General features: G+C 51.4%; 4 protein-coding genes across 4 annotated transcripts; 2 read left to right on the top strand and 2 right to left on the bottom strand.

Moving 5' to 3' along the window:
• The first annotated feature begins 4,780 nt into the window (after positions 1-4,780).
• gnav1 (guanine nucleotide binding protein (G protein) alpha v1) lies at positions 4,781-23,444 on the top strand. The gene is made up of 10 exons (XM_049013196.1): positions 4,781-4,937; positions 5,193-5,343; positions 5,733-5,824; positions 9,488-9,580; positions 11,842-12,002; positions 14,500-14,628; positions 17,972-18,101; positions 18,229-18,300; positions 19,019-19,106; positions 21,499-23,444. The coding sequence occupies exons 1-10, from the start codon at positions 4,923-4,925 to the stop codon at positions 21,687-21,689; spliced, it is 1,122 nt and encodes a 373-aa protein (XP_048869153.1). The 5' UTR covers positions 4,781-4,922; the 3' UTR covers positions 21,690-23,444.
• Positions 23,445-23,595: 151 nt separating this feature from the next.
• npb (neuropeptide B) lies at positions 23,596-25,119 on the bottom strand. Its single transcript, XM_049013197.1, has 2 exons — positions 24,520-25,119; positions 23,596-23,992 (listed from the first exon to the last, which is right to left on the bottom strand). The coding sequence occupies exons 1-2, from the start codon at positions 24,784-24,786 to the stop codon at positions 23,864-23,866; spliced, it is 396 nt and encodes a 131-aa protein (XP_048869154.1). The 5' UTR covers positions 24,787-25,119; the 3' UTR covers positions 23,596-23,863.
• A 537-nt stretch (positions 25,120-25,656) lies between these two features.
• sgsh (N-sulfoglucosamine sulfohydrolase (sulfamidase)) lies at positions 25,657-31,337 on the bottom strand. The gene is made up of 7 exons (XM_049013195.1): positions 31,036-31,337; positions 30,521-30,681; positions 30,216-30,321; positions 29,337-29,650; positions 28,925-29,006; positions 28,283-28,486; positions 25,657-27,519 (listed from the first exon to the last, which is right to left on the bottom strand). Exons 1-7 carry the CDS (start codon positions 31,136-31,138, stop codon positions 26,960-26,962), a joined length of 1,530 nt encoding a protein of 509 aa, XP_048869152.1. The 5' UTR covers positions 31,139-31,337; the 3' UTR covers positions 25,657-26,959.
• Positions 31,338-31,362: 25 nt separating this feature from the next.
• Positions 31,363-41,969, top strand: slc26a11 (solute carrier family 26 member 11). Its single transcript, XM_049013194.1, has 16 exons — positions 31,363-31,566; positions 31,995-32,506; positions 33,224-33,416; positions 34,289-34,374; positions 35,851-35,930; positions 36,326-36,468; positions 36,563-36,741; positions 37,288-37,360; positions 37,483-37,533; positions 37,725-37,785; positions 37,883-37,938; positions 38,028-38,168; positions 38,280-38,407; positions 38,628-38,727; positions 39,164-39,297; positions 40,279-41,969. Exons 2-16 carry the CDS (start codon positions 32,276-32,278, stop codon positions 40,384-40,386), a joined length of 1,764 nt encoding a protein of 587 aa, XP_048869151.1. The 5' UTR covers positions 31,363-31,566; positions 31,995-32,275; the 3' UTR covers positions 40,387-41,969.
• The last annotated feature ends 27,604 nt before the right edge of the window (positions 41,970-69,573 follow it).

Raw genomic sequence — 69,573 nt, forward strand, 5'->3', positions numbered from 1 at the left:
TCTGCATGTGTGCGTGAATGGTGTGTGAGTGTGCCCTGCGATGGGCTGGTCCCACATCCTGGGTTGTTCCCTGCCTCGTGCCCATTGATTCCGGGATAGGCTCCGGACCCTCCGCGACCCAGTAGGATAAGCAGTTTGGAAAATGGATGGATGGATGGATGGATTCACCACCATAAGTAACCAATAAATAAAGTCTGATCTGGGATCAGAATGAGCAGTGCAGTCATGGCTTTTGAGAATGACATAAGTCTGCTGCCTCAGTTTTAATGACGCCAACTTGCATAAACTCCACAATGTTATGAAGAGTGATCAGATGAAGTCCCTCTATTCCACGAAAATGTTTTTTTTTGGGATTCAGTTCATTTCCACTGCATTTCAGCCCTGCCACAAAAGGACCTGCTGGCAATATCAGTGATTCTCTTGTTAACACAGGTGAGAGAGTTGAGGAGGACAAGCTTGTAGATCAGTCTGTCATGCTGATTTGGTTAGAATAGCAGACTGGATGCTATGGTGGTGCTTGAAATCATCGTTTTTCCTCTGTTAACCATGGTTACCTGCAAGGAAACACATGCAGTCATCACTGCTTTGCATAGAAAGGGCTTCACAGGCAAAGATATTGCTGCTAGTAAGATTGCACCTAAATCAACCAGTTATCAGATCATGAAGAACTTCAAGGAGAGAGGGTCAGTTATGAAGAATGCTTCAGGGCGCCCAAGAAAGTCCAGCAAGTGCCAGGACCGTCTCCTGAAGTTGATTCAGCTGTGGATCGGGGCACCACCAGTGCAGAGCTCGATCAGGAATGGCAGCAGGCAGGTGTGAGTGCATCTACACGTTAAGTGAGGTGAAGACTTCTGGGAGATGGCCTGGTGTCAAGAAGGGCAGCGAAGAAGCCGCTTCTCTCCAAGACAAACATCTGGGACAGACTGACCTTCTCCAAAAGGTACAGGGATTGGACTGCTGAGCCCTGGGGTGGCGCCATTTTCTCTGATGATTCCCCTTTTCTGAGTGTTTGGGGCATCCGGAAAAAAAAGATTATCTGGAGAAGAAAAGGTGACGCTACCATCAGTCCTGTGTCATGTGACAGTAAAGCATCCTGAGACCATTCATGTGTGGTGCTGCTTCTCAGCTCACTTAGTTTTGCCTAAGAACAGCCATGAATAAAGGATGGTACCAAAACATCCTCCAAGAGTAACTTCTCACAACCATCCGAGAACAGTTTGGAGATGAACATGCCCTTTCCAGCATGATGGAGCTCCGTGCCATGAGGCAGAAGTGATGACTAAGCGGCTCAGGGAACAAAACATCGACATTTTGGGTCCACGGTCAGGAAACTCCCCAGACCTTAATCTCATTGAGAACTTGTGGTCAATCCTCAAGGAGCAGGTGGACAAACAAACAGCCCACAAATTCTGACAAACTCCAAGCATTGATTATGCAAGAATGGGCTGCCATCAGTCAGGATTTGGCCCAGAAGTTGATTGACGGCAGTCAGGGCGAATCGCAGAGGTCTTACGAAAGAAGGGCCAACACTTCAAATATTGACTTTTTGCATAAACTAAACGTAACTGTCAATAAAAGCCTTTAACACTTGTGAAATGCTTGTAATTATATTTCTGTATACCATAGAAATGTCTGACAAACATTGAAGCAGCGGACTTTGTGAAAACCAAGGCTTGTGTCATTCTCAAAATTTTTGGCCATGACTGTATATTGTGATTAAATACTGGTGCCTTCATGTCAGAGCTAAAGCCCCACAAGACTGTGCTGAACAAACAGCATGAAATCAGCTGGAAGAATGACTACCTGCAACAAAATTACATTTTCTCATTAAATATGAACCAGAATCCACTGCCAAGGTTATCCATCCATCCATCCATCCATATCCAGCACAGGGTATCAGACAGCTGGGAGCCAATCCCAAGATGCTTAGGGCACCAGGCACATGGAGGAGGAATCTCTCTATAGCGCCAGAGCGAAGCACAGGGCTCATGGCGCCGCCCCTCAGGCGGAGCCGCTTTTCACATAGCTACCTTCTCGGTCAGTCCACTTGCCCACTGGCACACAGCCGCGGCTCATGGGGGTGGGGGGCAGGGTGTCTGCACCCAAGGCTCTCCAAGTGTCGGCACGTTGCTGTTTGTCAGTTATAAGACCCTTTCCTGCATTTTCCGATTTCCCCTCATTTCAAGGGCTACTGTAGGCTCCACTCCGCGCTTCCGCTGGGACAGGGTACGACTTCATCCTGAAATGATCATATTATATCTTTAAATGTAACTCCTGGACCTTCTGTCTTTGTGGCCCCCCTAGCTTTCGGAGGCCCAGGCTTCTGCCTTCGCCTTGTAAGTCCACCCCTGATTTCAGAGCCGGATTCGGGACTGATTAACACAGAATAAAGACGTATTTCTACTCATTACCATTTGCATCTTGAACATTAGTGTTGCTTGACTTCAGTAGATGGATTTTATTGTTGCATTCTGTGTATATTGAACGCTATTATGGGATTTACTATTATATATTTCATGGTAGGACTTTACATACGGTGACTGTTTACTGTGTTGTACTGCACTTCGGTGGTTTTAAGATGTACTTTATCATTAAAATGACTAGTGTGCAAATGGGTGGGGTCACTCTCCACCCCCGCCAGGGAGATGTGCAGAGGATGGCCAGATGGACAGCTGTCTCTTACCCCACCCTCAACTCTCCCTCAGGGCCCCCCCCCATTTGCCTGAAAGGCTTTTTCACAGCTGAGGTGTAAAAGTCAGTCCTTGTGTGTTAAACACAAACATTTTAGACACATTAGACCTTAACGCTTAGCTCTCGGCTGGACGATCTGGAAGGAAATTAAAGCTTTTATTTGCTCTTTGTGCAAATACAGGTATACGGTTCTCTGGAATTCTTCAGTCTGTACATCATTCTGGTCCCCTTGGAGACAGGCATGTTACAGGAAGCCACACAGCGTGAGTAAGACAATAAGAAAACAACGACAGAATGATCAGGCAGGATCGACTACCTCAGCAAGACCTACTTGGTATCGTAGCTTAGTAGGTCATGCTTTCTGAACCATGAAAAGCGCCTTGGGGCGACTCTGTTGTGAAAGGCGCTATATAAAAATAAGTTGAATTCAATTGATGTAGAGGCAGGATTACCCCGCAAAGGTGCGGCGAGTTACTGGAAAGGTTCATCGAGATTCATATATTTATAAGAAGCAGGAGGAGGGGGGGGGGGGGGGCAGGGTGGTGTGTGTATGCATCAGTGCTGCATGGGGACATGGGGGCAAGCCATGCTCACGCAGTCTGAGGCGTCTCACGCAGCCCATTTCTTACACCTAACCAAAGCCTCTCTCTGCCCGGACGAGGGGAAACAGGCTGCGCTTCCCCTCCCCGCCACACTCAGCTCACCCCGGAGCTCAGACATCTGTGATTATTACCGTGGCCCCTTTCCCAGCTGTCTGAATATAAGAAGGACATTGCTGCCTAGGAAAAGGGTGCAACGTAGGGCGATGAGAATGATTCCTGGTCTTAGAGGAATGTCTTATGAGGAGAGGTTAGCTGAGCTGAATCTGTTTAGCCTCAAACAAAGGAGACTAAGGGGGGACATGATCCTGGTATATAAGATTCTAACAGGACTGGATGCTATTCAGCCAAATGGCTATTTCAATATTAGCTTAAATACTACAACTCATGGCCATAGGTGGAAATTAGTGGGAGAACATTTTAAAATGAATTTGAGGAAGCTCTTCTTTACACAGAGTGTAGTTAGAATATGGAATAGTCTTCCTGCTAGTGCAGTGCAAGCTAAAGCCCTGGGTTCCTTTAAATCAGAGCTAGATATTTGAACAACTCTGAGCTATTAGTTATGTTCTCCCCAAACGAGCTCGATGGGCCGAATGGCCTCCTCTCGTTTGTAAATTTCTTGTCTTCTTATAAAATCTTGCCTCTTTGATCATCTTTCAGATTTGTTGATTTACTGCAAACTTGTATCACAACTCGGTTCTGTTGCCGTGGCCAGTTCCGGCTGGGTTCTGAGCCCACACCCAGGCGGCTTCCAGGGTCCAGACCCTTTACGTGTGATCCTGGATGTGTGAGGTCAGCAAAATTGCCATACATCGCGCTACCACTCCACTACATTCCATAATAATAAGACTGTTTTTTTTCCGGGGTGGTTACGCAAACACGTGCAAAAAACACACCAGCACAATAACTTGCTTTACTCAGGGGTGGCAACACAACAAATGTGTCATTCAGCCAAGTTCAAACAAGCCACAAATATTTGCATAACATGCTCACTTGCGTGGTGAATATGAGCAATCGGTAAAACTGTTAAATACAAGTCAGACGACATTAACTGCATGAAATAATATACGCGACTAGGTCATTGCCCTGTACGTCAAATGGTTTACATATTAGTAAGGTTGTATTTTCCATTTTATTTCCGGTTTCATAAAATTCAATGTTTTTTTTTCCTAAACTAAGTCCATTTTCCTGCATTTTTAGAAAAGTTGATAGTTACTGTTAAACAGGAATAATAATAATAATAATGATGTTTTGTTATTATTATTATTGTTGTTAACAGCAACAACAACAACAATAATAATAATAATAATAATAATAATAATAATGATATTCGGAGGAGGAAACAGTAACTTTACTTTGTTCAACAGTCAAATACCGATACTTTAATCTTGGCAAAACAATGCGCTCGCTCCCGTGCGGGGAGCCCGTCCCGCGGGATTTTGGGGGCCGGTCCGCAGAGCTCAGGTATCGTCTTCCCGCACACGCGTCACTTCCCCCGCCGCTCCTACGGGCGCATAAAGGTGCCTCTCCGGATGTTTCCAGGAAAAAGTTTGTCCCGAACGGCGCTGGACGGGATTGTCCCGTAAAGATTAAAGCAGCCACGTTTCCGGGCGGACACCTCGTCCCATAGCCATGTTTCTGCGGCAGGTACTTACCGTCGCTCAAACTTCTCACATATTTTAAGGACTGAGAAAAACACATTAATCTACGGTTTTGGGGGCGATCTTTCGTTTTAGCGCTTTTCTTAGTCTTAACGACGGGCACCCCGGCGCGCTTAAGCCTGTTTATTAACGCTGGGCAGGCGGAGAAGGTGGTGGGCGATGTCTGTGCGCCGCTTGCCCTGATGTGCCGATCTGTTAACGCCGGTGCTGGTGGCGGTTTCACGGTTTCGTCTCGCTTTAGTTGACGGGTTGGGGGGAAATGATGGGTCAGTGCCTGGGATCCGAACTGACCGACGATGAGAAGAATGCGAGGACCCAGAGCGCTGACATAGACAAGGACCTCTACGAGCTCGCCAAGAAGGAGATGAACGTGGTCAAGATTCTCATGTTGGGTGAGTAAGAGGTGCTTGGGTTGGGGTTAACCAGGCTGTCAGCCCACATGCCTGTCATCTCATATTTGTTATGGCCGCTGGCTCCATGTATACCTGTTCATACTCCTCTAGGTGTGGGAGTCACTCTTAAGTGTTTTGTTGCTTGAGGAGGGTTTGTAGCTATTTAAGACAAAGAATGGCCAAAGTTGTAATGGTAATTACAGCCCAGCAATGGGCTGCTGTTGGTCATTCATGTGCAGTTATTGTCAGTCGGGGAATGGGAACTCCTCGTTGCCCCTTCGCCTGTGGCTGAGCTGGCACATGTTCGGTGACCTTGCCTTTTAGCGGCGAGGTGGGGTGGCAGGGGAGGGGGGCGTGGTTCATGACCCATGTGTTTTGGCCTGGTGAAGGTGCGGCAGAGAGCGGCAAGAGCACCCTGGTCAAGCAGATGAAGATCATTCACAGCCATGGGTTCACCAAGCAGGAGCTGACCAGCTTTAAGGTGAGATGCCCCCCCAGCAGCCTCCTGGAATGGGTGGGCTCATTGGAAGCATGTGACTGACCCGGACCAGCCAATGTTGTGTTTCTCCTGACGCTAAGGGGGCGGGGTTATTCCGCGTCTCGACACCCTGAATTTCTCGATGTTTCGGTTTTGCCGGGCTGGTCACTGGGCTGGGAAGTTTCCAGAGAGCCAGTGCCAGTGCCTTTGCGGCGTTACAGAAAGGTCCAGGTGCTGAGCTGACTGGCAGGACGATACTGGGAACGACGGTTGCTCTCTCTAGCATTCTTGGGGTGGTGATTTAACTGGGCCCTGGTAACTTTTCATCTCTTGACGGCAAACTGTGATCCCGCTCTGAGGTCTTTAGGGTCCCGGGTGCAGGTCCGTCATTATCAGTGCCCCCCCCCCCCCCGTAGTCTGTGGGTCCCTGGTGCACGCAGGACCTCCATGGCTATTTGTCTGCATGGAGTCAGATGCAATGAGACATGGAAAGGAGATCCAACTGTTAGTGCCCCCCCCCCCCACTCCGCATCAGCTCGCCAAAATCCTTCAGGGGGGCGGGGGGTGGCCACATTCTGGGGTGTGGGTGGAATTTAGTGACTTTAAAGATTTTGGTTTGCAGGGATGGGGGGGGGGGTTGTAGATTTTCTGCCGGTTCTCTCCACCCCCTGTCTTTTTTTGTGGGAAGTAAAACCCCAGTCTGGCCTCTCCCTCCTGGCCTGTATTAGCCCCCCCCCCACCCCCGCTCTGTGCGGTGGACGAGATCCCATTTGGAAGAGATTGATTATTTTGGAAGCGGCGACCTGGCTGGCTTCTAGCAGCGTGTGTGTGTGAGTGAGTGTGTGTGTGTGTGTGTGTGTGTGTGTGTGTGTGTGTGTCTGCATTCCTGCGTGTACGTGTGCCATTGTGTGTGTGTGTGTTTCTCCAGTTCAAAGGTCCCCTCGCGGATGCTTGTTTTTATTTCTGGAATGTTCTCGGGGCTGTGATTGGAGCGACCCATCTGCCATGCAAAGCCCCCCCGTCTCTCTCTCTCTCTCTCTCCCTCCCTTCGTTTCTGGAGCCCAAACGAGCCTCGTTAATGTGTCCGGCGACCGTAACGATGGAGCCCAAAGGAACCCCCTGCCTCTTGTTGGAGTCGTGGGTCTCCGCTCCGCAGTAGAGTTCGGTGGGCTGTTTCACACGCTCCTGGGTGTTGAACCACCCCCCCCCCCCCACCCATCTGGATGCTTTGGGAAACACGCGGAACTCTGCGATTTCACTGTGTTTCTGCGAGCGACATTTATGGCCGATTTAGTGCCGCACCGTCCATCGCTTACAGGGCACTCGGGAGCACAGGCAGCCGTTTTTATCCATCCTACTGTCCTGTTCGTCGTCTCCTAATGTGAGTTTAACTGTCGTTTTACATATCTGTGAAGAAATGTAATTCCAGAAACTCGCTGTGAGCTTCCCACACTTCCCAGCCCCTGTTCTTGTGTGTGTGTGTGTGTGTGTGTGTGTAGTGAGACACTAAATTGAATAATAGCAAAAAGGTGTTTGAGGTGAAATGCTGCTGTTTCTCTCTGGACACGTGACATCGGTTGTCTTTCTGTACCTCATGTAGATTCCAGGCCAGCTGGTCCTTGGAAATAAACTTGTTGCTTTTCACAGCAGTTTGCCAACTACCCCCCACCCCAGCTCATAAAGAGGAGGCTGTCCCTGGGCCTTGAGCACATTTTGGCTTTTATTGTGGTGCACAGAAAGCCTGTGGGGGGGGGGGCAAGTGTGATTGGAAGCTGGTGGCAGGCCAGGCAATGCCCGGCCAGGTGATTGTGCTCATCAGTGTGGGCGGAGCTTATTTTTGCTTGACTCCCCCTAGTCTTTCTCTGTGGACCCGCCGTGGGGTTAAGGTGCTCAGGATGGTTCTGGAAGCTTCCATGGCTTTGTGGCACTGAGTGATGTCTTCACTACTGCCTGGTCTCACTTTCTTTTTCTCTTATGGAAACTGGAGACCCCGCCCCCCTCTTCCAATTTGGTCCCGCCCACTGGCAGGATGAGCTGTCAGACTTCCACTCCACCCAAACAAACCAAAACCTGTTCGTCTAGTTTGTGTGTACAGGGGACCCGCTCCCTGCACAGCAGCACGTGTGCGTGTGTGTGTGTGTGTGTGTGTGTGTGTGTGTGTGTGTGTGTGTGTGTGTGTGTGTGTGTGTGTGTGTGTGTGTGTGTGTGTGTGTGTGTGCACAGATGGTCGATTTTGGCACACACGTGTGAGGGCCTGTTTCTCTTATGTTAATGACTTTTTCACGCCACTTTTCCAGGGGGCTGGTGATGGGGGGGCAGGGGGGGGCACTCAAGGGCCAGCCTTGTTACCAAAAGGCTGAGGTGTGACATTCCAGCGTGACGTGGCTCTCTGGTGTGTGTGTGTGTGTCTGTGTGTGTGTGTGTGTGTGTTTGACATTAGGATGTCCCTGGTTACACGGGGACATGTCAGACGCCCCAGAGGGTCAGGATGTCCGTGGGTCAGCACCTTCATGGGTGGGGAAGCAGCAGATTGGGGGGTCCTCGGCAGGAGGAGGGGGCACTCGGTGGGGGCAGTGACAGTCCCTCTCGCTCTGTGATGTCCTGAGGTCCTCCATGATGCTCAGTTGAGGAAATTGCTCTCACTTCGTCTGAGTTGTGCGTGGACCTGAACCCGGTTCCGACCTGTGTGCGCGTTCGGGTGATGTGGCTGGGAGTGGCCGATGGGGCCCCTCCCCGGGCCGACCGGTCGGGCCGCATTTTGGCCACTGACGAGCCGCACATGTGTGGAGACTTGCTGGGTGGCGTTTGCCACGTTCCCCGTGCTGCCTGTTGGCGAGAGCTACTGAGCTCTGCGGCCTGTAACACTCTGCTCTGCGGCCTGTAACACTCTGCTCTGCGGCCTGTAACACTCTGCTCTGCGGCCTGTAACACTCTGCTCTGCGGCCTGTAACACTCTGCTCTGCGGCCTGTAACACTCTGCTCTGCGGCCTGTAACACTCTGCTCTGCGGCCTGTAACACTCTGCTCTGCGGCCTGTAACACTCTGCTCTGCGGCCTGTAACACTCTGCTCTGCGGCCTGTAACACTCTGCTCTGCGGCCTGTAACACTCTGCTCTGCGTCCTGCGCTCTTCTCTCACTGCGCTCTGCCCCCTCCCCAGACTTTAACCCGTAACTTATTCGTTCCCCTTCTGGGGCAGGGTGGCCACCCGCCACCCTCAGAGAGACTGACCCCCCCCCCCCCCCCCCTACTTCCTCACCATGCTGAAGTTTGGCATGAAAAATGCGAACTCGATGTGGGGGGTGTAATTGAAGAGCCCTCCCTCCCAAACCGCGCACTTATCATACCTTTTTCATGCTGTGAGAGTTTGACTTTTGTGCTCTGAGGGTCGGGTTACTGTGGGAAGGTCCCTTTGGGTGGGGTGGGGGGGGGGGGCGGGCAAGCTCCTCTGACTGGGTGGGGAGGGTGAGTGTGTGGACTAAATCCCCCCCAGGTCTGAGCACCCTGCCCCTGCTGGTTGGGGACTGGTGTTTTCCCAGTACCCCCCTGTCCTCCCCCAGGACTGGGGCTGATGTCTGTACGATGAGGCCCCCCCGGCCTCTGTGGCCATTGTCATGACACCTCACCTCAGTGCTGACCTTTGACCTTTGCCCTCTTGCCACATGCAGCCGGCAGTGCTGGATAACCTCCTTACCTCCATGAAGTTCGTCCTGTATGGGATGGGAGTCCTCCGAATCAATCTGGCCAACAGCAAGAACAAGGTCAGTCCTCTGTCTTCCTCTTTCCCTCCCTCTCTCCCTTGCTTTCTCACTCCTTCTCTCACTTTCCTCAATCATTTTCTCTCTGCAGGTCTCTCTCTCTCTCTCTGTTTTTCTCTTTCTTTCTCAACTTTTCTTTTCCCCTGACTGACAGTGTTTTCCTCTCTGTCTTTCTCTCTTCCTCTCCCTCACACTCTGACACACTTTCTTTTTCTCAAACTCTTCCTGACAATTTGTCTTTTGGCCATTGTTCCTTTCTCTCTCTTTCGGACACACTTCCTCTCTTCCAGTCTTTTTCTCACACTTTCTTTTCCTGACACTCTTCCTCTCACTTCCCCCCCTGACCCCTTGACCCTGCCCTCCTGTCGCAGCCCTTCCCCGACTGTGGTAATTCCCCGCTGGTGCCTCTAGACGGCAGTGTCTTCACGCTGCGTGCTGTGATTACCTCAGCTGTTTACTCAGTCCTGGGAGAGTCCTGCCACATTCCATTCCCAGTCAGCACAAGAGATGCTTTCAAAAAACAAGGGGAGGATACGCATTGTAATATTAAAACCATTATGGGGTGTGTGACAGTCCGACAATTTTGCACAGGTTTCTGGAATTATCCTCAGTGCTGACGGCAGTTGGGTTATAAACTAGAGTCTATGGACGGGAAGGGAATCTTGGGGCTGCTGCTGCTGATGTGCTGGGGGGGGGGTGATGTTTTACGTTGGGGTCTCAGTTGATGAGCGCGTCGGTAGTGAAAAGTGAGACAGACAAGGTGTGTGTGTGTGTGTGTATCTGTGTGTGTGCGTGTGTATCTGTCTGTGTCTTTGTGTGTCTGTCTGTGTGTGTGTGTGTCTGTGTGTGTGCGCAGTGGTAGCACCATCCCTCTCCTGCTGTCAGCAGGGTGTGTTTGCACAGTTGTACGTGGTGTTACCTCCCTACGGGGCCCTTTCCCTCTCCCGCTCCCTTCATTAATGGTTCTCAGAAGTTCGTTAGCCTTCGCAGCGGCTCCTAATGAGCCGGGCTTACAGGAAGGCCCGACGTGAGCGAAGCCGTCCGGATTCACATCGTCCGGATGCTCGCTGGTTTTACCAGATGTGAGATTTCAATGTCTCCATGGTTGTGTCTCAATGAACACTTATGATCGAGGGGTCCTGGCCGTTAGTTACTCGAGCTAGACTGCATTTTAACACCAGTAGGTTCTTGGTTTACATCCCGGGTAGCTGTTTTGCCCTTGCATGCGATACTTAACTTACTTGCCTTCATCGAATGTCCTGTGGTAAGGAATGAGTAATTGCCAGGAAACAAGTAATTCTTAAAAATGAATTTTATTGATGGCAGAGAGGGTGCCATGTATTGCTGTGCTGGGCAGATAGCCTCCTGCAGGGCAAAGACAAACTACAGAGCGAACTCGCTTCTCCACATGGCCGCTAGTGTATGCAGGTGTCCCGTCCAGTCTGCACCCCCTATTGTCTACCCTGTGAAAACCTGGAGCTGCAGTGTTTACCTTGGTGAGCTGGTGCCTCCTGGGGCTGCTTGAATCACTTCATTTGTCCTCTCTGAGGGGGTTAAATACTTTCCGGTGGCGGATGGATCCCCATCAGAGGCTGTAGGCTAGGAGGGCAGTCAGGTTCCAATCATATCTCAGTTTGGGGGGGGGGGGGGCACCGGGCGACGACGGAGGGCGGAAACCAGCACCCACCCCCACGGTCACGTTAACGAGGTGAGCGGAGAGCCTAATTACCGTCACCGATTAAGGTCCTGTAATTATGCTGTACTAATTGGTGCCTCTGTCGCAGTGGAGGGTTGGGTGTGTGGGATGTGAGGCAGAGGTAATTAAAGGGGGGGGGGTTACAACGTAGCGTAACGTGGGCAGTGAGGAGGAGAGGAAGGGCACGGGTTGGGGGGTTCTGTGTGCCGTCGGCTTTCCGTGTGCCGGTTCCTCCTTGGTAAATGGTGAGCGTGATGCACTCAAGCCAGGGGTTCAAAAATGGGTTGGGACCCCCACCTCTTCTGGTGCAGCAAACCTTTATCTGAATTTACATAGCGTCAAAGAGTCTGGAAATTCATTATGAGCAAGGAGTGAAACTCTGTGTGCTTTTGGCGGTTATACGCCGTGAAATACGTGTGCTTCTGTGACTTCTGCTTTTACCATTTTAACGTAATTATCTGAGGAACGTGGTTAAGACCTCAGGACGTGTGAATAGGAGAGAGTCGCTGCTGCTCTGCATGTGGGCTGTTCTGCGTGTGTGATAACTCCCTCCCTTTCCTGCCCCCAGATCCACGCCCACTCGGTGCTCTCCTGTGGCCGCTGCTTTGACGAGGACCAGACTCTCTTCCCTTTCCTTGCCCGTGCGCTCCGCTGCTTGTGGGCTGACCACGGTGTGCGAGCCGCCGCTGCCCGCGGCTATGAGTACGAGCTCAACGACTCGGCGCTCTTGTGAGTACTGCAAGACCAGCGCCGCCGCCGACTGCCTGACTCAGTCATACCCACGACCTGCTGTACAAGGACAGGAAGAGGGAGGAGGATGGGGACTCTCAATATCATGGCCCTGTCTGTCTGTCTGAGGAGTAGTGGCACAGCTTTGTTAACCTGATCTAAAACATCCCTGGCTGAGACAGAGGGTTGTCGGGTCGAGTCCCAAAAAGTCGCCGGATGTGAAAATAAACCGAACAAACAGATCTCAAACAGATGGTAGGCAGACAGACAGCGGAATATCAGGACAGGAAATGCCCCCGTGCTGATAAGAGCGTCCCGCGGTTTAAAAAGGGCAGCTCACTTCCGGCTCAGTGAGCTGAGGTTTCCCCGGGAAGCGTAAGCGATGGATCCTCAGCGTGGAAGCGTGGGGCTCCGGGTTATTCCGCCGCGAGAAGCTGCATGCGGGGGCGGCTCCCTGACGGGAGTTGACCTCGACGGGGGGGGGGGGGGGGGGGATTACAGAGCCTGTAGGTTCCGCTCTGACAGTGAGCGTTAGCTGCTTGTCAGCTTTGTGTTTTTACCCCTCCTTGGGCATTGTGGGTTTTAGCAGTACACAGACTAACACCCCACCCCTCCCCCCCAGGTTCCTCCATCTGCTGGCATCTTGTTTCGGGTGTGGGGGGGGTTGCTGTGTGTCCCAGTAGGAGGTGACCCCCGGGGTGGGGAAGAGTGAGATTTCTGTACAGATGCTGTGACACCTGGTGGGTGTGTCTGAGGGGAGATGGATTTTACCCTCAACCCCCCTCCCCACCCATGACATTAATCTCCTTATTGGATAAGGTCGCGGCTGCCTCCATCAGCTCGTGTTTACGAGCCCACCCTCCTCCTTTTTCAGCCGTGATGATGCTTAAGGCTGTGCTCGTCTTTGGCCGTGCTGCTGGCAGTGACAATGAGCTGAAACTGACTGTTTGTAACGGGTCTGAGCAGCTTCATAGTGTGTCTGAGCCCGGGGGTGGGGGTGCATCTTCCCTCCCAGATTTATCGGGAGCGTCGTCTCCCCGCGTGGCGTCTGACGTCTTCCCGCCTCATGCCAAGCCGGAGCGAGGCAAAGGTTCGTGGATTTGTTCAAACAGGGCTGCCGGCATCAAGAGCAGGAGATGCAGCCTGCGTCTGTGTGTGCGAGAGCGAGATTAGCCCGCTCCGCGTAGGAGGCTAATTGGCTAAATGAAGTGGATGATGATTCCTGCTGGGTCTCCGTGCGGCATCTGTCAAGGCGATCGTGCGGCGGGTGGGGCGGCTTGGGGGGGCAGCGGGGCCAGGCGGTAATTAGCGCTCTGTGCTGCCTGTCCTAAGGGTACCAACACCAACATGGCCACCCGCCGCGATTTTAGCTGCCTGTTTTACTCAGCTAGTCGCCCAGCTGACAGTCTTTACAGTCGTGGGTTGAGGGCGAACGCCTTCGCGGGTCCGATGGTTCGGCCCGTTTTGTGGCTGGTGTTTCCAGGATTACAGGGGCGGGGGGGGGGAATCTTCTGCTTAGCTTCCGGAACGGGGAGGCGCCTGCATCGTGTCGTTGTTTAGGTCCCCGATGAGATAGTCAGTCATTTGTGTGTCTGGAGTTTGCTTTTAGCTCCTCTGAGGGTCCAGCAGGAGCCCAAAGCACTAATGTGTGGTGACATCAGTATCGCCGACCCCCCCCCATCCCGAGGCGAGTGGTGAGCTCCATCACGGCGGAAGCTATCGGCTCACTCGGCGTCTGGGATCTGAAACGCGCCTGCAGCTCAATGTCCGTGACGGACGTTCAATGGTTGATCGCCTCTCGCCGGCCCCCTCCCTCACAGAGAACATGCCGGCGTCTTATCTCCCTCACACCTGGCTCTGGGTGCTGTGGGGGGGGAGGGGGTCCTGAGCAGCTTCATAATCGCATGTCGATAGTACGTCTGCTGCCTGGGGACAGTGGTGGGTGTTCTGGATTATTGGGGATGGCCCCCCCCCCCTCGGGTGTCATGCATTATAGGGGATGTGAGCCGCTGTGAGCCGTTCTGTTGATCCGCCTGTGCCCCCTCGGCCCCCTCGGCCAGTCATTCCCTGCTGGTTTTCAGCAGCATTACGACTGAGTCAGTCAGACCCCAGTCTCTGTCCCCAGGTACATTGCTGCTGGGATTCCCCCCCCCCCCCCCCCCCGCTGTAGGGAGAGACTGGGTGCTTCCTGGCTGGCTGATCAGATCTGACTGGATGGGAATGTCACTGGGGGGCACAGGGCAACAAGCCTGGTCTCTCGCTCTCTGTCTCACACATGCACACACCCGGCATTCATTTCTATGGGCATAAACCCTAATCCCAACATGGAGACCCTAACCCCACCCAAACCTTAACCATAAGCAACCAAACCAAATACTGCTCTTGGCATTTTTACTTTTTTGATTGCAGTCACAGGTCTGTGTAAAGTTTGCTCGCTCACCTTCACTTCCTGCCAAGCAGCTGGTGCTCACTGACCCCCCCCCCCCCATCCTTTCAGCTTCTTCGAGAACATGGATCGCATCGTCTCCCCCGACTACCTGCCCACGGAGATGGACGTGCTCCGGGTGCGACTGCGTACCACGGGCGTCATTGAGACCCAATTCAAAGTTAACCACCTGATTATCAGGTAGGCCTGGGGCTCTGGAGGGTGGGGGCCGGCTTGTGAATCCGCATGTTCCGGAGATGAGTCTCCTTCCCCCCTCCTTGCCACTCCACTGGCTCCGACGGGCACTGTGACAGTTTAAGCAAATGGCCGCCGACATCCACGCCCTGGTGATCCTGCTCCTTCCCTCCCCACCTGCCGGCTAGCATGCAGTTTGAATGGTAATCACCCCCCCCCCCCACCCCCACCTCCCTCCCTGCTCCTGAATATATATATAGCTGTCGTTGCTTTTTAATTCGCCTGGCGTGTGCGGGAAGTAAATCAAATTTACTTCTGGAGCCTTGGCAGTTTCCTGGGGTGCAGCCCTCCCCACACCCCCCTCCCTGCACCAGCTTTCCCAGAGCCAGACAGGGAACAGGGAAGAAGAAAGTCGGAGATGCACTGGGTGGGGGTTGGGGGTCAGCAGTGGCTTGACTGAAAAGCCGGGCCGCGGAGGCCTCGATTGACTGTGGAACATCCCCTCCCCAATCACCCAGCCCCCACCCACCATTGTCCGCTGCTGATGTATTCATCGGCATTCGGTGAGAGAAGTTTTGTAAGAGGCGACAGTGCCGTCGTCACGGCTGGCTTTGCGGTGACGGCATCTGACATCTCCGGCGATTACCGTGCGGCGCGTCGAGGTCGGGCACACGGCTAATCGGGCCGCCCTGTCGCTGCTGATCGGATTCGCTAATAAGAAAAGGTGGATCACGCTAAACTGAATGTCTCATGCAAACGCGATATGTAAATATGCCCACATTTGCAGTTCTACCCGGATTAATCGATTATGCTGGTGGATGAGGAGTTTTTTCTCGTTGAATCTGCTTGTTTTTGTGGGTAATCAAAGGGTCGTAATCTGGAGCTGTTCGCCTGGTCCGTTGTGGACAGCTGGCGTTCAGAGACCTCTTACCTGCGAGTCTCCTGTAGCTCAACAAATAGAGCTTTGCGGTAACAACGCGAAGGTTGTGGGTTCGAATCCCACATGTAATTCTCTCTAGTAAGTCACTTTGGATAAATGGATGAGATACACAAAGGTAGATGAGTCAAAGCCACTGTTGCTCGCGCCCAGCCGGACGCCCCATGTCATCGCTGTGCTCCATGGTCGGACAACTTGCCTGCCGCTTGTATCGGATCGAACGCCGCACTTCAACACCTGCACTCAGACATTCTCCTGGCTTCCTTTCATTTTAAAAGACAAAATGTTGTAATCAGCAGTAACTCGTGCATTTAGCGACTCTCTTTATTTCATAGCATGTGTGGTTTTGATAGATGGACAGTTATTTACTTTGTCTCATTCTCTCTGTCTCTCGCTCTCTCTCTCGCTCTCTCTCTCGCTCTCTCTCTCTTTATTGACTGATCTCTCCCTGGAGAGATATCTGGGAGGTGTCTTTCATACCTTCGCATGTGTTATGTTTGTGTGTTTGCTCTCTGTCTTATCTCTGCCGGTGTGGTTGTTTGGTCTCTTACACCTCGTTTGTCCTCTTTCATCCCGGTTTTCATTATAGTCGACATCCGCAGAAACGTGAGCCCCCCCCCCCCCCCCCCCCGTAGCTTCTCTACTGAAGACTGAGCTGGTGATGGAGTTTGGTTTGGTTCCCAAGCAGCGATGGGGGTTACCCCCCCCCCAGGCATGTCCTGTGGAATGCTCCGTTTGAAGCGATTAATGTGGCACTCGATTTGATTTTTATTTCAGATCGTTCCACCTGGTATGTGCGGGGGTGGTCTCCGAGATCAACCCGCGCCCAATTTTCCCCCCGACAGGGCATGATAATTGACTAACGATAGCGGCTCCAGGACGACAGGCCTAGGCTTTGGGAAGCGTGGCTGCGGACCGTGAGCAAATGGGCCGTGAGTGAGAGCAGTTCCGCTGGAGAAAGTCAGCGATGGATAATTGCGCTGGTTGTCAGTCTCAGGCTGGGCCGCGCTCACCTGCATTGTCGTGTTTTTTTGTTTGTCGTAATACGACAAAAACAGGAGACAATCACCCCTCCTGCTCTGCCAGTAACCCGGCTGATGAAAGTCTCAGCTCTGCGTTCATGCCCCCCCCCCCCCCCCCCCCCCCAGCTCTCTCCGATTCCACATAGGATATGGATGGGGGCTGAAGTGGATGCGGGGTATTGGGGAAGCGAAAGACAGCCCTCAGCCCACACGTCTGCCCCCTCCCCCATAACCGAGAGTAGATTATTTTGGGGGCCTCATTTTGCCCCCACCCTGTTTGATCAGCAGTAAGAGTAGCAGGTGGGTGTGATATGTTATATGAGATGGAGGCTTTTTCAGTCAGATTCCAAGTGTATGGATGGGGATGTGAGAGGAATGAGAGATATGGAGTTAAGGGCTTTGCTGGAGGGGGGGGTCCTCCTGGATATGGGGCGGGGGGGGGGGGGGGGTTGGCTTGTCTGAGGGTGTTTGGATGTGTCTCCGTATCGTGTGTTTTTTCTGTAAGCTTACTGTGAATGCGTGTGTGTGTGTGTGTGTGGGTGTGTGTGGTTTGTGGGGGTTATTAAAGCTTAATTTTATACGTTTTTAACTGTCCTTGATGCTCATTACGGTGTCTTAATTCTTCCATTAACGTGCGTCGCGATGATCTGTGTGTCAACATTCATGCTCTTGGCTTAGAGGTTTACCTGCGGCTGTAGGTGGGTGTGGAGTTCGAGGGGAAAAGAACACACTGCCAACTGTGAACGGTTGGCCTTTAGATCGAGTCTCGGCCTGAAATGTCGGATTTTTAACCACATTGCCAGGTTTCAGTATCTTGGTCCAGTGCGCCGAGGAATTGGTTTGTTATCAAGCTGTTCATTTGGGTTAATTAGCCGAGCTGATAAACGGCAACCGAGCTGGAATGTGAATGAGCAGGTGGGGGAGAAGGGGAGAAGTCTTCAGTGTGTCCTATCCAGCACTCTCTGCGTTTAATTGTTTATCTATAGTACATTATATTCTTAATTTAGCAGATTTATTTCTTGAGAAAGCAAGGTAAGGTAGCCCTTAGAGTACCTGGGGATTAGAGGCCGTGCTCAAATCACTCTGACCCTGGGATCTGAACCAATGACCTTCTGATCACAGGCACGCTCATAATGTAATAAATCTCAGGGTGTACCAGAATGCTTAAGGTGGCTCAGATTAACACGGCAGGTAGACTCTTGATTTAATGCTATATTTATAAAAGAAGCTTGAAAGGTGTCGTCATGGAGGGTGTCACTGGCGAAGAGTGGGGGGACCAGCTCTGTGAGTTGGACTGACCGGGTGCTGGCCTCCTCCCAGCTGGGGGATGCATATGCCTGAACACGGCAGCTGTTTGTAACACACACACCCCCTCCTCAAAACCCTGCAGGATGTACGACGTGGGCGGACAGCGGACGGAGAGGAGGAAGTGGATCTCCTGCTTCGAGGACGTGCGTGCCGTGCTGTTCGTAGTGGCACTCAGCGGCTATGACATGACCCTGAAGGAGGACCCCTCCATGGTCAGTCCCCCCCCCCCCACTAGTCTTCCTTCCAGGCAGATATACAAAAAAAAAAAACAAAAGCAAAACCCCCAAATGGGGCCCCTCGCAGGCGAACATTAACGGCCCGCTTTCCCGTCTCCCGCAGAACCGCCTGCAGGAGAGTCTGAAGCTCTTCTCCTCCATTTGCAGTAACGTCTTCTTCAGGAGCACCTCCATGGTGAGTCCGAGACGCTCCGCCGACAGGCGCCGATCCTCCCAGCACGTTATCAGCCAGCGCTACTGGCCTGCAACCCCCCCCACCCCCCTGCAGTTTCGTCAGCGAGTCACTCCGACACTGCATCTGCATCACAGGATCCACGTCACCACCCCACCCCCCCGCCCACGGCTGCTCTCTGTCACAGACTGGTGTCTAATTGCCTCTGTCATCGGTAATTAGAATGCAAAGCAGCTAATTTAACTGCGCGGAGGGCAACGTTGATTTTATACTCCGGTCCGAGTCGCTGGTATCGGAGCGTGTAACGAGCTGGTGTATTTCACCTCGTTTTGGGGGGGGCCATTACCAGACCCCCCCCCCCCCCAATTAGTCATCAGTTACTTGAGCGGGTGAGAGAGTCGGTGTCAACATAACGTGGCCTTTTAATTACAGGAGGGGGATGGCTGACTGCGGTTTCAGCGGAAGACTTTATTTTTCATCCGTCCTCTTAATCAGTGCCCTGATCATTTTCTTCACCGGCTTTCCCACTCACTCTTTTTCGACACAGCTTGGCCGACCAGTGACATCACATGGTGAAAGAATGTTTGTTTAGGCCCCAATTCCTGACTGAGTACCTGATGTCTACCTCTCTCCGGGTTTACATTCCCCTATGGCACCAAGGCGACGTAAATCGCTTCGTGTCTGGGCTGTCCTTAGCAGTGATCGTCCTGTTCTTTTGCAGATGCTGTTCTTGAACAAAATCGATCTGTTTCAAGAGAAGATCTTGCACTCTGGGAGACACCTGAGGCTTTACTTTCCGGAGTTCACAGGTGAGGTCATGTGGGATCTTCCTCAGTGATTTAAGCCTCTCGTGACAAAGAACATTCTTATTCGTCCTGAATGAACTTCAAGCGGAAGTCACTGTTATTGAAGTAAGTCCTTGGGAACCATAAAAATGTCTCTGCACGCCAGTCTGTCCAACATCTCGCTCTGACACCAAGAGTATTAATATGACGTTGCTTCCCATTTGCTATTGGTCACGCTCTGTTCTTCCGGGAAGGATCTGCATTAGATGTAATATCGTTGGTCGGATTTGCATGATGTTCACACAGGAGCATTAGTGAGGCCGGCTAGCGATGCTGGGTGCTCAGGACTGATCATAGCCAGTGTTCCTGCTCATCCCACTGGTGTTCAGTTGGTGTTCGAGTGCCTTTGTTCAGGCTCGTCCAGCCGCTCGGCAAACCAAGACCATTATTTCTCCAGCTGTGCACTTAATTATACGCCTGTGTCAGCAAGTGTCATGGCGTTAATTACCGGCTGATTAGCAGGGGTGTCCTGATGCTTTCGGCTATGTCGTTAGCTGGGAGAAAGCAGGGGCCCTGGGGCCAAAGGTGTCACAATCACCTCTCATTTTACAGCTTCCTTGTCAGTCAAGGCGCTCACTGGATTTTCTGTATTCGACTGATTCCAGATCAGGCCAGCATGTCAAGTGGGGATCACTGGTTTTTCTGTATTTGACTGATTCCAGACCAGGCCAGCAAGTCAAGTGGGGATCACTGGTTTTTCTGTATTCGACTGATTCCAGATCAGGCCAGCAAGTCAAGTGGGGGTCACTGGTTTTTCTGTATTTGACTGATTCCAGACCAGGCCAGCAAGTCAAGTGGGCTCACTGGTTTTTCTGTATTTGACTGATTCCAGATCAGGCCAGCATGTCAAGTGGGGATCACTGGTTTTTCTGTATTTGACTGATTCCAGATCAGGCCAGCAAGTCAAGTGGGCTCACAGGTTTTTCTGTATTCGACTGATTCCAGATCAGGCCAGCAAGTCAAGTGGGGGTCACTGGTTTTTCTGTATTTGACTGATTCCAGACCAGGCCAGCAAGTCAAGTGGGGATCACTGGTTTTTCTGTATTCGACTGATTCCAGATCAGGCCAGCATGTCAAGTGGGCTCACTGGTTTTTCTGTATTTGACTGATTCCAGACCAGGCCAGCAAGTCAAGTGGGGATCACTGGTTTTTCTGTATTCGACTGATTCCAGATCAGGCCAGCAAGTCAAGTGGGCTCACTGGTTTTTCTGTATTTGACTGATTCCAGATCAGGCCAGCATGTCAAGTGGGGATCACTGGTTTTTCTGTATTCGACTGATTCCAGATCAGGCCAGCAAGTCAAGTGGGCTCACAGGTTTTTCTGTATTTGACTGATTCCAGATCAGGCCAGCATGTCAAGTGGGGATCACTGGTTTTTCTGTATTCGACTGATTCCAGATCAGGCCAGCAAGTCAAGTGGGGCTCACTGGTTTTTCTGTATTCGACTGATTCCAGATCAGGCCAGCATGTCAAGTGGGGCTCACTGGTTTTGCTGTATTCAACTGATTCCAGATCAGGCCAGCAAGTCAAGTGGGCTCACTGGTTTTTCTGTATTTGACTGATTCCAGATCAGGCCAGCATGTCAAGTGGGGATCACTGCCCTGCTGTTAACTTTTTGGCTTCACCTGCAGGCGACAGTGTACCTTAGCACATCGCCTGCATTTAGTACTTGGATAGCAAGTATCCAGACTTTTTTGCCCTTTGGAGATATTAGTCTGAGGGAGGGGGCGATGAGGAGGGAGTGGGGGGTGAAATCATCCTCCCTCCTGTCATAGGGTTATGAACCCCTCTCCTGTCCGGTTTAACGCTGAGCTCCTTCACGCTGCAGTTACACCTGTTCTCCTGCTCCTGAGCCATTTTGTGGTCTCCCCCGCCGCCTCTGTGAAAATTCCACCGTCATGCTAATCTTGATCTTAGCGCGGGGACACGCAGATTGGATTCTCTGACCCAGGGCTCGCCGGGGCCAACCCCTTCACCTTGCTTATGCACACGCTCCCGATTTTGGTCACCCAAGGATGAGCGATGTAATCACACGTCCTCAATCTTCCTCTAGAGCTTCATAAATAATTCATGGCGGCGATACTGTTTTCATTGGGAATGAATGAATTTCAATCTTATCGAAGGGATCCGTCGCCCTTCCAGCTAAATAAAAAGAAAATGATTAAACCGTATATAAAGTATACGTTATGTACTTATGACTCACTTATTCCAGCTTCTTTGTTCATATATTCTCTGCATATCACACGGAGATGGACATGATGTGTCACATAAAGGTGGGCTGGTGGATTGGCACCCAGGTGCAGAGGGGCTGTTATTGACTTTTATGCCCCCCCCTCCCCCTGCCCCCAAATGTCAGGTGCTGACTGTGATGTGGATGCTGCAGCCCGATTCATCGCCGGCATGTTTGGGGTGGTCAGCACCATGCCCGATAAGCTGATCTATCACCACTTCACCACAGCCACCGACACCTCCAACGTACAAGTCGTCTTCCAGGTCGTCATGGACACCATCATGAAGGAGAACCTGGAGGCAGTCTCTCTGCTCTGAGGATACAGGATCCACACTCTTCCTTTGGTTCATATTCAGAAGCTTAATCAGCAGAATTTGTTTGTACCAGAACAAAGTCTTGGGCTATAACAAGAATATGGAGGGGAAAAAACTTTAACCAAAACAAGTATTTCATCAGTAGCCTCTACTGAGGTGAAAGGCTTGGGTGCAGAACGCTGTGCTGGATCGTTGGGCTTTTGACAGGTCTGTGCGCAGTCTTCAGTTTCCGGTCTTTAAGCTGACGCTTTCTGTCGGTCACGGCGGCAGCTCTGGGGGAAATTATAGGACGGCGATCTTGTGTCCCCTCTTATTCACTGCCCATTTTCCGTCTTGCTTGCTCTCCCCGGTCCTGAAATGAGCTGTCTACCCCCTCTGAAGTGTCCGAGTGTGGCTGCGGCGGTTGGGGGGGGAGGGGCTGGCCCGCGAGTAACCACGTGGTGCGGGGCGTGATCGCGCGGCATCCCCAGGGTTAACCCTGTTTTTGACCACATGAAGCATCACGAAACGACAGCATGTAGGACTTCAGTACGGATGAGGTGTATGTTTCTTGGCTTAGTGGTCACCGTGAGTATGGAGAAAAGGTCGGGATTTGTTGCGGCCCAAAACGCGCATAAGTTTCCCTCTAGAGCTATGCACACATTCATTTCCATATGAAATCACTGCCTCTGGTTTGGGTTTAGGGAAATGGATTAGGGTTGAAGTTCAGGACACGGTAGTTTGGCATCAGAATCGCGCAGTTAGCCTCAGATAAATTTCTTTTGCTGCCTTTGGGTGAAGCAGCAGATACATACGATGAGCTCCCCCAGAGCGACGGAGTATGAATGAATTGCCGTTTAAGTCACCCGCATGACACTTGCATAATTTCACCGTGCCACTTAATTTCATAATTCTGCGATATAAACCCTCGCTGCGTGTGAACAGCTTGTGGCCACCGACGGATGAGTCTTATGAGAAAGTGAGTATTTAGGAAGCCTTACGTCAAGCTCATGGTGCGTTAGGTGGATGCAGCTTGGCGCCACCTCCCATGCGGAGTCGGCCGCACTTTTCCTCCCAGGGTACCGTACTCTTAATAATTTTTAAATTTTGAGGCTTCTTTTTAGCTCACAGCACTTTTCCGTCATCAACGCATATTTCCGCCTGTGTGGCAGGCGTTTGACGGTTGTCGTTACGGAAAGGAGATTTGGGTGTGAGAAACGTGGTATTTGGACTAATCTCCATGGGTTTTTACATCATTGCTGCTGTCATTCGCGATCTTTGGGGATTAAAATCTTCACCCCTTTTTTTTAACATTGCAGAAGTTTATTTTGGCGTTCCTTTGATATGTTTGCTTTTGAGAGTTTACGATTTTGACCAATGGCAAGTTGAGGGGCTTGCAAAGCTGATGTCTGCCCTCCAGTCAAGCGGGACCTTTATGGTTTCCCTCGAGCCCATCTTCCAGTCGAAAGCTGTTTTAGGTTTACACTGGTTTATTTTTTTTAAATATGTATTTCATTACAAAAATGTATATACAAGGCCACAGTCATTGTGCACGCGTGAGACATGGACACTGAATTACTTAAGTGCCTTACACTGTCCACCTCCTTGGATGTGTGATTTATTTAATATCACCTGAAACTTCACGGACGGTTAATAGCGTAGTATGAGTAATGTAAATTTACTGTGAAATATTTCGTGTACGTCTACCGATCTGTTCAGAGTTACCTTGTTTTGTGACGAAGATGAATGCACTAATATTAAAGTATTATTTTAATTGTTTGGCTATTTGGTTGTAAGATATTTGGGGGCAAGATGATTTGACTTGCTGGTCTATATTTTTTACTTTTACACAAAACGTGACAAGGCGAATTCCGAAGTGAGGGGAAAAAGACTTTCATATCATTTAAGCACAGATTCAATGTACAAAATATTTAATGGTATGTAAATTTTAATAAAAATAAAGAAACAATCTCTGAGCGCGCTGCGCAGCAGTGAACAACGTATGATCATTTAATAATCTACAGTGGGAAGAGAGGGGGAAATTGGTGCGTGGGCGATGGTTGGCGATTCATACAAACATCTCGCAACATACCGTACTTTGGATTATTTTTAAAGGTTGCTAACCATCACATTTGTGGCGTAAAATGAAACATTCAGCGTGATCGGTCCATCGCGACAGTTCTCCGGGGTCTGGAGGCTCAGGCGCCGCTGCAGTCCCTGGAGTCCAGCGACAGGATCACGTCCGCTTTGCACTGAAACGTGCTGGTTCCGTCCTGGACTAGCTGGCAGCTCTGCAGGTTCGGGGAGATGTCCCTCACACACACCGCCTGCAGAGGGACGACTTGCCGGTCAGGTATTCGGATCAGGCAAGAAATCAAATGAGGACACAAACCACCATAAATCTGCCATTTTTGTTTAGCGATAATTTTAACAATATATCTTTGCCTGAATTAGAAATTTGCAGATTTTATCGATCGGGAGCGACAGGGCCAGTTTTTTCTTAATGTTTTCAAATGTTTCCGAAACTTAGAGATCATTTATAGATACATTTGATAGTTTGTGCATTTACTCACTTCAAATGGCAATTTCAAAGAAACATCCATATGTTTAATACACACAAGACACGGGCTATTGTACCGTGAAACTCATTGGTCTGGGGAAAGTTGCGTTAGCTTGGATCCGGCGCAGACGCGCTTTTGGTGCTGAAGGTGAAGCAGATTCTTCTCGCAGATGCACTTTCTCTGACTTTAAGCATAAGTTATTTTTTGGGGGGTTGGAGTAACAAATGACAAATCGCATACAATCCTTACGTAGAAGCCTTAATGTCGGTGCCACTGCGTATTATTGTACTCACCAGATTTTTCAGAACGGCGTTCTGCCGGCTACTGAAGTCCGCAGTCCCACCGTTAGCTGCCGTCTCTCCGCTGTCCGCTTCGGGCTCGGATCTCCTGATGTAGGGCGACCTCCGAATGCCGGACAGCAGACCAGAAGCTCTGCCTACGGAATAATAGCTCGGACCGGTTGCCTGCTTGTACCACGCTTCTGTAGGATGGCAGGAAATGAGCACGGAGATCGCTACCACCACTAAGGCGAACTTGACGGACTTCTCCATTCCTAACATTGCGCTGATCGATCGCTCGCTCTCTCTTTTTCTGCGCTTTTCTTCTCAGCGTCTTTTGACGGCTGCCCCCAAACGCCAGCGCTTATATAGGCGAATCGCAGTCGTGATCACACTCGTCAAACTTCACGGGACCGGGGGATTTACATTTCCGCCGTACCGAACTGCGACCTGAAGTTTATCGATTCGGGGGGGGGGGGGGGGGAGGTGGTAATGTCACAAATCCTTCCCCCCTTTTCTTTGATGATGGAATATTTCCGCACATACCTGGCATTACGGTCACGACCGGGCAGCAGAGCAAATTCCGGTGATGGCGCAGCGATATTATTCGCACCCCCCCCCCCCCCAAAAAAAAAACCAAACAAAACAGCTACCAAGATATTCCCGCTAAGTAATATTTCAAAAATGCCAAACTGAGTTTGGGGGATGCAGGAAACCGGAACCATTCCGTCATTTAAACCCGCACATTTGTTACACCTCTGATTCACCCAGCAACACTTAAAAAACAAAGAAAGCATGCCTTTGTACTGTAGGACTTGGAAAAATATACACATTTATAATAACCTACCCTGTGCTAAACGCCTGCTCTGGCTAGACATCTTTGTAATTTCTCCTTTTATACGTTTTATTTCAAATGCAACTTGAAGCGAAAAGGTGAAACCAAACCGTAAATCGCAATGCAAACCAGTCGACTTTTGTTTACTGATGCTATAAACCTGTCAATAGAAACAAAAAAATACTTAATGAAATGAAGTGCCACGCTAATCCATTAGAATAATGATCATCAATAGGAAACGAAAACAGAGACATTTGCATTACTGGGTAACGTTACCTTCGGAGAAATACGCAGAAAACATTACACAGTAGAAATAATAATACAAATATTTTTATACCGTTTTTCAGGAACCCAAGGTGTCAAGTATAGTACTCTAGAAACCGAATATAAAATATACATTTTTTATTAGAATTTGAAACCTGGAGCTGAGTGTGACGTGCGTACTGAGTATCATATTTAAGACAATCAAGTTGGGCACCCAAACCGTAGGCAGCTGGGGGGGGGCTGCGCAGGGATGACAGATATCTAAAATGCGGCGAGATTTGAAACGCCCGTCAAAAGAAAAAAAAGATTAAAAAATCATTTAAAATGCCCATCAGTCAGTTTCTAGGGAACCTGCTTTAGAAAGGCTCTTGGAAGTACTTAATGCATTAGCGTAGAAAAGACGCTTTTATACACTTAGAATAAACACTGATCACACATAGGACTGAATACACGTGTGTCCCGTACCTCTTGTCCAACAGCAAAACAACATCATTTAATCATAAATACCCAAATAAGAGCCCGCGATCCCGGCGTCCCGCATCGTCTAAGGAAGGCGAGGTCAGTCACTTAATTGGCGTCTGGCGCCCACATCTACGTCTAATTCCGCTCCGACAAACTTAATTAAGGACACTTGAGAAGGGTGATTAAAAATAAGGATCTAGATACCTAACCTTTACACGATGGCAAAAAAGGAGATAATTAACCTTTAACGGTTTTTTTTAATCGTGACAAAACGGATCTTAGAAGAGGATGTTTATGAAAATACAAAATTTAACGCCTTATCATCACGTTTGCTTTGCGCAAATTATAGAACACGGACAGTATTTAAATCAGATTAATCACTTAAGCAACTTAATAGCTCCTGTAATTTCAGGGGCTAATTAGATGTAAAGTCATTCTTCAAATCTCCATTTGAAGAGTTATTATTTGAAGATGGGAATAGTGCTACACTATAGAGTGATTTTTAAATGCAGCTGCCCCCCTTGACTTCAGAAGGACAGGGTAAGCCGCTGTAAAAGGCACATGGGTCAAGCATAAAACTGTTTTTTTAAACACCAGAAGAAAAAAAACACTTTGGACTTCCTCTGCCGCACCCTGGAGGGGGGCTCCCCCTTTGGGTCTGGTTAGGGTTCGGGGGGGGGGGCTCCCCTTTTGGGTCTGGTTTCTCCCAAGGTTCCTCCTACTGGAGAATTTTTCCTTGCCACTGTCACCTCACGCTTGCTCACTGGGGGCTTTGGGCAGGGATAATGTAAAGCGCTTTGAGGTAATGTAATGTCGTGAGAATGCGCTATGCAAATAAAATGGAATTGAGCTGGGAAAAAAAACACAGGCTAGGCGGGGGGTGGGGGGGGGGTGTCACAGGTCATTGAAGAGCGGCTGGCACTGTGGGCTCAGCTTGGTCTCTAACACCCCATCTGGAGCACACACCCAGGGGTCTGAGGTGTCCCACTGCCATTTGAGAAGCTGTTCCTGCAGCTTACGCAGGGTGTCGGCGTGGTCAGGGTCCGGGGCCAGGTTCCGGGTCTCGTGCGGGTCGTCCCGGACGTCGTAGAGTTCCCAGCGCGCTCGGTAGTAATAGCTCCGCAGCGTCTTGAACCAGCCCGTGGGCTGCCCCGCCTGCGTGCGCTTCAGCAGGTCCTGGAAGGTGGGCGACACGTAGAAGTCCTGGTCTATCGGGAAGGGCATCTTGTAGTTGAGGTTGTGCACTAGGCGGTAGGACCCGTGCAGGATGGTGCGCATGGGGTAGGACATGGTGACCTCGTGGAGGCTCTGGCTGGCAAACACCGTGTCCCAGGGCGGCTCCGAGCTCAGCGCTGGCAGCAGGGACCTCCCACTCAGCTGCACCGGCTGCTTCTGGAACAGGCTGTAGGCCGGATAGGGCACGGAGAACCAGTCCAGGATGGTGGGCGTGATGTCTGGGGCGGGACAGGGACACACACACACACACACACACACAAGGTTTCAAGGGGCTGACTGTTCATATTCGGGGGGGACCCTGCTAAGCGACTGACCGAGTCTCACTCATGCCATGAGGCTGCTGAAATACACAGTGGGAGGGGCCTCCCTGCACTGCCAGTCACATGCTCAGCTCTTCCGCTTCCCATTGGTGGGCGTTTTCCTCCCATTGGATTAAATCAGGCATTGAATCCTCATTACTTGTCAGTTCAAAGCCTCATTTCTCCCATGACCATTAAATAACCATATTAATAAAATGTGGGAAAAAACTGACATAAGACCTTATTTACAATTCATTTAAATATAAAGGCATAGGAGTAATTATTGCAATAGTAGTAAAAAAAAAATACAGAATGCAAGATACATACCTGTTGGTTAAACCTAAATTAACTTTTAAAAAAAAAATTAGGCAAGTTTTGGCAGGAATCTCCCAGTTACCGCCGTTAAAACTATAATATGGTATCTAGCACCATCTAGTGATCAGTACGCGCTATTGCCATTACTCACCAACTGCCGTTTAGAATACAAAAGTAAAATGATGCTTCTCTGAGGCTTGAAGAGACTAGGTCACTAATATACTGCGTAATAAACAAGTAACTCTGCTAAATCCTGGCTAGTTACTGGGCTGCCCCCTGCCTATGTACCCCTCCCACAGTACAGGTCTATAAAACAGTAAACACACAGCTTCCCCTCAGGGGCCTTGTGTGGGCAGAGTGGGCTCACCCAGCAGACTGACGTAGGCCTCGCTGGTCCCCCCCCAGCGCTGCCTGTGCTCCGGGGACGAGAGCAGCATAGGCTCTGCTGTGCCCGACCAGTACAGGTTGGTCCTGCCATTGGGGAAGGGAATGCCGTTGTCAGAGCTGTACATGACCAGCGTGTCGTTCTCGAACCCGGCCTCCTGCAGCTCCTTCAGCACCAGGCCGATTCCTGCCCGGGAAATGGCACACGACCCAACCTTAGAGGCTACAGGCACAAAGCAGGGAACAAGCCACTGCAGGGCTCACTCACGCACCCTGCACTCGCACAAGCACACCAACAGGCAATTCTAAGTGCATCACATTCACTATGAATCTGGGCTTCGTCCCATTTACCAGACTTAAGTACAAGGCGCTGAGATACATCATCAAAATGTGTATTAAGTTGGCATTGGATGCAAAGTGTACAAGTGCATGTGAAAGGCTTGAGTGCCCAGGCATTTCCTGAAAACAACGGGACACACTTGATAAGAGGTGAACAAGACACATGCTACAACTATGTTATTTGTTTTGGTTGTGTTTAGGCTTGTCCTTCACTGTAGCCTAAGCTATGCAGTCATGTGACCCTGGTGCTAAGAGACAGCCAATCATGGCCGCCTTCCGTCCTCACCTTGGTCCAGCCGGCTGACCGTGGTATATTGTGCGGCGAGGTCGGCACGGGCGGCTGGGGTGTCGGGGATGAAATAGGGCACCTGTCCGGGACACCGGATGGGGATGGAAAGCAGTTACAATCAGATCAATGACCAGAGCAGAACCATCTTCCTGCATGAAGGATTCGGCACAGCTGCCTAAAGCGGCCCGACTCTCCCTCCGGGCACCAGGTGTCATGCAGTCCATGGACCAGAACTCACCAGAACCAAAAAAACACAGTGAAGACCCAAGGTGTGAATCTGTATGATGTCAGTCTGACCAAACTAGCAGGACGAGTAATAATGTAGCGTAATAATGAACTTGTAGCTGTGTTCTGCCGTCACCTGACTCCACAGCACCCCCGACTCCACAGAACGCCCCCCCCCGCGCACCTTGACCTCCTCCGGGGTGTAATGCCGAGGTGTCCAGTCGGGGATGCGGCCCATTCCGCTGTCACCATTGCCGAACTTCTCGCAGAAGGGTCCGTACTGCGGCTGGGAATGGCCGCAGCGGTGGGGGTCGTGGAAAGCCACGTAGAGGAAGAATGGCTGCTGGTCCTGATGCCGCGCCTGCAGGAACCTCCTGACCAGCAGCTTGATGCGTGTGATGTTGCGGCCCACCTGCAGGACCGAGCCGTTCTCCTCTGTGTAGGCAAAGTCGAAGGGGTACACCTCCCCCGGACCTACGTGCTTCTTCCCGATGATGCCTGCGCAGCAGGGAGCCCCCCACCACTAGATCAAAGACCGGACCCTGGGGGAGTTTTCTCACAGCGACAGTGCTTAGCACCACGCTTGTGGGAGTTTCACGCACACAAAAATGATTGGCTCTCTCTCTGAACCAAGCAGATTTTAGAAGAGGTGTGTCCAAGCAACTAGAGGACGCAGGACCAACCAATTAGATGTCTTGGTCCCACCTCCAGAGACACAACCAATAATTTTTCATTCTGTCATCAGAATATTTGTGTAAGAAACTCTGAGCTTACCACCACCTTAACCATGCATTGGCTTGGGGCCCCCTGTTGGCCACAAACAGCCACTACACTAAAATCACACAACAAATCTGTTTGCTTTAATGGACACTGGTAAGAGTGACTGGCAGTGCTGACATTTTTATGAAATGGAAATTTACCAGACAGATGGAGGTCCTAACCTTACATCTATGGGTCACCTTCCTACACACACACACACACACACACACACACACACACACACACACACACACACACACGCACACACGCACAAACACTGGTTGCCTTGCTGTCTGGAAGGCACCTGTTTGGATGTTGGCTTGTCCCAGCAGGTAGGGAAGGCTTCTGACTCCATCGAAAGAGTTGAAATGATGGACATCCTGGTGCAGGCCGTACATCCCATTTTGGTGCTGATGAGAAAACCACAAGCTATCTTGCCTTATGATACAATATGGTGCGATTTTAAATGTTGTGCATGTCGTGCTTGGTGAGCATGTATTTATACATCGGTTGCGTGGCTCCATAAGAATCACGCTACTGCCGTTTCATAGCCAAACCCCTTATTCTGCTGCTGTACCCAGAGAAGTGTAACGCCGGGGGCGGGCCTACCTGCGGCAGGCCGGTAAGGATGGCGGAGCGGCTGGGCGAGCAGCTGCTGACGGAGGTGAAGGCGTTCCGGAAAATGAGGCTGCGCTCGGCAAGGGCCCGGAGGTTAGGGGTGTGAACAGCGGAGTTGTTGTACACCTCAGTCTCGAAGCCTGCGTCGTCGGCTGCGATCAGTGCGAAATGATGAGTGCTGAGCTCGGATTAACACCTCCAACGCCATGCCTTACACCACATCCCGATGGAAACATTTTTTTTTCCTGGAACAACGTACTTTTTGGGCAAATAAACCGACCCACATAACTCATTATGACTCACCCAGTGATATATCTATAATTATGCATCTAGAACCCAGGTGATAATAAGTCAAATACAGTTTTAACCAAGGAATCAATAAGAATAAGATCATAGATTAAAAACTTCCAAAGACTGTCGTCCCCCGTTATAATAGATAATCAATAGTGCAGCTTGGGCTGCTCACACATCGTATTGTGAAACTTGGCCTGATCATGTGCTCCTACCAATAATGAGAAGCGCGTTTCTCCTCTTGGAGAGCCCAAGGTTGCAATAGCACAACAGAAATAAAGCAAGCAGGAAACACGGGACTTTGCTGCTCGGGGCCATCACAAAGCTCGTCGCAAACTTCTCAAAGCTTCAAAATATTAACCGATTCGATGAATCAGTCATCGCAGGTATTTGCCGAACATAAAGGCAAAACCCCTCCTCTGGCGTTCATTCGAGATCTCCAACCACCTGCAAGTTTTCTTCCTGTGTAAAGTCCTTCCACTTCCCTACACTGCTATAGTGGTACAAGCGAATGCTGCTAATCACATGACCGCAGTCACATGACTACAGCGTGATGTCATAATCTGTATGACAAAACAGGGCTTTTTCACACTTACGGATCGTGGAAGGAAGTAAGTGGTTATGTTGAGGCAGTGATTAAAATTATTAATATGTACCTATAGTCAAAGTACATAAAGAAGCGAAAGAGGATATTTTCGGCACAGGCCAAGGAAAGTTGGAGAAGTCGGACACAAATGAGGCATGAGGTAGATTTCTGCTGCTTTTGATTTTATTCTCTGTTCTTTTTTCTTAAAGCCCATGAATAGTGAATTTGCCGGTTATAATGAAAAGTGCGTGAATGTGTAGTGCGATCGATTATCAGCGTCGAATGTAGCCTAATGCAAGACGAACCAGTCAAATATATAATCATAATGAAAATTAGTAAAAATAAGGGGGGAAATAACAAAAAAAGACGACTGTCATTTTAATAATAACCATCAAGTGACGTCGGGAATTAAAAGGCAATCCGTAATGAAATTAGTGAGAGTGTGCAGTTCAGTCGCCTGTCATATGACTGCCGGGATGCGGGGACGGCGGCGGCCGACGCGAGCGACACCGGAGCTCCGCGCTGCCTGCATAATGCAAAAGCCGCAAAGCATTTTACGGTGTCGGGTCTTTTTTAAATCTTCTACAGACGTGACGCTTGAACTCGACTGAAGGCGGACATCTGAAGGCACCTGCCCCTCCAGTGAAGTATCGGCAAACAGTTTGTTTCTGCGCCCACAGGAATGTACTTTTACTAACTTTTTTCCCCCGTGAATCGTGCTGGAGAAAATCGTATGAAAACGTCCTTCGACTTAATCGAGTAATAAAGGAATTATGAAGTAAAGGGAAACAGAGACTAGTGGCAGATCGCTCTCAGCCTGCAGCAGCTTGCATATCCCGCCCCCATCGGATGCCGGGCCGGGGTGAGGGATGATGGAGCCGCTGACGGATCGCCCACTCCGGGGCGAGGGCTCCGTGTGGGAGAAGGCAGCGACGTGCTGCTCCTACAAGGGCCTGAAAAGGCTGCTTCCCATCCTGGGATGGCTGCCCAGCTACGAGCTGTCCTGGCTGCGCATGGACCTGATCGCCGGCATCACCGTGGGGCTCACCGCCGTTCCCCAAGCGCTGGCTTATGCCGAAGTAGCCGGATTACCTGTGCAGGTAGGGAGTCTTAGCCTCGCCATTTTTCAAACCCTAATCGTCTTTGGATGAATACTGAACTATAATAACTGTAAGTACAGTACCATTTTACTACCCAGAATAAACAATACAGTCGCATTGTATAATAATTCAGTATGGCGCAGTATCTCATAGCTTAGCGATGTGGCTTCACACCTCCAGGATAGTTGGTTCAGTGCGGTGACCGAGTGCAGATTGAATGTCCTCTTTGTTTCCATTTTTACCTCGGTTTCCTCCCACAGTCCAGAAGGTGTGATTAGGTGTGTCTAAATTGTTCTTTGTGTGTGACTGTACCCTGCGATGCACTGATGTCCCATCCAGACTGTCCCCATCTTCATGGCCTGCATTTCCTGCGAATGGTTCCAGGCACATAAAGATCCAGTTTTGAATACGTGGTTATGGAAGATTGTTTGGCATACAATAGTTCACATTTATCATTTCAGCTAAACCCAAGCGTGTAGTGAGTTGAAAGACTTTTACACTGAGTCCGAGCTGCATAACAATGCAGTTTAACATTTTTGTTCATAAGTGTGAAAGGCTTGGGAGAGACAGAACATAGTACATGCTGACATAATCAGTCATTATTTCCTTAGAGAATCAGTAATCTGAAAACACCGAGCCTTGAAAAGGTATCTGAGCTTTTTATTCAAAGAGTTAAGATCCAATGTCCTGTCCTGTGTCTCCGCCCTCCAATGTCAGTATGGTCTCTACTCCGCGTTCATGGGCGGCTTCGTCTACTGCATCTTCGGCACCTCCAAGGACATCACGCTGGGCCCGACTGCCATCATGTCGCTCCTGTGCGCCTCCTACGTCGAGCAGGACCCCGTCTACGCCGTGCTGCTCACCTTCCTCTGCGGGCTCATTCAGATCTCCATGGCGTTCCTGAGGCTCGGTGAGAGCCTAATGCTCTGGGGGCGGGGTCTGCAAACTCCAGGGGCGGGGTCTGCAAACTCCAGGGGCGGGGTCTGCAAACTCCAGGGGCGGGGTCTGCAAACTCCAGGGGCGGGGTCTGCAAACTCCAGTTTATAATTGGTCACATGTTTTCAATGGTGCAGCAATAAAATATGCTTCTGGACTAAAAAGTATATTTTATAATACTTATGGAATGCAATATAACGTTCTGTGTTTGATCCAGAAGTTCCACAGATATTTAGCATAAAAGTATTAATCTCTCGCAGAACCATCTGAAATGTAGGGGAAGGGCTTCTCATATGTAGATGATAGAAACTTCCAGAAAGCTGCCCTGAGAGGCAGGAAGTTGTTAGGTAGTCATGCTGTTTTCTCCGCATCGTGATTCTCCGCTGACATCCGGCGGCGCTCTGCAGACACACGGCACCTTGCAGACGCACGGCACCTTGCAGACGCACGGCGCCCCGCAGACGCACGGCGCCCCGGATACACACGGAGCTCTGCAGACACACGGCGCCCTGCAGACACACGGCGCTCTGCACCTTGTGTCTGTTTCAGTTCCTCTAAGTGACGTGTTTACATGACTACTCCAGCCCCTTAACATTGCAAAATGAGAGAAAATTCTCAGCGCAACAAAAAGATGTGATCCCTAGCCTAGATAGGTCAAGGGTGTGACCGTAGTTCCCTATGTGGGTTCTGAGCTTGTGGTCTTATAGACACAAATTTAGCCACCATCTCAGCTCCTCATGCCTGGGGAGGCTGTTGGGTTTCCCCATAATGCCGCACTGTGATCTTGTCTTGTTGTGGGAAAGGGCAGCGATTCCTCTGACCCAGTGGAATCTGTTTATCCGTCAGGCTTCCTGCTGGATTTCATCTCCTACCCTGTAATCAAGGGCTTCACTTGTGCTGCTGCCATCACCATCGGCTTTGGGCAGGTCAAGGTGAGTTCGGCTGACTTTCCTCCAGCAGATATGGGTCACAGGTCATAAGTTACAGCAGTGGTTCTCAACCTTTTTTTCATGATGACCAAATTTTCTCCATTCCAGCTCAGACTCTGTATAGGTTTAAATTAACGCTCTGATGATGCACGCAGTGCACTCTGCAATTTACGCCAATCAATGCATATCGCAAGAATCTGATTGGATGCTCCAGTGGATTTTAAATGAAGCATCTATGTGGTTTGACTTGGATTGGTTGAGTGTTCATTAGTTTTGTACTAAGTTGCACGTGAAAGACCTGTTTAAGTAAATTAATTCTATGATTGGGGCTAGGAAATCTGATCGTGAGTTAGCATGAGTTCTTCCTGGTTTTAAAATGCTTACATTGCATACATACAACTCCGTCTTGCAACCCTTTCAGAACTTGCTGTGACCCAAATTTGGGTCGCGACCCATGGGTTGAGAATCACTGGGTTACAGGATGAGTTGGTGAGCCGGTCGTCATCTAGGGCAGTGTTTCCCGACCCGGTCCTCATGGACCCACAGACGGTCCAGGTTTTTGCTCCCTCCAATCACTCTGCCAGACAGTTCACATTTTTCCTCCCTCCCAGCTTCTGGAGCAAAGAACCTGGACTGTCTGCGGGTCCTCGAGGACCAGGTTGGGAAACTATGATCTAAGAAATCTCTGAACTGTTGGAAAAATGGACCTACAACAAGGAGTTTGGGTCTCATCTTAATAGGTACCTTCGGTAGCTGAAAGAACCCAGTATGTTACCATGGTTACAGTCTCCTTACCTCCAAGGTATTGTTGATTCAAGGCTATGACCGTTGTGATACCAGAACTTCTCTTTTAAAATGCTCGGTTTCTGCTATGGCTTGATTCACCATAGACGCTCGAGTCCAGAACAAAGGCAGACTGGCTTTGGCTGCTTTCCAGTGCATGGAACCGCTGACTGACTAAAAGTATTTTCTATACCTTCTGAGGACTGATGGCATTCACTGTGTTCAGTGATAATGCTATGAAGGTCTAACAATCAAGTTATTAATTATCATCAGGAGTCATTAATTATCATCAGCTGGGGCAGCATGGCTGCCCAGTGAGCAGCCCTGTCACCTTACACCTCCTTGGTTGTAAGTTTGAGTCCCACCCCTGTCTGTGTGTGGAGTTCGCATGATCTCTCCAGCTCATAGGCATGGAATTAAGGTAATTGGCATCTGTGTCTATGTGTGTGTGCGTGTATGCCTGTGCGTGTGTGTGTGCTTTTCAATAGACTGGAATCCCACCTGTGGTCTGTCCCCACCTCCTGACCAAGTGACTGATGGACGGGTGGATAATTAAGTCATTAATCATTAAGTTATTCATGCTTTTTCAGTTGTACCTTCCGAGATGCAACGTGATGTCATATGATCACGATGACTACTCCTGAAAGCACCCCACTGCACAGAAAGAGTGTATTTATTCTTGTCTTCTCCCTGCAGAACCTCCTTGGCCTGCAGAATGTCTCCCAGCATTTTTTCCTTCAGGTATACGACACCTTCCGGAAGATCCCCGAGGCCAGGTGAGCTCCTGCATTTTTCATGAAACACGGACAGTGTGACATCATCGCCCCAGCAACATGTGCTGAGTGTGATTGGGCCATGCAGGAGCCTGTGTCCAGTCAGTGGCTTACGTGCCTGGTGGGAGGGGCCTGTTAGCCAATGGAAGCGTGCTCATTGGATGTGTTAGTGGATAGTTAGAGGTTGCTAATATGTGTTATTGTTTGTGTCATGCAGTGAAATAACATATCTATTAACTGTGGGCTGCAGGAATACATTTGATCTAGTACTTAAGACAAATATTAAGTATTATCTAAAGGCGCGTGCTAATTGAGTTGCTAAGAGTCAGCAAGCTGCTCCTGGGGGCCGATGTTCTAACGTTCTCCCCTGCCTCCCCTGCCTCCCCTGTCCCTGTCAGGGTGGGCGATGTGGTTCTGGGCCTGCTCTGCCTGCTGTCTCTGCTTGGGCTGATGTTCATGAAGCAGTCCTTGGGACCGAACCCCGAAGATCTGCCTCTCTGTGTCCGGCTCGCCCGGGGACTGGTATGGGGCCTTGCCACAGGTGTGTGCCCCCCCCTCGTGTGACCGTTTCTTGTCAGTGCCCGCCGTAGTCTCGCATCCCCACTCCCTACGACGCTTCGGCCATTCCCTCTTAGCACGCAATGCCCTGGTGGTGATCAGCGCGACCTTGGTAGCGTACTCCTCGGAAGCTTCCGGGCACCACGTCTTCACCATCACGGGGAAGACCTCGCCCGGCCTGCCGCCTTTCCAGGTGCCGGCCTTCTCCGAAGCCATGGTCAACGGCACAGCGCTCCCCTTCAGTGAAATCGCGTTGGTACGTGTCCCGGGGGCATTTCAGAAAGCGCGCTGGCAGACGTTTAGGATGGTTTGGAAAGGTTTTGAGTTGAACAATGTGCAAAATGTAAAGCGTTTTAGGGGCGACTGACTGGATTTGGGGCCTTTGGGTGAAGGAACAGGCTGTTGGAAAGTAGGAAATATGCTACTAAAGCATATTAAACTGTGGTTTCCTATCCTACAGGGCAGCAGAACTGTGATAAAAACACATGTTGATGCCTGAAAATGCCATATTCTTCTTAACCTGAACGCTAGCCTCAGTTTGCTAACCCCAACCCTAATGAAAGTCCTAAAGTCATGAAAAGTGGCTGATTTGGATGCTAATCTGACTGTGCTCAGGGTGACTGGTACAGCTGTAGCAGGGTATTGTAATTCCTCTATTTTGCATGGGCTGCGATGGACGTGGTTATCGCCCATGAATGTGAACGCGATCTGTGGTGCTTTTCGGGGTGGAACATCACGTCTCCCTTTGGAGACGGTAGCGGTCCAGTTGTGTTCCGGGCCTGACGCGTCTCTCCCCTCTCAGGACCTGGGTGGGGGGCTGGCCGTTATCCCCCTCATGGGTCTGCTGGAGAGTATCGCCATAGCGAAGGCCTTCGGTGAGAAAGGCTCCTTAGTCCATTTAGAATCTAAAGCTTGAGTGTTGGGTGTAGTTATTCCGTTGGTGTTCGGGCTTTGCTGATGTCATGCCCTCTCGCGCTCCATCCCCTCCACCCCACAGCGAGTCAGAATGGCTACCGCATCGATGGTAACCAGGAGCTGTTTGCGATCGGTGAGTACAGAAGATGCACTCCAGTGTGTTTCATTTCCTAAAGTCTTTGATGTTAGATGCTTTCATGTGACCGATGGGCCAAAACAAATATCTACCTGCTGCTGATGGTGCTGTGTTCCTCGTTCTTTCTGTACCCACAATGCCCCTGGGTGCTGGACTCTCTCCCACACCTGCCCCACCTACCACCGCAGGCCTCACTAACCTCATGGGCTCCTTTGTGTCGGCGTACCCTATCACAGGAAGCTTCGGAAGGTGTGTTGCCGTGGTGATGTGTGTTGCCGTGGCTGTGTGTCGCCGTGGCAATGTGCACGCGTGTGTGTGTGCACTAATCCCTGTTGTATTTTTCCAGGACGGCGGTGAACTCTCAGAGTGGCGTGCGCACACCTTTAGGGGGTGTTTTCACCAGTGCGTAACGTCTTCCCGACTTGGAAACAGCCCAGCCCACAACAGCGGTGGCCATAGTCCCCTAATCGTTCGTCTTTCCACCCCCCCAGGTGTGATCGTGCTCCTCTCCCTCGCCTTCCTCATGCCGATCTTCTATTACATCCCCAAGGCCTCGCTGGCCGCCGTCATCATCTGCGCCGTGGCCCCCATGTTCGACTACGGCATCGCTATGAACCTCTGGAGGGTAAAACGTGAGCAAGCTGCCTGCTCTACCTCTGTGTTTGTATGTGTCAAGGGAAAGCGGTTGAGTGGCCACTTGGGGGCGCTGTCAGCATGACCTCTCCCCACTCCCGCCGCCACAGGGCTGGACCTCTTGCCCTTCCTGGTGACGTTCCTGGTGAGCTTCTGGGAGGTGCAGTATGGCATTGTGTGTGGGATTGCCATCTCCGGGGCTATGCTGTTGTACCACGTCGCCAGGCCCAGACTCAAGGTAGGCCATCCGTCTGTCCCGCAACTTCAGGGTGACTCTCTCTGTTTTCCATAAAAATTCATTTGGAGGTGGGGGGCACAGCAGCACCCCCACTGAAAATGCCTGAGGATGGAGTAGCTCAGTGTCCACTCCTATAACTGCAGTTTATTTAAGTGGCAAATAGGTGGCATCACAACTGTCCCAGTGATCAGCTGTATGTGTCCCCTGGTGCCTGCCGCAGTTGCGTGACCATGGTGTGCTGGTGGTGGCACTAGACAGCGGTCTCAGCTTCCCCGCCGTGGAGTACATCAGCCGGGTGCTGTACACAGAGGCCTTGACAGGTCAGTGTCCACAGCGGCCCACAAGTTACACACCACACACCTGGGTGTGAACAGCCGACCTATAGGTTATACAGAAACCTGCACACACCGGTCCTTTGCGGGTAAGAGTGACCATTCTTGCTTTGTGGTTCTGATCTAGAAAACTGTTTCATTGCAACCTTTTTTAATTTAATGCTAATTTAATGTGTCACTTATTTGAATAACTTGCATTTTTTGCTTATTTATTTTTATTTAAAATAACACCGTTTATATTTATACATACCTTTATGTATAAAATGGCCATTATAAACAAGAATCATTAGCTGGATGACTAAAGATTAAACAAATAACCAATAGATTTTCAGATGCTGTTCTGGCTATACACTTTTGGGTATAATGCTGCGAGTCATGTGATGTGTGAGTCATGTGATATACTGCCTCCCCCTCCCGCACGCAGCCTCCCCCCCTCGCTCTGTGGTGCTGGACTGCCGGCACTTCAGCAGCATAGACTACACAGTGATCAATGAGCTGCAGGACCTGTTACGGCAGTTTCAGCAATGTGAAGTATCCCTCGTCTTCACTGGTGTACCGGTAAGATTCCTGAGAAGCTCTGTAGGGTGGAGCAGCTCAGCCCAGGGGCACGTGGATATGAAATATGGAGCAGTAGAGTAAGATGGTGAGGCCTAGTATAGATCGATAGAGTAGGGGTCTGTAGAGTAGAATGGTTAGGTCTAGTAGAGAACTGTGGAGTGGAACCCTGTAGAGTAGAGAGGTGAGGCCTAGTAAGGATCTATAGAGTAGAGCCCTGTAGGGTAGAGTGGTGAGGCCTAGTAAAGATCTGTAGAGTAGAGCCCTGTAGGGTAGAGTGGTGAGATCTACTAAAGATCCATAGAGTAGAGCCCTGTAGAGTAGAGAGGTGAGGTCTAGTAAAGATCTATAGAGTAGAGCCCTGTAGGGTAGAGTGGTGAGGCCTAGTAAAGATCTATAGAGTAGAGCCCTGTAGGGTAGAGTGGTGAGGCCTAGTAAAGATCCATAGAGTAGAGCCCTGTAGAGTAGAGAGGTGAGGTCTAGTAAAGATCCATAGAGTAGAGCCCTGTAGAGTAGAGAGGTGAGGTCTAGTAAAGATCCATAGAGTAGAGCCCTGTAGGGTAGAGAGGTGAGGTCTAGTAAAGATCCATAGAGTAGAGCCCTGTAGATTAGAGTGGTGAGGCCTAGTAAAGATCCATAGAGTAGAGCCCTGTAGATTAGAGAGGTGAGGCCTAGTAAAGATCTATTAGAGTACAGCCCTATAAGGTACAGTGGTGAGGTCTAATATAGAACTATACAGTAGAATCTTGTAGAGAGGTGGGTCTTGGAACAGATCTGTAGAGTAGTACTTTTGTAGAATAAAGCCCTGTAGAGTAGTATGGTGGAGCTTGGCACAGGAATGTAGAGTAGCGCTTTGGAGAGTAGAACCTCGTGCGGTATACTATACAGCATAGTGGAAAACAACATTTTTGGAAAAGTTTTTTTTCTGTGGTCACTTTCCTTTTTTGGAATAACAAATGTCTCCTTATGTTTCCATGGTGACAGTACAATGTTCTGGAGGTTCTGCTGGAGGCGGACCTGCCTGGCCTGAAACACATGGAGAGTGTGGAAGCGGCACTCCAAGCCCTCTCTGCCTCCACCTCTTGTAACTGACACTGCAACTGGCCTATCAGGGATGGCTGGTGGGTGTCGGTCACGCCGAGTGCAGGATTGGACAGACCTCAGCATCAGTGATCAGGGCAGACGACCAATGATATGAGCAGTTGATTTAAGCTTTGGATTTTTACACTGATGCTCCTGTGTCGCTATACCATTATGGTTGCTATGGTTTCATGCTTTCTTATTGGTGTAGATTGGGGGGAAAAAAATTGCTATTTAAATTACCAAAGTAGCTGCAACATGCCCAGGGCTTATGGCCCTGGTGTCGTGAAGGTGCTCCGTCCTGCGGTGCCTAGGATCCCAGTTAAAACACTGCCCTGGAGGCCAGTTAAGACAGCCTGTGATTCAGAGCAGTCCCATGAAAAGCAGGGTATTGACTCATGAGCTTTCAACTTACTGACGACTGTTAGCGCCCACAGCACCACTGACAGCTCTTAGTCCTCATGACATGACTGACACAATTAACTGCTCTTAGCGCCTGCGATATGACTGATGCGACTGACGGTTCTTAGCGGCAATGACACCACTGACAGCTCTTAGTCCTCATGACATGACTGACACAATTAACTGCTCTTAGCGCCTGCGATATGACTGATGCGACTGACGGCTCTTAGCGGCAATGACACCACTGACGGCTCTTAGTCCTCATGACATGACTGACACAATTAACTGCTCTTAGCGCCTGCGATATGACTGATGCGACTGACGGTTCTTAGCGGCAATGACACCACTGACAGCTCTTAGTCCTCATGACATGACTAACACAATTAACTGCTCTTAGCGCCTGCGATATGACTGATGCGACTGACGGCTCTTAGCGGAAATGACACCACTGACGGCTCTTAGTCCCCATGACATAACTGACACAATTAACTGCTCTTACCGCCCATGACACCACTGATGGCTCTTAGCGCCCGCAACGAGATTGACACGACTGAAGGCTGTTAGTCCGCACATCACACTAGCCTCTATCTTCTCCAGTGACACACCCCCCGTAAGTGTCACACACGTTGGCCATTTCTCGCGTTACTCTGCCCTGTGGGCATTTCCGGTAAGAATTCTGACTGGAGTGACACTACACTACACTGCACTTATGCCTTTTGGAGAAATAGACTAGAGTAAGTATAGGTGTGAAATCACATTAACTGCGCTAAACATTTTTTCCTTATGAGCGTAAACTGGGTCCCGGTGCTAAGTGAAGTTGTGTGAGGGCCACTGAGATGTCAGGAGGTGACTGTGGAGGATAAACTGTAGAAGTCACTCCCAACCGCAACATTGTTCCATCCAGAGTGTTGCGGCAGACCAGGTAGTGCAGCTGTGGGCGTAGCTGGGAACTGTAGACCCCTTAAAAATCTCACCTGGGACCTAATAAAATTAATAATTTTACATATTGAGGGGCTACTGTGAAATGCTCAGGCCCCTGAATCTGCCGGGTTATCTATGGCTCTCCGATGCTGCTGAAGGGTGTGTGTGTGTGCGTGTGTGTGTGTGCGTGTGTGTGTGTGTGTGTGTGCGTGTGTGTGCGTGCGTGCGCGTGTGTGTGCGTGTGTGTGTGTGTGTGTGTGTGCGTGCGTGCGCGTGTGCGTGCGTGTGTGTGTGTGCGTGCGTGTGTGTGTGCGTGTGCGCGTGCGTGTGTGTGTGTGCGTGTGTGTGTGTGTGCGTGCGTGCGTGCGTGCGTGCGTGTGCGTGCGTGCGTGTGTGTGTGTGTGTGTGGTATGGATAAGCAGGATCAGCACCCTTGTACTGACTTGTGTGATTTATGCATTAGAATTCAGGAGATTATGCTCCTGTCAGGAGAACTTTGCTCCTGTGAGAACCTCAGACACTGAATGACAACAGAGCAATACCTTCATGATTTAGTACCAGTACTTCGCAGACTTTGTCGTTTTTCATTGTGATTTTTATACCCAGTTATGACTTAATCTTTCTCACACTTTTTACTGAATTTATATTAAGTAATGAGGTCATGTGTGCGATGATAAGGGTCTTTGATGTTCTTGCAGTGCAACAAACAGGGAGACAAAAAACTTTAAAACACTTTAAACATTCCTGACAATTTAAATGTGGTCTTGGTTGTTGTCTGTGTCTTGATTTAAAATCTGTACTGACTGTAATTTAGTTTTGTGTCGTCTTTATGTGTTTGGTGTGAAACATTTTGGGGAAACTAGTTTACAGATGAATACAGTTTGGAGCCCTTTATGTAAGCAGCCAGTTGTATGCAGTGTCAGTGTCACTTTGATGTTTCTTGTACTGTGCTGTTCCTGGGCTTCCTGTGTGCAGATTAAAACGTTTTCTAGTTCTCTCCACATACATGTTCAGCCCGTGGTAAACAAGGTATTTTTGGTAGCTTTTCAGTTTCCGTCGTGTTTCCTCAGGAAGTGGAAACGCTCTGAAAAAAACAGCTGCTTCATCACCCCGACATAAACAGTCACTGAATTCACATCGCAAATGCATGGTTTGGGAAGTTTCTGGGTTGCCAGTTAATCTTGCCTTCCAAGTTACAGAAGTAACATTGGCAACATTTTGGGAGATGATTTCTGTCTGATATTTTTTGTAATTAATGGGGGGGGGGTGGCATGGTGGCGCAGTGGTTAGCACTGTTGCCTCACACCTCTGGGACCCGGGTTCGAGTCTCCGCCTGGGTCACATGTGTGTGGAGTTTGCATGTTCTCCCCATGTCGTCGTGGGGTTTCCTCCAGGTACTCCGGTTTCCCCCCACGGTCCAAAAACATGCTAATTGGAGTTGCTAAATTGCCTGTAGGTGTGCATGTGTGAGTGAATTTAAGTGTGCCCTGCGATGGTCTGGCCCTCCATCCTAGGTTGTTCCCTGCCTCGTGCCCATTACTTCTGGGATAGGCTCCGGACCCCCCGCGACCCAGTAGGATAAGTGGTTTGGAAAATGGATGGATGTAGCAAGTAAGTCCAGGGATTTCTGATTAGCTGAACAGCTGCCCCATCTGGATGACAAAGTAAGTTCATGCTGACATTTAGCCACAAGGTGGCGCTTTGGGTTTGTCCTTATCTGAAAACACGACCTCCACTTTCTCTTCATAGGACTTGGGTGAGACACGCGGGTCTGTGTTGGGGCAGCAGGCTGTGTTTCCCCTGCGACCTGCTGGGTCTTGATCGCTGCTGTAACTGGGCATTGAGAACCTCAGCAAGTGGGGGGGCTGTCATGTCAGCATCAAAGCCCCAGGGGGCAACACCGTCACTAACAGCCACCAGCAAACAAACGGTTCCTTTGTGTTTGTTTTCTTCTCTGTCCTCAAAGGCAGTGATGTCAGATCTGAGCATGAATTCATAATTGAATTATACCCCCCTCCTCTCGTTTGTAAATTTCTTATGTTCTTAACGCCTGGGATTAGAGTTCTCGTTCACAATAAGCCAAGGTGAACCCCTTTGTGACCTCAGTTGGGATGGGTGCCCCTTAAAAATAACAATGCAGTCCATGAGTGATGGGGGGAGGGGATTTCCTCAGGTACGTAAATGTTTGTTTGTTTGTGTGTGTGTGTGTGTGGGGGGGGGGGGGCAGAGAACTTCTGCCCTCAGAGTACAATATCATCTTAGTTGATTAGTTGATGTGTATTTTGGGTTAGCTCTGGACTGCCCCCCCCCGCCAAATTACTACTTTACTCTCCAAATTATTACTTTACTCATGCCCCCCTGCTATTGGCAGACTTGTATGCGGTGTGAACTCCCCCCCGACTGAGGAGCCTGCTGGGATTGGGAATATTGCCTCAGTGCCCAACCTCAACTGGAAAAATAAATTGGATCTGAGATTAATGCAAAATCAATTTCAAACAACACAGCTTCCGTGGGTCACTGCATAGGGTGGATCTGCCTTTTATGGACATCAGTTGTCAATGGGTGTGTTGCCATGGAAATGGTTACTACAGGTCCCTGAGGTAACCTTACCTACTGACAAGCGGTTTGAGGTCCTCTCTCTGACTGCTGTAGGTTCAATGTGCCAGTCCCGCCCCCTCCTCCCGCGAACCTTCTGTGTGAGCCGTGTTCAGTCCCGTCCCCTCCTCCCGTAAACCTTCTGTGTGAGCCGTGTTCAGTCCCGTCCCCTCCTCCCGCGAACCTTCTGTGTGAGCCGTGTTCAGTCCCGCCCCCTCCTCCCGCGAACCTTCTGTGTGAGCCGTGTTCAGTCCCACCCCCTCCTCCCGTAAACCTTCTGTGTGAGCCGTGTTCAGTCCCACCCCCTCCTCCCGCGAACCTTCTGTGTGAGCCGTGTTCAGTCCCACCCCCTCCTCCCGTGAACCTTCTGTGTGAGCCGTGTTCAGTCCCACCCCCTCCTCCCGTGAACCTTCTGTGTGAGCCGTGTTCAGTCCCGTCCCCTCCTCCCGTGAACCTTCTGTGTGAGCCGTGTTCAGTCCCACCCCCTCCTCCCGTAAACCTTCTGTGTGAGCCGTGTTCAGTCCCACCCCCTCCTCCCGTGAACCTTCTGTGTGAGCCGTGTTCAGTCCCACCCCCTCCTCCCGTAAACCTTCTGTGTGAGCCGTGTTCAGTCCCACCCCCTCCTCCCGTGAACCTTCTGTGTGAGCCGTGTTCAGTCCCGTCCCCTCCTCCCGTGAACCTTCTGTGTGAGCCGTGTTCAGTCCCACCCCCTCCTCCCGCGAACCTTCTGTGTGAGCCGTGTTCAGTCCCGTCCCCTCCTCCCGTAAACCTTCTGTGTGAGCCGTGTTCAGTCCCACCCCCTCCTCCCGCGAACCTTCTGTGTGAGCCGTGTTCAGTCCCGTCCCCTCCTCCCGTAAACCTTCTGTGTGAGCCGTGTTCAGTCCCACCCCCTCCTCCCGCGAACCTTCTGTGTGAGCCGTGTTCAGTCCCACCCCCTCCTCCCGCGAACCTTCTGTGTGAGCCGTGTTCAGTCCCACCCCCTCCTCCCGTGAACCTTCTGTGTGAGCCGTGTTCAGTCCCACCCCCTCCTCCCGTGAACCTTCTGTGTGAGCCGTGTTCAGTCCCGCCCCCTCCTCCCGCGAACCTTCTGTGTGAGCCGTGTTCAGTCCCGCCCCCTCCTCCCGTGAACCTTCTGTGTGAGCCGTGTTCAGTCCCGCCCCCTCCTCCCGCGAACCTTCTGTGTGAGCCGTGTTCAGTCCCACCCCCTCCTCCCGCGAACCTTCTGTGTGAGCCGTGTTCAGTCCCACCCCCTCCTCCCGCGAACCTTCTGTGTGAGCCGTGTTCAGTCCCGCCCCCTCCTCCCGTGAACCTTCTGTGTGAGCCGTGTTCAGTCCCGCCCCCTCCTCCCGTGAACCTTCTGTGTGAGCCGTGTTCAGTCCCGCCCCCTCCTCCCGTGAACCTTCTGTGTGAGCCGTGTTCAGTCCCGCCCCCTCCTCCCGTAAACCTTCTGTGTGAGCCGTGTTCAGTCCCGCCCCCTCCTCCCGCGAACCTTCTGTGTGAGCCGTGTTCAGTCCCACCCCCTCCTCCCGTAAACCTTCTGTGTGAGCCGTGTTCAGTCCCGCCCCCTCCCACCCTCACATGTGCCGGTATTTGGTCCAGCTCTTATTCCAGCTCATGACTGAGCAGTGAACTGAAATCTCATTGTGATTTTAAACTTCCTGATGCAGGACCCTGAAAATAATAATCCAGTCCCAACTGCAGCTATAATTAGTTCATGCCCGTTCCCTGATTACTTATGAGTTCATATCCCCTGAACAATTAATCAGCTGAAACAATGATTAACTCTAACAAGGGGCTGTTCTACTTTATCCATGTTATATTGTCTGTATGTATTTGTTAGTCTCCTTAAACCCTGTATGTCCCCATAATAAATGACGTATTGAATTTCCTAAATTAGTATTGCATGTACCATATACAACTGATCAACCACTGCGCAATACTAATGAAGCATAATAATAATTTGGACTTTGTTTTCACCAAGTGACAGTAATATCAGCAAAATGGCCTGTTTGAGTTTGTGACTCCTCAGACAGAGGATCCCAGACACCCAGGCGGCCGTGCAAAGAGCAGTGCGATCAGGGGCTGGGGGGGCGTCACTGAGGAGCCGATGGAGGAGCACCGGAGCTGAGGAGGAGTACTGGACGAGCAGGGAGTCCAGCAAGCCTGGGGTGTGCTTGGAGACTGATTCTGAGCCATTGCACCACCCATTAACATACGTGTTCAGTATCACCCTTTACAGGTATTATGTAACGTGTACATGCTTTCTTCTGTGATTTCTGCTAACCTGACAATCCGCCGAACATCCAGAAAGAGGAGCCCCAAGATTCCTGCACACCTGCTGTGCTGTGTAACATCCAATTCCAATGACTTCCAGCAGAGGGCGGCATTCACCACTGAATGTGACGCATCGCGCTCTAATACGGCGCTGGCTGTAGCCTCGGTTTGCCGACCGCCGCTGAGACGTGTGGAGCTCACGTGTAATCTCCGTGTTACACAGGTGCCCCCTGGTGCCCTGTGACCGACTCGTATCCTGTCCTGGATATGGTGCCAGTTAAATAACTTCAAATAAAACAACTAGTACTCGTTATGCAAAAGAGATTTATGTATTATTAGTACTGTTACAAATGCGTCAAATTTACCATGTTAATGTCAGTGTCAGACACTTGTCAGGGCAGGGATTGGGCAGCCTGGGGGTGGGGCAGGGTGGGGATTGGGCAGCCTGAGGGTGGGGCAGGGTGGGGATAGGGCAGCCTGGGGGTGGAGCAGTGCGGGGATTGGGCAGCCTGAGGGTGGGGCAGGGTGGGGATAGGGCAGCCTGGGGGTGGAGCAGTGCGGGGATTGGGCAGCCTGAGGGTGGGGCAGGGTGGGGATAGGGCAGCCTGGGGGTGGAGCAGTGCGGGGATTGGGCAGCCTGAGGGTGGGGCAGGGTGGGGATAGGGCAGCCTGAGGGTGGGGCAGGGTGGGGATAGGGCAGCCTGGGGGTGGAGCAGTGCGGGGATTGGGCAGCCTGAGGGTGGGGCAGGGTGGGGATAGGGCAGACACACCTGTGTGGGTTCCGGTCGTCATTAAAAAACAAACTTTAATGGAACAGGTCGCTACATCTGAACACCACATCCCATATCCGAGAGAACTGTTGTGACACACAGAAGAAATTACAACCCAGATCGCCATGGCGACGTGGTTCCGCAGGACATCAGCAGAGGAATATGATTATTGCTGAAGTGGAAAGACCCCCGGTGGGGGGGGGGACCCCTGCTGTTTTGTTAATAGTGGTCACTTCCTGTTAGCCCCCCAGGTCCGACGATTCCTGCCCTTGGCTTCTGCATTTGGACGCAGGACTTGTTTTCCTGAGGAGTGCACGTCTCCCTCAGCTGTATGTCAGTCATCGAGGCCTTTTGGCTGGAACCCCCCCCACCTACACTGACTCTGGATTCCTGGTAAATATTGGTTTACATTGACCCCCCTCCCCTGAAACACGTCAAGGGGGTGTGGCTGGGGAGTGTAACGTGGGTGGACTGTTTGGGAGATGGGTTGGTGCCCCTTTTTGAGTAGGAATATCGATGAGGAGGGAGGGAGCGATGAAGATGACAGCCCACGGCCCCGTCTGATCACTTTCACACTCGTCTGCACCCCAGCCCCCACCTCTCCCTGCCTGTCCTCCCTCTCTCACTCGTTCCCGAGAACTTGCGGATTTGGGTCTTTCTCCTGTCCACCCCCCTGGTCAGGTACAATTTGCTTCCTTGTCAATCCACAGCTGTTCATGATTTTGAGCCCCCCCCCCCCCGCTTTGTACCTGGGGGGTGGAGTTTCAGCTGTTGCCAGTTTCCCAGGAGTTCCTGTGAGAGGATTATCACTTCGGTTCTGGTTGATTTTGGGTCTTAGCGGCCCCCCCCAGGAATGTGAGCCACACACAGACAACATGAATGTGACGGGGTGAGAGCCACGGCGTGGGGGGAGTACGGGTCCCGGTGGGGACATGTTGGGACTGATCTGTGCCCTCGCTCACTGACCTTTGACCTTTGACCTATATACTGTGGGTAATAAAGAGTTTTGCTACTCAGAGTCTCTGCTGCTTTTACAGTTAAATCTCAGTCCAAAGGCTGTACGGCTGTAACTGTATTCAAATTGTAGGCCTCTGTCAGCTCCTTCACAGGCACTGAATTGTGTGGAAAATGGATACAAGGACTGCGGACGCACAGCTGGGCCAAGCAGGAGAATGGGAGACAGCAAAGACACATTATAATACAGATTGATTCGATACTTTTAACCGCACGTTTGTATGACTGGTATTCGAAAGGCATCGGGGAAACTCTACATTCCTGTCCAGCCCGTTTGATCCTGTGAGCACTGCCCCCTGGTGACTGACTTTGATGGTGTGGAATTTCTGGGTGGGTGGAGGAACTGATTACTACATTTCTGTGTGTCTGCCTCCCTGCTTTGCAAGCACAGGCTCCAGAGAGCTCGATGAGGGGAAGGTCTCCCGACAGCAGCCTCTGCCTGGCCTAGAAGCACGGATTCCTGTCTCGCTAGTGAACAGGACGCAGAGCAGCTGGATCTCAAGCTGCTACCTGATGAAAGAGAGCTTTAAAAATAGGATAAGTTGTGTCCCATGTCCCTGAAGGTGACCAGCCCTCACACATGCTGCTATTGGTGTTCTGCATTGTGCTAAAACACCCCATAGGCCCAGAATCCACCAATCAGGTGAGGCCGCATCACCCCCCCCCCCCTTGATAAGGTACTGATCCACCACGGCTGGGGCACTAGTGCTGCCATAAACTCTGACCCCCCCCACAACTGCCCCACCCGAACTCAACTGATCTTCGGGTTGCCTGATCCCCCCCCCCCCCCCCATAGTCCCCCCCCCCCATAGTCCCACACAAATATCCACCACAGTGTGAGACAATGTTTACTCAGTCTTAGCAACATGGACTGAAATTCAAGGGTCAAAAACAGCGACGAAACTACAATGGGTGGTGTGAGGGGGAGGGGCGTTCACAGGCCCTGCTATAGCGCCTCCTGACTTTCATTGGTGGGAATGCATCCCCAGATCCGATTAATGCCTCATTGCTGGGGGAGGGAAAACAGACGGCTATAAACCCACACGGGAAATCAGACGTGCAAAAGTCCAAAGCTGAACTGTAAGCCTGAATCTGACAGGAAGAATCCAAAGCATGTTACTTTCATACTTCATCTCTCTCTTTCTATTCGTCTTTCTCCATCCTGTTCTACAGTGCAATCAATGCCAGCTGTTTACACACATACCATAAGTTTGCATGTGATCATGTAGTAACACGTGATACCAAGAGCTGACCACGCGTGCGGATGCATGCCATCAGGAAAAGGCAGGTCGGAATGCAGAAAGGGGATCCGCGGGCCTTCCCATTCGCCAAGAAAATCAGGTAGTCTGCCAGAACAAGTGGATGGGTTAGGGTCTTGCTGCTGCCCTGGACTCTGGCTATCCGGTTCTTTTGTCAGTCTGTGAGGAGTGCTTCACCTTCCCGCCATTCAGGAGGCTAGACGCTACTTCATATGGGAAACGGCGGCGGTCAGATGATATCCGAGACGGCGGCGGCAGGGGCGGGCGGTATCGGTGGGGTCACTGCGCCTTCCTGCCTCTAATTACTCCTGCGATTAGCCCGCCAAGCCGGTACGGGGCTAGCGGTGCCCAGGTAGGCAGGGGCCCCCGCGGCGTGCGAGGCCCCGTGGTTTGGTGCGGCCCGGTCATGCCAACATCCACACGCTGAGTGAGGCGGTAACGGCAGCCCCGGTGCGGATGGAGCTGGGCTCCGTGCCCTTACTGAAGGGGCTCATTATTCATTGTATGTCCGACACACACACATACACGCACACACACCGTGGCCTACCTTTCAGTGCAGCAGGCCACAGTCGTGTAGTGTCTGAAAATGCATGGTGTGTGTGTGTCTGTGTGTCTCCATGTCTGTGTGTGTCTGTTTGCGTGTTTGTCTGTGTGTGTGTGTGTGTGTGTGTGCCTCCGTGTCTATGTGTGCTTCTGTGTCTGTGTGTATCCATGTGTGTGTGTGTGGGTCTGTGTGTGTGTGTCTCCGTGTGTTTGTCTGTGTGTGTGTGTTTCTATGTTGCTGGGAGCTGCCTCACTGCTGACCTCAATCAGGCACGACAATCCACTTCAAACGCTGTTTACATAAACCGGTCGGCTTATTAGAAGGAAGTCTCGTTCCCGTGGAGTGTTTGGCTGGCCCCCTATCTGTCCACGAATCTGCCCCTCCCCCCTGTAAAACCCCAGCCGCGGACTGTAGGTACAGGGCAGTTTGTAAGCCTCTCAGGCAGCTGTCTTGCAGGGGAGACGCAACCAGACAGGCGATCGCCCTCTGGCTCGGCGGCCAGATAAAAGTTTTTTTAAACTTTTTCACTATATTACTCCTGTTCCCCCCACCCCTACTTTATAATACACTGCAGAGAAATATTGGAAGAGCCCAGAAACTACTATTGACACCCCCCCCCACGCCAAAAAGCGTGCCTCCACCCTGTGAAGCCTCACATGAAGGATTTATGAGCGGCGTGCGTGGCCTAATTGGTGAGGGGGGGCCCTTCTGAGGCCGGCCCGATAACAGGCGGGCTGACTGCCACTAGCATTTATTAATGAGCTGCCGGCGGGTCGGGCCAGGTCAAACCGGGCTGGGTCGGGCCCCCACTACCACTCTGCTGCCATGGCGAGTCAGGGGAGTCAGGATATTTATTTGCTGCCATGGCAACCGCAGATCAGACTCTGCTGCCTTATGAGATGGGGATTAAAAGCTCATTTTCTGTGCGCCCCCCTCCCCCCCACTCTTACATTCCCCTGTTGCCCTCGGTCGTCTGGTGCCGGGACAGCTGCCAACCCCCTCGGCCCCCTACCTGAGGAGTCGCCTCCCTTAAACGCCGCTACTCTTCGGGTTTCCCCATCCCGACCCGATCCTGAATGCCATGTTGCCATGGAAACATCAATGCCCATTCATCTTGGAGAGCCCAGCCATTCTGAAGGCCCGGGCACTGAATGTGCCCCCCCCACAAAGTCCATAGGGGCAGATACAGGAGCTGCTAACTCCAAGCCCCATGGTGGGTATGGATCAGAACCAGAGGGATGCTGGTTTAATATCTGCCTGGAATTAAATAACTAATTGGATAATGTAACACGATTGTGATTAACAGTGTCCGTTTGGTAAAGAGACAAGGTCACCATGACCCTCGACTCATATGAGCCCCTCACCCCCTCCTGGTTTGGCCCCCTATCTGGATCCCGTCTCCGGGATGCGGGGGGGGGGGGGGGGGGCTGGGATGTGTGGCCTTGCCTGCTGCTTGGCTCACGGCCCAGGCCTTCGAATTTACATCCCCTCCCCGGGGAGTAGGAGCTGACCCTGAGACACTCCGAGGCGTGGTAATGATAAGCCACATGGGGCTGGTCACACAGGTGGCTTGCCATCGAGGGAGACACACCCCCCCATGACAAACAGAATATCAGAAGGTCATATCACAGGAAGTACCGGAATGGGCAAGGCTGATGACTCATGAACATCACGAGGGGATTTCACTACACTTGTGGTTTTGGGTGGCGTGTGTGTGTGCGTGTGTGTGTGTGTGTGTGTGTGTGTGTGTGTGTGTGTGTGTGTGTGTGCGTGTGTGTGTGTGTGTGTGTGTGTGTGTGTGTGTGTGTGTGTGTGTGTGTGCGTGTGTGTGTGTGTGCGTGTGTGTGTGTGTGTGTGTGTGTGTGTGCGTGTGTGTGTGTGTGCGTGTGTGTGCGTGTGTGTGTGTGTGTGTGTGTGTGTGTGCGTGTGTGTGTGTGTGTGTGTGTGCGTGTGTGTGTGCGTGTGTGTGTGTGTGTGTGTGTGTGTGTGTGTGTGTGTGTGTGTGTGTGGGGGGGGGGGGTCACACGATCCAACTGGTGCTGGATTTGCCCTCAGTCCTCTCAGTTACTCAGAATCAATTAATCAATCAAGGAATAAGTCAAGATCCTGCTGTAATCCTGGCTAATAATTGAAATGACATCAGAGCTCAACCAAGATGATCTAAGATCATCTAGACTGGAGGGGAAACAAAAAGCAAACTGTTCTTTGCCAGGTATAAAATGGTCACTGGATTTTATTGCAAGAAGCGCGGATTTTCCCTACAAAAGCACGGCGTACCCTTAAAAGCACAGATCGCCGCGGTGATGGGTCATTCCTGGGGCCTGTTTCCAGTCAGCGTGGGAGGGGGGCTTCACAATGACAATTTTGACGTGACCCTGAAGCTATTCTCTCCAGCAATGTGGGGGGGGACGATGATGGGGCAGCTGGAGTAATATACAGAGAGGAGGGTGGAGATGAAGAGCAGGATGATGGATTGGGGGGGATGGGAGGCTGCTGGCTCCCTGACTGACACCTACCTGTCACTGCTCATGTAAACCAGCGGCTCCAAATGAAAGGGGGGGGCCGGTTTTCACAGCACCTCCCCTCTCGAGGTCACACACACTCACCCCAAAGCATCTGTAAGAGATCGGAGCCTTACATGGCGTGCTTATGAAGGTGTGTTGGGACAGCAGGGATAGGCAGTCTCTGGAACCATGGGGTTAAGGGCCTTACTCAGGGTCCAAATCACCTTGCTCGTGCTGGGATTTGAACCAGCAACCTTCTAGTCACAAGCACAGCAACCCAACCTGCTAAGCTACACTGCACCCCTCAGTTTGTTTCTCCTAAATATTCCAATGGATAGAGATGAATATCTCAAGAGAAGAAATGGTTAGATCTAATTATCTTTGATTGATAATCAGTGCGGACTTTTCAGCAGAGAGTGTTAACTCCCATCTGTAACCATCACATCCCTCATCGCTGCCCACGCCACAGCGCCTCCTTGTGGCTGACCCTGGAGCGGTGCCGCAACTCCAGAATCATTTAAATCTCCATTCTTGGGAGTCCTTGTAACTTCCTGTCCCGATGGAGGCTGAAGCAGCAGGTAAACAGACAGCTAGTCGGGTTCAAAATGGAAGATGAGGAGCATCATGACCACATGAACATCGGCATCCTGTTCTGAGGCCTTCAGCGAGACAGAAATCCCATTTCATGCGGATCATCTGAAAAAAAAACAGGTTATAAATCTAGGAATACGTTTTATTGAGAGGAAGAACAAAATGGGGGGGGGGAGCGGGGGGGTGTAAAGGAATGAAAATGGGAATCGAATAAGTATTTAATTTCCTCCTGGAATTTTGTGAAGTTCCCATGTGACACAGAGGCCAAATGGCTTTCCCAGGTGGTGGTGACTGCCCCCTGGAGGGAAAGTGGGGCTTTGCAGCTACAAATCTCAGATAACCAGCCGGGGCTGATGGCCAGCAAACCGGTGAAAATCCATGCCCAAATCGGGAGACTTCATTCACCTGTTGCCATGCAGGGGTCAGAGGTCGCTTCCTGTCTATGTCCACAGGGGGCGCCCTTTACTCTACGTAAACTTCACACCTTGCCCTCAAGTTCCTTTTTTTGAAGATCAAGAGAGAAGTAATACAGAAGTGGGACTCGGGCCTGTCTGCAGGATGTCATCGCTCTGATATGTGTGAGCTGGCCAAGAAAAGCGGAATTTAAAACTGCCAGGGATGCTGCCCTTGGGCGTCCTGCTGTGCTGCGGAAGGCCCCGGGGTCCTCGTGCCCCCAGAATCTGGGATGGTGGACACTAGAATCCCAGAAATCATTCAGCTTTTGCCCCTTGTTGGCATTAGCTCACCTGAACGGTTAATTTTTCCTGTTTGCATGTCACTACCGAAAAACAGCATCCCCGCCCTGCTCGGTACATCCGGACATGCCAGTACTGGCCAGACAATGCTACCACAGTAAATTCTGAGTAAATCTCTGTGCTCCCCCCTTTCAAAACCGAAAGTACTCCACGCATCAGTGAACACCAGCAAACACACACCGGTCACAGTGTATTTATATTCCATTACGCACCAACGGAGCTCAAATAAGCACAGAGAGGCGTGTAAAACACATTGAGAAAGCCATAAACATGGGGGGCTGCCATGGGGGGGGGGGGTGTGTCTGATGACACTCATGGGGGGAGACGGGAAGCAAGTTCCTTGAGGCTCACTGGGTCACGGCAGGAAGAGTGGGGCCTCGCCACACTGGGGTCGTTTGGGGACCCAAGTGGATTTGTGTGCTGAGACGTGGATCAGCTGGATTCTGCTGTGGGTTTGACATTTGGAGGCAAAAGACCCTCAGCAAGCAACAGGTCCACCAGGAAGAAGACAAAACGATCGACCTCGCTAGGTCCTCCTCCCCCGACAGCTTCTGGAAAATTCACTGGGGCTGATTTCCCGCCTTTGTCCTGTTTCTTCACTTATGTACGTGGTTCTGCTCCCACAATGTGTCCCAAGGAAACTAGACATACGACCTGCTGTAATGGGTTTGCGGCCCAGCCCCACCCGCGACTCGGGCATCGGCATTTATATTCCCGGGTTTCCTCCAAAGTCATAAGACACTGATGCCCGAGGGGTGTCTTAAGCAGAGCAGCTGCACTGTAATTATGACAAATTAATCCATGTTCCTGTGCTAATTAGCGTCCTGTGTCAGGAGGGAGGGGTCATGCCGAGTAGCGAGAATCCATGTGCCGTCCTGGGGGGGGGGGGTTTAATATGGCTCCTGGCATTACCATGGCAATGCTGGCGTGTTAGAACATATGAGATACCATCCCTATGGCAGGTGACTGGGGGGGTCAGCGCCTCAGTCAGAGGATTTTGTTGGAATATATGAGGATTAAGTCACAGTTTATGGTAATCCTGCACAGGGTGTGGGCCTGGGAGCGACCTGTCATCGCCACCCTGCATCTGCGTGCTGCTGGCCGTCACGGGCTTGATGCCGAGCCTACCCCAGTGGGTGGGGCTGCCATCTAATTTGTCCAGTGTCTGTCATCACTGGGGCTCCCAGAAGGCCCTAGGGCAGCAGGCTCTGCCCCCTCAGCCTGCCCCATCACCCTCCTGCCATCCGTGCCAATCCCAGAAAGGCAAATGTTCCATACTGTAAGTACCTAGCCTGCTACTCTGTGGTACCCCTGTCAACAGCATTACTTCACCCTCCTGACTGATGCAACCCCCCCCCCCAGAAAAAAAAATGCAGAACGTTTAGAGGGTGACGGTGAGCAGTGAGGGTGGCCACAGCGCTCTCATGCCAACAGCAGAGTGGGGTAATGGGCTGGGCAGCTGCCGAGGTCAAAGGTCAACCACAGGGCCAATCCCGGTCTTCATCCCCTAGGCCCCACCCATTCCAGCCAGGGCTCCAGGGATAAGCCAGCCCTCAGCCCTCCCATCCACTAAAAACCGACTGTTAAAGTTAGTACAGCATGACGGTGGCCCCCTCCCCTCAGCTGTCCTGGAATGCGGGCGACCTCCCTACTGCGCGGTGTCATTCGGGCGGTAAAGTCATTATTTGTGGTTGTCCAAGTACAGCAGCAGCACTGGGGTTCGCGTGTTTGTGGATCCCACACTCAGTGTCTTATTACATATGCAATTTCACAGTATTCTTCAGGTACACTGTAGTAGCCTTTACGATCTGGCTTCCGTAAACAGCACAGCACGGAGGCGGCTCTCTAGCGTGTTGTCAGTGATCTCCTCAGATCTGCTGATGATGGTGCTCTGAACATTCTCCTCCTCCCATCCTAAGTGCAGCATTTCACACTGCAAATCACGAGGTCCTCCGTTTCTGTCCTGTATTGGTGTTACTGGTATTGCCCTGCTCTGTTTAAGGTCATATCTCACAGACAACAGTTATAGTCTCCTGCTTCTCCTGTTAAGAGTGGCGTCCCTCAGGGATCAGGTCTTGGCCCCCCTCTCTTTTTAATTTACATCCTGCGCCTCGGTTGGATCATAATATTGCTCGCCTTCGGCCATTTCTCACTAGCCCTTCTTATTGTCTTCCTGCTACATCTTTACAAAAGCTTTGGTTTATTCAAAACTCTGCTGCAAGAGTCCCTCGCCCATAACAAAGCGTTCCGCTCACATCATTCCTACTCTGCCACACCTACACTGGTTACCAGTTCTGTATCAATTTTAAATTCCTTTTACTCTCCTTCAAAGCACTACACAACCTTGCACCTCCTTACCTCGTCATCTCCTGACCCCTTAGTCTCTCCCTCGATCACCTAGCTCTCTTCATCCCTCGTTCCAGGCCTCTCACTATGGTCCCATTCCCAGTCCCATTGCCCCCAAACTCTAGAATTCTCTTCCTCAGTCTCCCATGACTGTTCTTCATTCTCCGCTTCTAAATCTGATTTAATGACCTTCCTGTTTAATGAACATTTCTTTCTCGTACATGTCCTGGCTGGTGGTTACAGCCATGCCCCACGGTACCCTCCACCATAGGCTATGTGCATCTGATGTAGCAGTTTTAAGCATGTTGTGGTCTGCAATGGGAATGGAATCATTTGAACTTTACTGTGTGTGTGTGTTTTGGGGAGGGGGGGTGTCAGAAGCCACATGCTTTAAGACCCTCTGCTACGATGCATGCTACACTCCAGCTAATCCAGCGACAGCCTGGAAATATGACTGCAAGTAATGCTGTCAGTGTTCGAAGGTTCTGGGGAGGGGGTGGGCTTAGGGAAACAGACCCCAGGAAAAACAGAGAGCGTGACTGTCAGCAGGCCCCCGCTGTGGAGAGTCCTCTCTCTGCTGTTTTGGGGCTGATTCCCCAGCTGCTGGGGACTCACAGAAAGAGCAGAGTCATTGGGCTCAGTGCTGATGCCCTTAGGAAGTGTTAGGCAGTCCGGAGGGCTGGAGGGGGCTGCTCAGGGGTACGTGGGTCCATGGACCTTCTGACCACCCCCTCCCCAACTTCCTCTGGGTAAGAGGAATTTGGGGGGGGGGGGTACAAAGTGAGAATCTGAGAGGTCAGACCTGATTGGCCCTGAGCTGAGAAGGGCCATGAGATGGGAGCCTAGAGACTTGCTCTGCCTCCTCAGGCAAACATATGGGAACCTAGTGACTTGCTCTGCTCCCCAGGCAAGCAGATGGGAACTTAGTGACTTGCTCTGCTCCCCAGGCAAGCAGATGGGAACCTAGAGACTTGCTCTGCTTCCCAGGTAAATAGATGGGAGCCTAGAGACTCGCTCTGATCCCCAGGCAAGCAGATGGGAACCTAGAGACTTGCTCTGCTCCTCAGGCAAATGAATGGGAAACTAGAGACTTGCTCTGCTCCCCAGGCAAGCAGATGGGAGCCTAGTGACTTGCTCTGCTCCCTAGGCAAATAGATGGGAGCCTAGAGACTTGCTCTGATCCCCAGGCAAGCAGATGGGAACCTAGAGACTTGCTCTGCTCCTCAGGCAAATGAATGGGAACCTAGAGACTTGCTCTGCTTCCCAGGCAAGCAGATGGGAGCCTAGTGACTTGCTCTGCTTCCCAGGTAAATAGATGGGAGCCTAGAGACTCGCTCTGATCCCCAGGCAAGCAGATGGGAACCTAGAGACTTGCTCTGCTCCTCAGGCAAATGAATGGGAACCTAGAGACTTGCTCTGCTCCCCAGGCAAGCAGATGGGAGCCTAGTGACTTGCTCTGCTTCCCAGGTAAATAGATGGGAGCCTAGAGACTCGCTCTGATCCCCAGGCAAGCAGATGGGAACCTAGAGACTTGCTCTGCTCCCCAGGCAAGCAGATGGGAGCCTAGTGACTTGCTCTGCTTCCCAGGTAAATAGATGGGAGCCTAGAGACTCGCTCTGATCCCCAGGCAAGCAGATGGGAACCTAGAGACTTGCTCTGCTCCTCAGGCAAATGAATGGGAACCTAGAGACTTGCTCTGCTTCCCAGCCATGCAAATGGGAGCTTAGAGGCCTCTTCTGCTCCCCAAGCATACAGATGGGAGCCTGGAAGCCTGCTCTGCTCCTCAGGCATACAGGTGGGTGCCTAGAGGCCTGCTCTACTCCTCAGGGATTTCATTATGAAATCCAAGAGAAACCAAAAGGAATGTGGGGTTTCCCCAGAATGTTTGGACTGCGCTAAGAACAATATCAAAATGTAACAGGTTAATATGAGTCTGCTCTGTTTCCCGGAGTAAAATCGGGTTTGTTATGTCTCTGAATTGCGTAGGAGCCTCGCATCAGGTGGACATCAGCAGACTTGGTTCTGAGAACCTGGGTCAGAGATGTGTTGTCGGGTTTTGGCGCCCATAAGTGTGTAGGGTCCGACCCAGCCAGTGGGGGCAGGAGTGCACCTCAGTGACCTCGGCTCTGGGATCTGAGAAACCGTCGCTGGTGGAGGTGCTGGGACTCTGTTGGAATGACTGAAATTCCCGGCCGACATCTGTTAGAGTTTACGCTGGAAATGGGCCCGGTTGGACATTCCTCCATTGTTATTGCTTTGTTCGGCTCTTTGGGGAGAGGATGAAGACACAGTCTGCCTGCTAAAATGGCGCTCGGCTGGCATGCCAGACCCACGTGAACGGGACACCTTGATCCAGGAAATGCAGCCTGGAGCTGAGGGTGCGCTCGCTGTTCCGTGGCTGAAGAAGGGCATGTCCTGGGCCGAGGCTGTGGATCCCGCATGATAAACATTATAAAACCTGTGGCATCACCCATCCCCCCCCCCCTCCCAGTGTAGTGCTCCAGGTCTCGGCCAAGCTGTTAAAACCAGCATTTCCCGATTCTGCAGGGGTGAGGTTCGGATCAGGCGGCCTGGAAGTATCTCCCAGTGCTTCGGAACTGGGGGTCGGGTTTAGTTCCCAGGTTATCTGAGCAGTTTGGGGCCTCCTGTCCCCTGTGTCCCCCCAATATAGTGACTGCTTGTGCCAAATCGGGGGCCACAAACCTTGGGCCCCCAACAAAAATGCATGGCTTGATTGGTCGTAAAGACCACAGCTACCTATTTATTACAAACATCATCTGGTACCCCATGTTTTACTGGATGATTAGTGCAGGGAGATTTGATTATGGGCTGAAAACATCCCTAAGAAGGGAAAATAAAGTCATAGGAAGTAGAACAAATTTTTTAATTTCTGTGGTGGGGGAGCACATGCAGCAGGGGGGCTGGGGGGGGGGGGGGTCCGTACTGACAGCTTTGTTGACCTGTAACTTTCTTTTGCTGCCCTTATATTCCTCCCCCAGTCATTTTTCATTATATTTCTATTTTTGTTTGACAAACCCCTGAAAATAAAGATGCAGACCAAAAAAAAAAGATGTTTTTGGGCTGGGTGCCATTTTCAGAACCTGCTGGTATCTTACCGAGCATCACCTTTGCAGTCTGACTGTTATGACACGGTGACGAGGTCCTGCAGATCTGCCTGGTGCCGCCGTTTGGATCCTGACGCTGCTGTGACTGAGGAGCAGGCTGGGATACCTGTGAAATCAGATCACAAAACATGGGCGATGTCTCTGGCCTTTGGGTCGATATTCCTGACTGCACCCCGCCCACGCTTTACAGACGCCTCTCCTAATGTTACCCCATGGTCACTTAAAACTCACTCAGACGAGACCCTCCCCACTCCTGGAAGGGATTGGATGGGGAAGTCTGCGGTGAGACTCTCTAAAAGCCTAGATGCGACTTTCCCAACACCAGCTGTGATTTCATTAAACTTCTAGAAACTTCTCAGACTTAAAACTGCAAACCTAATACTAGTGTGACTCACTGAAAAATGGTGAGTAACAGCTAATCTGCTCCTGTACTCTTGACAATAAGGACTTTAGTGTGACCAGATGGGGGCGCTGTGGCTCCACCAGAAAGACCGGGCTTGACACAGCAACCCTCCCCCTCCCCGCTGGCAGGCTCTGTCTGCAAATGTGTCCAGCTAAGGAAAGGGGAACGTATAACAAGCCAGTAAAGAGCCCTGATGTCAGACACACTCAGTCAGTACGCTTGGGTCCGAACGATGGCATCTGGGCCTCTCGGCGAGATTGAGCTGATGGTCACACACATTCGTCTGAAGAAGCATCCGTCCCCACAGTGCAGACGGACACTTGTGCGCACACATGGAACCACACGGCTCCTCCAGCGATCCTCAGCGACAGCTATGGGCTATTTCTGCAGACAGCACCAGGACTCAGCTTTCACTTAGCTCAGAGGTCACGGGTCAGAAGGCTGTAGATCCATAGCCTGAGGGAAATGCTCTACTAATGGCAGCCACTAATGGAGCCTAGAGACAGAGTGACCATGACAATGATGGCCAAGCCAGCAGCCTTCCGGATGCCGTCACTGTAAATTCCCTGAAAATGGACAGGGGAGCCGGGTGTCAGTTGTCAGCCATCCCTGGGGGCATGATGCAGCCTCAATGCTCTAATGTGCGGCCTCATGCTCTGAGGTGCGGCCTCGGGCTCTAAGGTGCGGCCTCATGCTCTGAGGTGCGGCCTCGGTGCTCTAAGGTGCGGCCTCATGCTCTGAGATGCGGCCTCGGTGCTCTGAGATGCGACCTCGGTGCTTTAAGGTGCGGCCTCGGTGCTCTGAGATGCGGCCTCGGTGCTCTGAGATGCGGCCTCGGTGCTCTAAGGTGCGGCCTCGGTGCTCTAAGGTGCGGCCTCATGCTCTGAGATGCGGCCTCGGTGCTCTGAGATGCGGCCTCGGTGCTCTGAGATGCGGCCTCGGTGCTCTAAGGTGCGGCCTCGGTGCTCTAAGGTGCGGCCTCATGCTCTGAGATGCGGCCTCTGTGCTCTGAGATGCGGCCTCGGTGCTCTGAGATGCGGCCTCGGTGCTCTAAGGTGCGGCCTCGGTGCTCTGAGATGCGGCCTCGGTGCTCTGAGATGCGGCCTCGGTGCTCTGAGATGCGGCCTCGGTGCTCTAAGGTGCGGCCTCATGCTCTGAGATGCGGCCTCGGTGCTCTGAGATGCGGCCTCGGTGCTCTGAGGTGCGGCCTCGGTGCTCTGAGGTGCGGCCTCGGTGCTCTGAGGTGCGGCCTCGGTGCTCTGAGATGCGGCCTCGGTGCTCTGAGATGCGGCCTCGGTGCTCTAAGGTGCGGCCTCATGCTCTGAGGTGCGGCTTCGGTAGTCTGAGATGCAGCCTCGTGCTCTGAGATGCGGCCTCGGTGCTCTGAGATGCGGCCTCGGTGCTCTGAGATGCGGCCTCGGTGCTCTGAGGTGCGGCCTCGGTGCTCTGAGGTGCGGCCTCGGTGCTCTGAGATGCGGCCTCGGTGCTCTGAGATGCGGCCTCGGTGCTCTGAGCTGCGGCCTCGGTGCTCTGAGATGCGGCCTCGGTGCTCTGAGATGCGGCCTCGGTGTTCTAAGGTGCGGCCTCGGTGCTCTGAGATGCGGCCTCGGTGCTCTAAGGTGCGGCCTCGTGCTCTGAGATGCGGCCTCGGTGTTCTAAGGTGCGGCCTCGTGCTCTGAGATGCGGCCTCGGTGCTCTGAGATGCGGCCTCGGTGTTCTAAGGTGCGGCCTCGTGCTCTGAGATGCGGCCTCGGTGCTCTGAGATGCGGCCTCGGTGTTCTAAGGTGCGGCCTCGTGCTCTGAGATGCGGCCTCGGTGCTCTGAGGTGCGGCCTCGGTGCTCTGAGATGCGGCCTCGTTGCTCTGAGATGCGGCCTCGGTGCTCTGAGGTGCGGCCTCGGTGCTCTGAGATGCGGCCTCGGTGCTCTGAGATGCGGCCTCGGTGCTCTGAGGTGCGGCCTCGGTGCTCTGAGATGCGGCCTCGGTGCTCTGAGATGCGGCCTCGGTGCTCTGAGGTGCGGCCTCGGTGCTCTGAGGTGCGGCCTCGGTGCTCTGAGGTGCGGCCTCGGTGCTCTGAGGTGCGGCCTCGGTGCTTTGAGGTGCGGCTTCGGTGGTCTGAGATGCGGCCTCGGTGCTCTCAGGCCGACCTCCCTGCATTCGACGTCGTTGTACTTTACTGCCATTTGCCTGATTTTGCTTCAGGAGTCCTGGGTTTCGCCCACAGGTTGCACAGCTGGGCTGGTGACCTGACTTTTTCGGGAAGGTCCGCCTGGGCGTGACCCCTCCATGGCCCAGTGCTTGGCAGGAGAAGCCTGCAGATTGTACATGCACAGTTTTACACGTAGTGGTCTTGGTTTTGCCAAACATACGGGGTTTCCCTCCAAGGCTCACAAATATTCTGTGTTGCCCTCCATTGTACTTCAAGGGTGACCTGGTTTATTCCACCAAAATGGGAGGAATTTCGATCTCCGACTGGGACGTGGGCCGGGGACAGGAAATAGCTTTATGAGACCGCAGCGTGCCCACTGGACTCACTGCACTAATTGCGCGGGTATGATCTTAGCAAAAAAAATCATGCAGATGGCGGGCTGTTGAATGCATATTTTTCAATAAATATGTTTCACGATTCATTTAAGCACCTGATCAAGGGACTCAGGTAAACAGATAGAAAGATAAAAGGCGATTTTCCTGTGGAATTCCAGGGTAAAGTGCTTCCAAGCAGTGATGCCTGTTGCCATGGTTACGTTAGAGGCTGGACTAAACTGCATGTCTTGCCGCCACCTGAAGGAGTGAGGTCTCACTGTTTTGTGTCCCTGAGTGTGTTGGGGGGGGGGGGGGGGGGGCTGAGGGAGCAGGGAGAGACACCTCAGGACGGATGTCCCCTGCTGCCTGAGGGGATGGGGGGTGCATGATGTCATCAAGGGGGCTTCTGAAAGATTGATAAAGAACCTTTAAAATAAACAGTAATTAATGGACTAAACTGTCAAAAAGACTTTGAGTACAGCGGTTGGGGGGGGGGGGGGGCCTTGGTGGCGGCCAAAGTTATAAAAATGAGCCTCTTGGAGCTGCAAACAGACATGCAGGGGGATTTTATTAACAACACGCATATTTACACAGCGCTGCCAGAACAGTCCTGGAGTTTTTACCTCCTTGGCAACAGGTCTGTAACCTGGAAGGAGTGGGGGTGGGTGACTGGGTGGGGGCTCAGTCCAGACAGCGAGCGTTATTGGGCTCTGGAGGAAAACCACCAACAATGAGCATAAAAAGAAGAACCAAATAGAAAGTTCAGGCAGCCCCCCCCCCCCCCCCCCACAAGCAAGACAAGCGAAGCTGCTGTGCACATTCACAAGCCTCCCCCCCCCCACAAAGCTTTATAAAATCAGAAGCTGCTGTGGTTCGGACTTCAGTACAGGGTGTTGGTGTCTCATCGGGAACGTGTGTCTGACAAATGGACCTGGGGGGGGGTGGAATTCCAACCATTCTAGTCCTTTCACCTTCCATAACATTTTATTGTTATCCATCCATCCATCCATCCATCCATCCATCTTTAAGCCACTTATCCTGATCAGCATGGGGGGTCGGCAGTCCGCCAGTGTATCGCCCTGATCTGGATTGAAATCTCGTCAATCAGGGGTATCCCTGCTCACCATAGCCCTGTTCTGGATAGGAGGGTATGGATGGATAGATGATAGATGACTTTCACATATATTCCTGAAACATACAGGGATGCAGGCTTTCGTCTCCTTGGACGAGGTACATGGGATGGAAAATGAGAGCGAAATGATGGCCAGGGAGACAGTACAGCTCTGTTCAGTATGTGTGAGGCTCGATGTGTGCCTGTTTATTTTATTGCATCACCCTAACCCTCCCACCTACCTGAAGAACTTCTGAGGTGACCAACGCCTTCTGCCTTTGACGTTAGGCACCGGTGTAACATGGCAATGCCGACCCTTGAAGTGGTTACCTGCACGTAGCCCTTAAGGTGACCTCATGCTATTGTAATGCTTTATGGATCCACCCACTCCTCACATCTGCATAAAGACTGAATTCCCTTCAGCCCTTTGCGTCTAATCTGGGGCTGTTGGCTCAGTTTCGCCCCCTAGGGCAGGGTGCACAGTACAAGCCCTTTCAATTAGCGATTCACAGGCGAGAGCCTTCTCCTCTGTGATTACCACCCCACCCCGCCCCTGACGCATAGCTATGGGGGAGGAGGGGTGCCAAAGATATGCAGGGGTGCAGTATGGCATGGGGGCTGTCAGTCGTCACAGTGATGGTACTAAACGTGGTCTAGACTAGGTCCTCGGTTACTGTTGTGCGGCATCCACACACACACACACACACACACACACACACACACACACACACACACACACACACGTGCACGTGTGCGGCTCAGATGGCCCCCTCTCTGTCGTGCCTCATCCTATTTTGTTGTGAATCCTTTTATAAAAATCTGTTCCCTGCATCCCAGTTGGGCCACCTGCCCACGCCTGTGACTTTGCCCACTTCGAGGGGCTCAGTAGTGCAGAGGGGGGGTCCTCAGTGTCCCTTCTGCTGAAGCCACATGACTGACAGCAGTTGGGAAAGAATTTGCAGGGGAAATGGTTGGTAGACGGGCTGATTTCTGCACCTTGATCTCCCCCTGCCCCCCTAGCACCTCCCATGTCCCCCCATGTCATAGCGTGGACTCCCCACCAATTTGGCCTCAGCCTTGAAACATTGTAACATTGTAGTTTTATGGATGACATACGGAACAGTCATTTGTCTAGAGTGTAAAAAAAAATTCGGCTCCCCCTGCAGGTCCTCAGCTGTTACCGCAAGACGAGCACGGAAACCACGCAGCACATTTTATTTTTGCTGGGCAGGAGTTATGGTGGTGCTGGTGGTGCTGGTGGTGGGGGGGTGACGGGATTCAGGGGGGCTGCTGTTTGGGTTGAGTGGTGCTCCAAGCTTGGCCGACGTCGTCATGGCAGCCAGCGCTCGAGGCTCCATTAGTGGCCGCCGGCAGCTGGAAGCGATTGTGAAACACGGCACGGTAACAGGAGTTTAAAACCACATGGTTCACCGGTGTTTTCACGACGTTCATGCCAATTTACTCCCACTGGCTAAATGGTTTCAAGATCCTGACGACGCTCTCGTGGCCCGAGACCCGGCGCAGGAGGCGAGACGGGGATGCGGAGCCCAGCGCCATGAAGGCGACAGGAATCGCGCACCCTCCGGGGCCAGTGGGGCGCCCCCTGCAGGCAGGTTACAGGAATGACCAGTGTTTCCTGGTCAGAGGGATGCTGAGGGTCAGGGGTTGAACGCTTTTGAAGTGTAAGGAAATTGGGAACAAAAGGAAGAGATATACCAGAAAAAACCAGGCAGACAGAAGACAGAGGAGTAGCAGCTGCTTTTTAGCATGATGGCTAACAGTAGTAGCAGTAGAGCAAGGAGAGCGCCTGTATGGAGCATGCAGGTGCTGAAGAACTTCTGCCAAGGGCCAATCCTGCACGGTTCACATGGGGAAACAGCGTGGCCGCCCTCTGACCCTCTTTCTAATCTGCTGGCAACTTGAGCAGACCAGCAAAGCCAGCTGGAGGTGCTTCACCGTCCAGTGTAAGCACACTGGCAAAGCCACCCGGAGATGCTTCACCATCCAGTGTAAGCACACTGGCAAAGCCACCCGGAGGTGCTTCACCGTCCAGTGTAAGCACACTGGCAAAGCCACCCGGAGATGCTTCACCGTCCAGTGTAAGCACACTGGCAAAGCCACCCGGAGATGCTTCACCGTCCAGTGTAAGCACACTGGCAAAGCCACCCGGAGATGCTTCACCATCCAGTGTAAGCACACCAGCGAAGCCAACCGTAGCTGCTTCACTGTCATGCGTAAACACACCGTAGGCTCGCCATGACACACCGGTCCAACCTACTCCAGTATTTCTGCGCTTGAGGGCACAACACCTGGCTTTATATCCCAGAATGCTTTGCATCTGTCTTAGCAGAAGGCCCAGGCCCCTCAGCCTCACTTTGATGTGCAGGAGCCTGCAGCTCACAAAGATGACTTCACTCATGGACTCCTTCTCCTCCCTCCATCTAATTACAGGGCCATCCCCTGAGGAATCTGCCAGCTTTAGGCATGGGAGGGGGGGCAATCCTCTGCAGGGGCACCTCCTCCCCAGGCTCGTGCAAGAGCTCAGAGACAGCTACAGACATCCTGGTCTTTGCACCTTGGTCCTCGCCTCTCCTGTCCTGGGGACTGGGTCCACGTGTCCCGAATATTTTTCCTCATGGCCCAGCATGGTCAGCTATAGAATATTCTAGAACGTTCCCATTTCTTGTTCCCCTTCTGTCATCATCGGGCTACGTGTCCCAGGCAAGCAGTTGATGAGCCCTGTCATCTGCCTGTTGTTGGTTTCTATTATATAAAACTTTCTTGTTGGTCTTCCAGAAAATACAGACCTGACTTGCAGAGTGGGATGCTGAATCCCGCACCCAGTCATAGGCTCCAATCTCGTGCCGAGCTATGGGCTTCAATCCCACACCCAGCTATGGGCTCCAATCCCACACCCAGCTATGGGCTCCAATCCCACACCCAACTATGGGCTCCAATCCCACATCCAGCTATGGGCTCCAATCCCACACCCAACTATGGGCTCTAATCCCACCATGTTACCGATGATTTTCCTGTCTGTTTTCCTTCATGATTTCCTCTGGTCAAAGTCAAATCAACTGTTCTATATTCATCCACAACCCCATCTTGTTGGGTACGCCCCCTTTCCCTCTGGGTACGCCCCCTTTCCCTCTGGGTACGCCCCCTTTCCCTCTGGGTACGCCCCCATCTCCAACATGTACACCCCAAACAAATTTTTTTGCAATAATTGGTCATTTCTAACTGCAGATGGCGCTCTACACAGGAGTAGTCAATCCCTATGCTGACGTCAGGAGCTGATTACGGTACGTGATGTTCTCTCCACACCCAGCTGCTCATACCCTCCCACCTCATCTCTCATGCTTCACTTAAAAACCATCTTTTCAGGTGATGCAATTACTAGGCCAGCAAGGACGCGATTCCTGTCCAAATTGGGGTAATCTTGAAGACCCAGTTGGCGTCTTTTTCTTCAGGCAAAATATGAAATCGCACTAATAGCACATAAATGGTAAATTACTTTGTAAATATCCCCCAATTTGTTGTCTTAATGGGCCACGTTAAGGACTTACGTAAGAATCCGAAAGCTCCTTCAGCCCCGCCCACGATTCTTATCTCACACATGTGCAGCCGACGTCCTATGGCAGAGAAGGGACACACAGGCTTCTGTGCAGCTGTGTAATTTTAGCAACGGTGGGTCATTCGGGGTGGGGGGGGGGGCGTCTATGTCGATTCCACCGATAGGCTGGGCTGATTCGGGGTTCATGCAGTCGCTCTGTCCTGTGCCATAGTAAATATGTCCCCTCCAGAAAAAGACAGAATAATTCATGTGCTTTATTATTATTATCAGTATTATTGTTATTTCTCAAAAGGAAAACCACTGCTAGACAAGAATGTGTTACAAAAGCTCAATGGGAACTTCAGGAGAAAAGCAAAACTTTAGCGGCAAATATCCCTGACATAAATTTCTGCGCCATTTCCCCATGTCGGAATTCTGTCGGACAATTATTTTAAACCGTTTATTTTTCAGAGAGGAGAGTTGTGCAAACTCTGATTGCTCTTGATTAAAACTCAGTTGACTGATTAACAAAAATAAAATTTTTTAAAAAAAGCAAAAGTGAACAGAAAGGAGTTGGTGAAAGGCTTTTGAGGAGAATCGCGGAGTGAGTTTGTGGTGGAGGTGAGGGAGAATGTCCAGGGGCGGCCAGAGACGATGGTTACTCGGGGCCAGGAGCTTTGGCCTTCAGACAGGGAGCACAGACGCTTCCAGGAGAAGCTGGGAATGAGATCCAGTTCTCGATGAACACTCTGAGACTTCCTCCTCTGCAGTCTGGGCATATAGGCCTATTCGAAGCTAGGCAGAGACATCTACCACTGTCATGCTCCTGCTGAGAGCACACTGACACGCACACACACTCACACGCACACACACTGACACGCACACACACTCACACGCACACACACTGACACGCACACACACTCACACGCACACACACGCACACGCACTCTCACGCACACTTGCGCGGACACACACACTGTGGCCTGGAGATGGACGTGAGGTGTAAGAGCATGGTCACGCATGTGTCTACCACACACACACACGGCATGGCCAAGGGGTGGGTGGGGGGGGGGTGCTGCTAATGTAGGGTTTTATGAGCCAAAATAGGAACCACACACACACACTCAAGCAGGACTGGAGAAACAGACCTGAAGGAGCAGGGAGCCTAATTACAATGGAATTTATCACGTTCTAACCTCAGACTTAAAAGAGACATTGTATGTGTGTGTGTGTGTATGGTCAGTTCAGGGGACCTAGCATTTACAGGGGTCCTTGAATGCGAAAATGAATTATTTATATGCTTGGGGAACATTAAACCTCCACTCTGCAAATTTTACTGTGCACCCCCCCGCCCCCCCCAGGCAAATTTTACCGTGCGCTATTTCCTCAGATTGAAAGTGGCAGCACTTAAGCAGAGGTCTCATCTGTGATGTACTGGCTTCCCACTCAGTCGGTCCCCCCCCAGGCTGACTGGGGCGCGCCCTGCCTCCCTGTCCTGTACCGTGAATTGGGCTGGAAGATGGACGAATTCATCGATTGACAGATGGAATGTAACAAGTTGATGTACTTCCAAAGTCATCTACAGAGTCTGAAGGTGAATCAGCTCATTTAATGAGTCGACAGGGTATAATGACGATGACGATCAACCGCAGAATATAAACGGTAACCCTTCATTTTACTGCGGTATCCTGGGAGGCCGCGGGGGTGCACCGCCTCATTAAGCTGGATCTCGGTGACACAAAGAGTCTTCGGTCAGAACACATTAGTGGTCCCTGAAAATTTACCTGCCTGCTCCAATATTCCGGAATCCATGCTACGGCCTTCTGTGGGACACTCCTGAATAGCAGATAATAATTCAGGTAATAATAATAATGGAAAACCCCCCCATACGGTTTTATAAACACTATTTTTCCTCACCGTGTTGGGTTGCAAAACACCGGAGTTAGGTTACGTTAGGTTTTAACTGCGGTAAAAAGCATCATTTGTGTTTTCTGCAAATGTATATAAGACTCACTCGACCCCCACGTCAGCAGAGGGGCTGCGTGGTTGCCAGTAACTCCCCCCCTCCAGCCCTTGGTAGCCCATTTCTTCAGTTCAAGCAGATATACATTTATGGACTGTGGCAGGAATTTTATTATCCCACTGTATTAATAAAAGAGGAACTTGTGTTTTCAATTTTTAAACCCAGTTTCATACATACTTACAAAATGGTTTGCATATATTAAAAAAAAAATCTTGCAGCTTCTGAAAGGGTTAGCATTTTTTTTTAACCCTAAGGAACCCAGTGGCCATGTTTCCTGGTGCTTGAGAGACGGCAGAGGTGGACGTTTCAGATCCAGAAAGTAAAAATTATACTCAACTGGTTGGTTGAAACACAATCTTGGTCTGGATTTTCAGTTTCTGGACTGAAAACGCCCACATCTGGGCACCTGTCATGGTAGCATTGAGGACCGGATGGAGCAAACAGCTCCTGGATGGAAAAGGGGGGCCTGATAGGTGGGAGAGGACCC

This window comes from Brienomyrus brachyistius, chromosome 5, assembly GCF_023856365.1.
Source record: "Brienomyrus brachyistius isolate T26 chromosome 5, BBRACH_0.4, whole genome shotgun sequence".
Classification (NCBI taxonomy): domain Eukaryota; kingdom Metazoa; phylum Chordata; class Actinopteri; order Osteoglossiformes; family Mormyridae; genus Brienomyrus; species Brienomyrus brachyistius.

Excerpts from the sequence above, each read along its gene's own strand:
- sgsh (XM_049013195.1), bottom strand. The coding sequence starts at position 31,138 with ATGGCCCCGAGCAGCAAAGTCCCGTGTTTCCTGCTTGCTTTATTTCTG. Across the intron at positions 29,007-29,336 it reads ACACCCCGGAGGAGGTCAAG|GTGCCCTATTTCATCCCCGA; the intron begins GTGCGCGGGGGG and ends TGTCCCGGACAG. Across the intron at positions 28,487-28,924 it reads GGTCAGCCGGCTGGACCAAG|GAATCGGCCTGGTGCTGAAG; the intron begins GTGAGGACGGAA and ends TTTCCCGGGCAG.
- slc26a11 (XM_049013194.1), top strand. The coding sequence starts at position 32,276 with ATGATGGAGCCGCTGACGGATCGCCCACTCCGGGGCGAGGGCTCCGTG. Across the intron at positions 32,507-33,223 it reads TAGCCGGATTACCTGTGCAG|TATGGTCTCTACTCCGCGTT; the intron begins GTAGGGAGTCTT and ends CTCCAATGTCAG. Across the intron at positions 36,742-37,287 it reads CCTTCAGTGAAATCGCGTTG|GACCTGGGTGGGGGGCTGGC; the intron begins GTACGTGTCCCG and ends CTCCCCTCTCAG.
- gnav1 (XM_049013196.1), top strand. Across the intron at positions 14,629-17,971 it reads GTTAACCACCTGATTATCAG|GATGTACGACGTGGGCGGAC; the intron begins GTAGGCCTGGGG and ends AAAACCCTGCAG. Across the intron at positions 19,107-21,498 it reads TTACTTTCCGGAGTTCACAG|GTGCTGACTGTGATGTGGAT; the intron begins GTGAGGTCATGT and ends CCCAAATGTCAG.
- npb (XM_049013197.1), bottom strand. The coding sequence starts at position 24,786 with ATGTTAGGAATGGAGAAGTCCGTCAAGTTCGCCTTAGTGGTGGTAGCG. Across the intron at positions 23,993-24,519 it reads ACGCCGTTCTGAAAAATCTG|GCGGTGTGTGTGAGGGACAT; the intron begins GTGAGTACAATA and ends GTCCCTCTGCAG.